The following is a 72,089-nucleotide window of genomic DNA, read 5'->3' as shown; positions in this document are numbered from 1 at the left end:
ATTTCAAGAAACAACTGTAATACACTGCCTGACAGTTCCTACGGAACAACTGACACCTGCTAAGGAACAACTGCCAATTGCTACGGAACAACCGAGAATTGTTACGGAGAACCCGACGAATGACAGTAAAAGGAAATGTAGCGGGAGGGTTAATTGCAGCGAAGCCTGTGCACGAACGCTGTGTATGCAGTACGGTGTTTGACGAAGACTCTTCAAATGGTTCAAATGGCTCTGAGCACTATGGGACTTAACATCTGACATCATCATTCCCCTAGAACTTAGAACTACTTAAACCCACTTAACCTAAGGACATCACACACATCCATGCCGGAGGCAGGATTCGAACCTGCGACCGGAGCGGTCGCGCGGTTCCATACTGAAGCGCCTAGAACCGCTCGGCCACACTGGCCGGCCGAATATTCTTGTGGAACCGATTAGTGCGACATTCTGTGTGGTACGGTAAGACATGATCTGAGTGCTTACGATCGTGGACGAGCAATTGGACGCCCCGAAACCGGCCAGAATGTCACTGCTGAGGACATACTAATGGGCGTGTCTAAAAGTGTCATTTCCTGAAGGTGGAAATGCTATGCGAAAGCACACAGGTTGTCGTAGACGGCCCACTACACCGCAAGAGGATCGGTAAGTAGCCCCAGTAGGGAAAATGAACAGGCAGATCTCTGCGAACCTTGCAACCGCTGCTGGCCCCTGTCAGAACCACTTCGTAGCAATTAAATAAAAGGTAGACTTGTACTGTCGGAAGCATGTTAAGATCAACCGCCCCATCGCTGAGGAAGAGTTCTTTGGTGTAGGAGCATGTTGACTGGGTGCGGCAACAGTGGTCCAGAGTGATGTTCTCCGACGAATTCGGTTTCACTGTGGCCAGTTCGTGTGGAGAGAGATGCGGATACGTTACACACCACAAGATGTTAATGAACGTCATTGGTATGGCCTAGACGCTATGATTTGACCAGGCATATGCACAATGGCAGAACTCCGCTGCATATCTTTGCTGGAGGTACCGTAACAGCACAGCGGTATTGCAGGGAGATTATTCTAGATCGTGTCAGACTATTTAGGGGTGCGGTAGATTCCAATTTTCTGTTCACAAAGGACAATGCCCACCCACACAATACCACTTAGGTGTCGTACAGACCGGAAAGTGAAGATGTTGAACATATGGAATGGCCTGTGTACTCCTAGAACGTAAGCTCTATGGAGCAAGCCTGGAGAGCTCTTTGCAGACGTGTTCCTCAACGAAAACCCTGCGACCGATCCATGTAATAAATGAAAATCGCCTCGGGAAAGGAGTTGGAATATCCCCTGAGGACACCTCAACAGTCTGGCAGCCAGCATGAAGAACGGGTGCAAAATTTCCGTTAGTGGCCCAGGAGGGCATATTCTTTACTGAGAATCCGATATCGACCTTTATGTTCAGAGTCTGGCCCATGCCGAAGATACACGTTGTTTACATCTGATATCCTGCTTTCCTGTGCGATGAAGTCTGTACCATACCACTCGATCACTGTTACGAATGTACTACGTTTCACGCCATTCACCATTGCCTGTGATTATTCCTGTTCACCAATGTCTCTGTTCCTTAGTAATTGTCAAGCAGTGCACACTCGAGAGTATTGCATAGCAGAGATATCATCCACGGATAGGAAAAACGTGATGGCATCACGCCCAGCGGGAACTTTGCAAGACAAGAATGTGAAATATCTTCCTCGTTATCATGATCACTTATGAGTAAAACAATTTCGCGACTCACAACTGTAAGATTAATGTAGGTTGATTCTTACAGAGAAGAAGACAGCAACCAGCCACTATTAAACTGCTATTTATTTAAGTAAATAGCGTCGTAAGCGGTTTCGAACTGACATGTTCATCATCAGACGGCTGTTCACAAGATGAACTATATTGCAAAGTATATGCAGCACTTATATGATTTGCACGTCATCATATTGTGCAAAGCACCACACACACACACACACAAAAACGTATTTGTCACATGTAAGAATCAGCCTACATTAATTGTACACAGCTACGGTTTCACCATGTCAGTTTTAGACAAAACAGAACTGTAAGAAATTTGCAGACTTTACTGCACTTCAGCAACGCAACGAACAAACAACATGTAAATTATTACGTAAAAGCGATTCTGAATGTCGACTCACACAAGTCTGATTATGTAAAAAACGAATTTTTTGGACGAATTTACTAAACCGAGCACTAGCAGCTCTATTAAAGTCCAAATTTCATATACAGAATTATGATACCGTTAGTGTGGCCAAAGTCATGCACTGGCAGTGGTAAACACAGAGATTGTGGGAAGCTCTACTATATTAGAGCCATTCTGGAGGAGCAGAGGTTCTGAGAGCGGTGCGGTGGGAAACAATAAGGTCAAGCCGAATCATAAGTCGTATTTTTTTTTCACTGTTGACAGAGGAACTCTAATTCAGATCTCAAACGCCACGGAACAGGATAAGTCAGTCAGTTACCGCCTCCAAAGTGCGTCTTGTAGATACACTTTCGTTATGCAGCCAACCACTTGGCATTTCTCTGAGACGAAAACGGCGCAGAGAGAGTCTTTGAGCCTTACCAGAAGAAAAAAAAACTGGTATTCTGTAGGTAGGTAGGAAGGTACGAACATTCTAAAAGAGAAATATACAGAATGATATTAGATATGATGGTTGTATTCTCTTGGATAAAACATTCAGTAGATAAAATAGTCCCACGTTCTGACGTCCGGGTGGTGACTACTCAAGAGAATGTCGTCGTCGTTGTTGTTGTGGTCTTCAGTCGGGAGACTGGTTTGATGCAGCTCTCCATGCTACTCTATCCTGTGCAAGCTTCTTCATCTCCCAGTACCTACTGCAACCTACATCCTTCTGAATCTGCTTAGTGTATTCCTCTCTTCGTCTCCCTCTACGATTTTTACCCTTCACGCTGCCCTTCAGTACTAAATTGGTGATCCCTTGATGCCTCAGAATATGTCCTACCAATCGACCCCTTCTTCTAGTCAAGTGTGCCACAAACTTCTCTTCTCCCCAATTCTATTCAATGTCTCCTCATTAGTTACGTGATCTCCCTATCTAATCTTCAGCATTCTTCTGGGGCGCCACATTTCGAAAGCTTCTATTCTCTTCTTGTTCAGACTATTTAACGTCCATGTTTCACTTCCATACATGGCTACACTCCGTACGAATACTTTCAAAAACTACTTCTTGACACTTAAATCTATACTCGACGTCAACAAATTTCTCTTCTTCAGAAGCGCTTTCCTTGCCATTGCCAGTCTACATTTTATATCCTCTCTACTTTGGCCATCATCAGATATTTTGCTCCCCAAATAGCAAAACTCATTTACTACTTTAAGTGTCTCATTTCCTTATCTAATTCCCTCAGAATCGCCCAGCTTAATTCGACTACATTCCATCATCCTAGTTTCGCTTTTGTTGATGTTCACCTTATATCCTTCTTTCATTATTAGGAAGAAAAAAAAACTAGCATTCTTTGGGCTGGAACATGGAATTTTAGATCTTTCAGTCAGGTAGGCAGGTAGGTACGAAAATTCTAAAACATAATGCTAGATATAGTGGAAATTAGTAAGTGCAGTGACAGCATGAACAGGAATTCGGATCATGTGAGTATAGTTTAATAACTACAAAATTACTCATGGTAATGCAGAAGTAGGTCTGATAAGGAATGCTAAGCAGCATATTGAACACATTCGTAACTAAGATAGACAAGAAGCCAACACCCACCGGACTAGTACAAGTTTATATGACAAATAATTCCACAGACGATGAAGAGATTGAAAAAATGTGTGATGAGATAAAATAAGGTATTCAGAGAGTTAAATGCGAGGACAAATATCTGTGATGTGAGACGAATTTGACTGTAGGAAAGGGGAGAGAAGGAAAAAGAGTAAGAGATTGAGGGAAAAGAATAAAAGTAGAACACGTTTGATACAGTTTTGAACAGAATGTAATGTAGTCATATCTAAAACTTGGTTACAGAATCATATCAGCTATTGAACGTAGGAAAACATGGAGACATTGGAAGGTTTCAGACCGATTATAAAAGCCAATATTAACCCTAGGATGCATGGTGCCGAAAACGCACATGAATGCATATGCAGGGCCTCCAAGGCCCTGCCCTAATTTAAAATGTTCCTATTTTCATATAATCATTCTTTGGAGTTACATTTATTTCTGTCAAATTTTTTGTCATATTGAAAGATTCCTAAGATACCGTAACAGGACCTGGTGGGCCTGATTAACATTTTATTAATTTTTTTTAAAACTCTAAGAGTGAATTTTTATTAGTTACATCCATTTACATACAACATATACAAATAATTTTATTAATTCACTTATAAATTGCAGTTTACATTTCATAACATTTATCACAACCAATTTCTTCAATTAAAACATACTCATTATTCTCAATATTATGTATATAGGCAATACTTTGACAAAAAGTTATTATTCATTGTTCACATAAAATTGCATTTTTCTTAGTTTTCAACATGTGAGAAACAAGAAGCACAAAGAACGCCACTATGCTCCTTACAAATGTTGGTTTTACACTTAATGCATGTCATAGCACTTTACCTGTGTTTATTATATGGACAATAATTGCATCTTCTTTTTCCTGAAACAGATAGTTGGTTCGGCAATATAACATCTTTTTGAACACCGCATCTTTGCATGGCATCAACAATTTTCTTTGGAAGATTAGGGATCTGATTATGAAGTTCCATTAGAGGTCTTTTATCACTTCTTCCACTATGGTATGTCAGATGTTGGGCGGAAAATAAAATTTCACTGTTCATTGCTGCGACGTCCATCATATTCATCCATAATGCAAATGGCCATCTTCTTGTTTGTCTCTTGCAAGTGTAATAACGAATTTTCTGATCCATTTGATGTACTCCACCCTTCATAGAGTTATAGAACTTTATTATATGTGGTTTCTTTTTTGCAAGAGTTTCATCAATGTTTCTGTCATGATGTATTGCACTAATGAGAACTACAGACTTTTTCTTTTTGGGAATATAACTCACCATTGTAATGTCACCTCTAAATGCAAACAAAGAGGAATGAATCGCTCTTGAGGCAGATGGTTTCATCTTATCAGGAATTTCTGGTGTATTTTGTTTGATTGTTCCCAGCACTGTAATTTGCTTCTGAAGCGTCTCTTCTGCCAGCTGCACACTAGTGAAGAAGTTGTCAACAGTAATATTTTTTGATGATCCTTCAATGCTTTTTGGAAGATCTTTCACCACATTCAATTCAAGATTTTTCTGAATAGGTTCATGGGGCTTCCTTCCCGTGTAAACAATTTCGTCTAAAGCATATGCAGATGTAGCATCACATAACCAAAATATTTTAATGCCATACTTGGCTGGTTTAGAGGGCATATACTGGGTGAAGCTGCATCTTCCACGGAATGTGACTAGCTGTTCGTCAACTGTGGGCGAATCGTTGGGAATCATTCTATTTCTACACTTGTCAAGAAATAGTTCCCATACATAGCGAACGGCTGCAAGTTTGTCATCTGCAGATCGAGCTTCACAGGTACGCCTGTCATCAAATCTAATCATTCTCCTTATATCTTAGAATCTATTTACTGACATGGTGCCCTTATATGTAGGATTTTCCTTTTCATCCAAGAATAATTCTCTAATAGGGACATCCCAACTCTTCTCAACACCAGAAAGCAGTAAAAGACCAAGAAAACCCTCCATTTCATCAAGCTAAACGTTTTTCCACGTTTTACCACGTAAAGCAGCCAGTCTTTTGCCTTCAATATTTGTGCAGTTGATGATTACCTCTAGTATTTCCTTGGAGATGAAATAGTCCCAGGCATCCTTATGTTTACAGACTTTCAAACCACGGGCTGCACCAGGTGCCTTCTTTACGATATTATGGACAGGCATACGAAAAGTTGCAGGGGGATCTAATTTCCAAATCGTTCCATTGCGACTAATGTATGTGGTCTTCTACACCTTTTTGTGGTGGTTCTTCATTTTCAGACTCTGATGAAGTAATATTATCGGGAGGACTGTCATCTGCCTCAATATTCACATCTGCAGGTTCATTGGCCGAGTCTTCACTACTTGCATCTTCAAAAATATTCCCTTTCTCGCAAGAATCATCTTCTTCAAACCACTTAGTCACAACACTTTCAAAATTAGCTGCATTTGCACGTACTGACTCTCTTGCTTTGCGTGTCGAAGCCATAGCAAAAGGCGTGTCTCTCGAACAGTAGCTTGTTCAGCACTAAACGAGTCATACTCGTAACAATATGGGCATTGCAACAACAAACAAACTACAGTAACAATGAGGCTGACAAGAGCAGCACAGGATAACAATACTATGCAATAATAAACCATTTGATAGCAAAAAGATCAAAAATGCACCGACATCGCCAATATGTGAATTATTTTTTAAGTTATACTGTTACTACTACAGCTACTGCTGCTGTTGGCACTCCTGTTGCTGGAAATACCACTGGAGTTATTGTTGAATTAATAACTGCTTCCAAACAAATGTTGAAGACAATATAGGCTAAAGAACATTTATAAATGTGTGAGGGCTTCTGAAGCCCTGCTTATGCATTCACGGTATATGGGTAAACGTATTGAATTATACAAAAAAACTTAAAAGGGTATCTCATTCAGACTTGATAGGAGCAATGTCACAGTGTTAGTGAAAGAGTACTGGAAAGCAGTTTGAAATCAAACAAAAAATTACAGAATTTTTTTAAAAATGAAGACATACAAGGGCCTCGGAGGCCCTGTATATGCATCCTCGGGTTAAGCAAAGAAAGAAAATCTTGAACGTAAAAGTAATATATAGATGGGCTATACAAGTGAAACGAACTTGAAATCAGTATTATAGAAACAGAAGAAGACGTAGATGAAGTTGAGATACGGGATATGATACTGTGAAAAGGATGTGATAGAGTACGTATGTCGAAAGAAGGCCCCTGGAGTAGAAGACAGTCCCTCAGAATTTCTGATGTCCTTGGTAGATCCAACCACAACAAACCTGATGTGCAAGCTATTTGAGACAGGAGACATCACTTTATGCTTCAATTAGAGTGGAACAGTTCCAATTATAAAGGAATCAGATGCCGACAGGTGTGAATACTACCGAACTGTCACTGTAATAAGTCGAGGAAGCTAAAGACTGATACGGATTATTTAGAAACTAATGGGAAAACTGGTGGTAACTGACCTCACTGCACATCATTTTGGGTCTCAGTGAAATATCGAAATAACTGAGGCAACACTGATCCTGTGATTTATCTAAGAAAATAAGTTAAAAAAAGATAACATTACTTTATAACATTGGTAGACTTGTAACAATATGTAGACAATGATGATTGGAATACACTCTTTGAAGTTACATAGGCGGCAGTGTTAAATAACGGAGAGCGGAAGATTGTTTACAACTTGTGTAATGACAATACGGCAGTTTGAAAGACATACTCTGTGGGACGGTCTTTAGTCTTACGTTGAGGTGACAGGTCCTGGGATACCTACTAATATAGTGTCGGATCTCCTTTTGCCCGGTTCGAATCCTGCCTCGGGCATGGATGTGTGTGATGTCCTTAGGTTAGTTATGTTTAAGTAGTTCTAAGTTCTAGGGGACTGTTGACCTCCGCTGTTCGGTCCCATAGTGCTCAGAGCCATTTGAACCATTTTTTGAATTCTTTTGCCCGGCTTATTGGACCAACTGGACGTGGCGTGGAATCAAAAAATCGCTGAACATCCCCTGCAGGAACACAGAGTCGAACTGCCTCTGTAGCCGTCCATAATTGCCAAACGTTGCCGATGCAAGACTTTACACGTGAACTGACCTCTCGATTATTTCCCATGAATATTCGATGGGATTCATTTCGGGCGATCTGGGTGACCATATCATTGGCTCGAATTCTCCAGGATGTTCTCCAAACAATTGCCAACTTTTCTAGTCCGGTGACATGGCACATTGATATCCGTAAAAATTCCACCATTGTTTGGGAACATGAAGTTCTTGAATGGCTCCAAATGGTCTCCAAGGAGCAGAACTTAACAATTCTCGATCAATGATCGCTTGAGTTGGACCAGAGGATCCCGTTTATTTAATGTTAACCCAGGCAACACCATTAACGAGCCACAGCCTGCATGCACTGTGCCTTGTTGACATGGTGGATTCACGGCTTCGTGGGGTCTGCACCTCACTCCAACCCTACCATTAGCTCTTACCAACTGAAATCGGGACTCTTCTACCCAGGCCACCCTTTTCCAGTCGTCTGGGATCCATGCGGTATGGTCACGATCCCAGGAGAGGCGCTGCAGGCGGTGACGTGCTGTGAAGAAAGGCACTCGTGTCGGTCGTCTGCTGCCATAGCCCATTAACACCAAGTTTCGTTGCACCATCCTAATACGAGGTGCATTCAAGTTCTAAGGCCTCCGATTTTTTTTTTTCTAATTAACTACTCGCCCGAAATCGATGAAACTGGCGTTACTTCTCGACGTAATCGCCCTGCAGACGTACACATTTTTCACAACGCTGACGCCATGATTCCATGGCAGCGGCGAAGGCTTCTTCAGGAGTCTGTTTTGACCGCTGGAAAATCGCTGAGGCAATAGCAGCACGGCTGGTGAATGTGCGGCCATGGAGAGTGTCTTTCATTGTTGGAAAAAGCCAAAAGTCACTAGGAGCCAGGTCAGGTGAGTAGGGAGCATGAGGAATCACTTCAAAGTTGTTATCACGAAGAAACTGTTGCGTAACGTTAGCTCGATGTGCGGGTGCGTTGTCTTGGTGAAACACCACACGCGCAGCCCTTCCCGGCTACCCGCAATGTTTTTGGTGGCGGTGAATCTGTGTGCTTCCATTAAGATGACTGGTGCTTTGTTTCTGGATTGAAAAATGGCATCCACGTCTCATCCATTGTCACAACCGACGAAAAGAAAGTCCCATTCATGCTGTCGTTGCGCGTCAACATTGCTTGGCAACATGCCACACGGGCAGCCGTGTGGTCGTCGGTCAGCATTCGTGGCACCCACCTGGATGACACTTTTCGCATTTTCAGGTCATCGTGCAGGATTGTGTGCACAGAACCCACAGAAATGCCAACTCTGGAGGCGATCTGTTCAACAGTCATTCGGCGATCCCCCAAAACAATTCTCTCCACTTTCTCGATCATGTCGTCAGACCGACTTGTGCGAGCCCGAGGTTGTTTCGGTTTGTTGTCACACCATGTTCTGCCTTCATTAAACTGTCGCACCCACGAACGCACTGTCGACACATCCATAACTCCATCGCCACATGTCTCCTTCAACTGTCGATGAATTTCAATTGGTTTCACACCACGCAAATTCAGAAAACGAATTATTGCACGCTGTTCAAGTAAGCAAAACGTCGCCATTTTAAGTATTTAAAACAGTTCTCATTCTCGCCGCTGGCGGTAAAATTCCGTCTGTCGTACGGTGCTGCCATCTCTGGGACGTATTGACAATGAACGCTGCCTCATTTCAAAACAATGCGCATCTTTCTATCTCTTTCCAGTCCGGAGAAGAAAAAATCGGAGGCCTTAGAACTTGAATGCACCTCGTAGATACGTTAGTCGTACGACCCACATTGATTTCTGCTGATATTTCATGCAGTGTTGCTTGTCTGTTAGCACTGACAACTCTACGCAAACGCCGCTGCTCTCAGTCTTTAAGTAAAGGTCACTGCGTTGTTCGAGGTGAGGGGTAATGCCTGAAATTTGGTATTCTCGGCACGCACTTGACTCTGTGGATCTCGGAGTATTGAATTTCCTAACAATTTCCGAAATGGAATGTCTCATACGTCTACCTCCACCTATCATTTCCCGTTCAACGTCTTAGTTAATCTCCCTCAGGCGGCCCTAAACATGTCGGAAATCCTATCACATGAACCGCCTTAGTACAAATGACGGCTCGCCAAGGCACTGCTCTTTAACATCTTGCGTACACGCTACTACCGCCATCTGTATACAGGGTGTTACAAAAAGGTACGGACAAACTTTCAGGAAGCATTGCTCACACACAAAGAAAGAAAATATGTTATGTGGACATGTTAGAGCTCATTTCATTACTTCTCTTCGAATCACATTAATCATGGAATGGAAACACACAGCAACAGAACATTTGCACTGAAATAAGGATTGACACATTGTTCGATGAACCATTCGGAGAAGTGTACCCGTGGAGGCCAATCAGCTGCTGATAGTACCTGCACACGCTGTACATGGTACGGAAACAACTGGTTCTCCCGTAGCACTCTCCATAGTGCCGCGGTCAACGTTACCTTGTACAGCAGCAACTTCTCTGACGCTGAAATTAGGGTTATCGTCAACTACACGAAGAATTGCCTCGTCCATTGCAGGTGTCCTCGTCGTTCTAGGTCCACCGCAGTCGCGAGTCATAGGCTGCAATATTCCGTGCTCCCTAAGACGCCGATCAACTGCCTGGAACGTCTTCCTGTCGGGACACCTTCGTTCTGGAATTCTGTCTCGATACAAACGTACCGCGCCACGGCTATGGCCCCGTGCTAATCCATACATCAAATGGGCATCTGCCAACTCCGCAATTGTAAACATTGCACTGACTGCAAAACCACGTTCGTGCTGAACACTAACCTGTTGATGCTGCGTACTGATATGCTTGATGTTAGTACTGTAGAGCAATGAGTCGCATGTCAACACAAGCACCGAAGTCAACATTACCTTCCTTCAATTGGGCCAACTGGCGGTGAATCGAGGAAGTATAGTACATACTGACGAAACTAAAATGAGCTCTAACATGGAATTTAAGCGTTTCCGGACACATGTCCACATAACATCTTTTCTTTATTTGTATGTGAGGAATGTTTCCTGAAAGTTTGGCCGTACCTTTTTGTAACACCCTGTATGTGCATATTGCTATCCCATGACTTGTCACTTAAGTGTATACCAGCTGAGAACAATAAAAAAAATGGTTCAAATGGCTCTGAGCACTATGGGACTCAACTACTGTGGTCATGAGTCCCCTAGAACTTAGAACTACTTAAACCTAACTAACCTAAGGACATCACACACACCCATGCCCGAGGCAGGATTCGAACCTGCGACCGTAACAGCAGCGCGGCTCCGGACTGGAGCGCCTAGAACCGCACGGCCACCACGGCCGGCTTGAGAACAATCTGTTGCACTCTGTTCTCCAGAGTGCCAAATAATGTAGAGCTCTTTTTCTGGTGCCTTTTTGTCACACTGGCCCAGGTTCGGCATGGTTTGTAACGGATTTGGCGTGTAATTACAGAACATATACACAGCCACTTCGGTTGCACAAATTTTTGTCAATTGACCACGGTTTCGATTGCACTAGGGCAATCTTCATCAGAATAAAAAGTTACGTGGAATACATGTAATCACACCATAGTTTAAAACGTCTGAGCAAAAGTGCCCTCGTCGGTTGCTGAATTACAGCCGCTAAAACGTTTAAAATTTCAGGATTTGGCATGATTAGTTAGAGAGACATCCTGGTGCCATTCCTGTCGGCACCCCTATTAACCACCCCCCAACCCCCTTCCACGAGGGAATATGCTTACCCATGTATCTGCTTGTAGTGTCATTCATGTGGAAGTGAGTGAAGCTTTTCTGAATGTTTGTGAATCTAGTAGCTGCGGCGGCACTGGGTAACAGTCGGGTAGTCACCAAGCAGAATGTGGGGAATCATCGTAAAGCCACATCCAGGTTTGCCGGCACGCCGACCCTCGTCGTTAATCCGCCGGGCAGATTCAACCCAAGACCGGAGATTGTCTAGAATTCTATGAATATTAATTTATTTTTAGCTCTAATTTCTATACTAAGAAGAAAACTGCACAACAGAAATTTAATTAGTGCACCCCACAGCGACTGGTCAGGATTTGCACGTGGCTAAATATTTCAGATAACTTTCTCTCACACGGTACATGAGACCAGAAGTTACAGGATGAAGAAAATAGTTCTAAAACGCACTCGGGGGCAAAGTTCAACTATCTAAGTAAGTGCATAACGAACATTTATTTAACAGAGAGAGAGAGAGTGCTCCGAAACCTGCATTTAAATGGACCACGCAAAAAAATACTGATTCCGTGATTCCATACAGGCAGACAATAGCATCATACTGATAATCATTTGTCAGCAAAGACTGGGTCTAATAAGGACTGCATGTTCTGTAAATTACTCTTACACTAAGATTCAAACTAATGTAGTAATCGAAAGTAATGTTCGCCCCTTTCCGTCAGTAGATGAATCATAATAGCTGGCTCGAGTCTCACAGCGCAGAGAATCACGAAAGCTAACAGGGTGCTCAACGCATGAAGTCCGGTTCCTTTTGAATCTACGTAAAACAGTACAATACCATCACTTGCGAGATTAACTTTAATCGTTGCAGAGGATCCCAACTCAAAATCGAAATGACTCCCACTGAAAAACTACTGTTCAGGTTTGCACGGAAGCAGCACGTTATACTTACTAGGCTAAGGAGCAGCGACTGTTGTTCTGTATGACATCTAACCTCCCGCGTCTCTGTGCACAGAGACAAAGCAAAACTGGGAGGGGGAGCAGAGATCAATCACAGTGACGAATTTGCCACGGGTTTCTCCTATCAGAAGAAAGGGGGCTGGTTCTCAAATGGTTCAAATGGCTCTGAGAACTATGGGACCTAACATCTGAGGTCATCAGTACCCTAGAATTTAGAACTACTTACACCTAACTAACCTAAGGACGACACACACATCCATTGCCCGAGGCAGGATTCGAACATGCGACCGTAGCGGCCGCGCGGTTCCAGACTGAAGCGCCTAGAACCGCCCGGCCACTTCGGCCGGCACGGCTGGTTCTTTCGGCCTGAATTATTCCATCCAGTTTAATATCTGAAAAATTGTAATCGGCGTCTCTATGCTGGAATTCGACGGGCAAATCTATGGCCGCACGTCTAGGAAAGCGAAGCCTGATGCGGACCCGTTGCGTCAGGCAGCAGCCATCCACCAATAGCAGCAACTTGGAGATAACCGATGTTGTGACACTTTATGAGTTCCTAACAAGGAGCGAATACATAGCTTCATCTGTGCGCTTTGAAAGTTTAGTTTTTGAATTTCTGCGTGTTAATTTAATATTTACTATACACAGATCTCGTGGTTTTGTTTCTGTTGGAAAGTGACATTTCACAAGTTCCTAACCTGGAGCAAATTAATTAGTCTCACCTGTGGGCTTTGGTAGTTGAGTTTTTGAATATCTATTTGTTAGCCTAATTAACTTGACACAGTTATTGCATTTTCATCAGTGTCTACAGTAGAGTTTCGTAACCCCTGTCGATAGTCGCTTGTTCCTTTGTCACACAGTCAGTCAAGTAGCAGTGCCGGCCATGACAGAGCAGGAACCTCAAAGTAACTGACTTTGTGACATTTTACGAGTGGTCACCAGGATCGAACTATTTCTATACAATTTTTCAGATATTAAACTGGATGGAATAATTCAGGCCGAAAGAACCAGCCGTGCCGGCCGAAGTGGCCGGGCGGTTCTAGGCGCTTCAGTCTGGAACCGCGCGGCCGCTGCGGTCGCTCTTTATTAGCTTAAATTTTGAATCTCTGCCCATTGATCTAACTTATTGGACACAGTTCTTGTGTTTTCGTCAGTGACTACAACAGAGTTCCGCAGCGAGTGTCGATAGTCCTTTGTTTGTCAGTGCAGTGTGATTTTCCACGATCTTTAGAGTGGACAGGGAGTGTGAGTGACGGGTATAGATGCAAGCCGAGTTGGTGAAATTTCATTCTCAACTCCACGCTGTCTTTACTACGGTTACACAGCTTGAGGCTGCAGTGGATGGGCATCACTGTTGTGGGCCACCCGTGGCGGTCCAACAAATGTCCAAGACGACACACGAGCCCGCCATTTGGCCCAACAAGGTGGCCGGCCCAGTGGCTTGTCCCACTGAGGTGGACTTGTTAACCATGGTCGAGTGGGAGGCCGCCTCGGGACTTGGCAGCCAGCGAAAGACTTCCCAGGAGACTGAACGTAAAGCTTTCTCCGTTAGTCTGACAAATAGGTTCCAGGTGCTGTCTGTGGCTAACACTTATCTTGTCAGATGCAGTCATTTATCCGGTTTCAGGGGAGACCTCTCAGCCTGCGAGATCTGGGCAGTCACAGAGGGTGGGAATATTGGTAGCTGAGAGGTCCAATGTTAGGCGCTTTATGGGTGCCGTTAAGGACATGGCTAATGGGCTGGTTCTGAGCACTATGCGACTTAACTTCTGAGGTCATCAGTCGCCTGGAACTTAGAAATAATTAAACCTAACTAACCTAAGGACATCACACACATCCATGCCCGAGACAGGATTCGAACCTGCGACCGTAGCGGTCGCCCGGTTCCAGACTGTAGCGCCTAGAACCTCACGGCCACACCGGCCGGCACATGGCTAATAAGGAGGGGAAGAAAGCCAGTGTGCACTCCATGTGCAGACAGGATTGAGTCATTCCAGATATGCAACAGGTCTTTCTGGATGCCATGAAGAGCACAGGGTGCAGCCAACTGCAGGTGGTGGCTCACATTGGTACCAATGTCGTGTGTCGCTTTGGGTGGGAAGAGGTTCTCTCTGGTTTCTAGTGGCTATCAGAAGTGGTAAAGGCTGCAGACATCCTTGAGAGATGAAAGAAGAAAAAAATGTTCAAATGTGTGTGAAATCTTATGGGACTTAACTCCTAAGGTCATCAGTCCCTAAGCTTACACACTACTTAACCTAAATTATCCTAAGGACAAACACACACACCCATGCCCGAGGGAGGACTCGAACCTCCGCCATGATCAGCCGCACAGTCCATGACTGCAGCGCCTCAGACCGCTCGGCTAATCCCGCGCGGCTTCAAAGAAAACTTTAATTTCAAACACATACCCGACTCGTATTGTTGTAGTTTGTGGCGACTTCAATTTTCCCTCGATATGTTGGTGAAAATACATGTTTAAACCCGGAGGTACCCATAAAACATCATCCAAAATTGTGTTAAACGTATTCTCTGAAAATTGTTTAGAGCATTTAGTTCATGAGCTCACTTGAATAATAAACGATTGTGAAAACACACTTGACCTCTTAGCAACACATAATCCTGAGCTAATAACGAGCACCAAGACGGATACAGGGATTAGTGAATACAGGATTGTCGTAGCGAGACTGAATACTATAACTCCCAATTCCTCCAAAAACAAATGAAGAATGTATCTATTCAAAAAAGCATATACAAATTCACTTGACGCCTTGCTGAGGCACAATCTCCACTCCTACCTGACTAGCAATGTAAGTGCAGACAGGATGTGGTTTGAATTCAGAGAAATAGTACTTATGGGAATTGAAAGATTTATACCAAATAAATGAACAAAGGACGGAGCTGATCTTCCATGATACACAAAACAGGTAAAAAAACTGTTTCATAAACAACGAAAAACGCACGCCATATTTAAAACGAACGCAAAATCCTCAAGATTGGCTATCATTTACAGAAGCTCGAGATTTAGCACAGACTTGAATGGGAGATGGTTATAATACTTTCCACTATGAAACCCTGTCTCCAGACCTGGCAGAAAATCCAAAGACATTATGGCCGTATGTGAGGTATGCTAGCGGCAAGAGACAGCCAGTGCCTTGTCTGCGTGGTAACAAGAGATATATTGTCGATGACGGTGCTTCTAAAACACAGCCTTCTGAAATTTGGTTTTGGAGGGAAGTGTGAATTATACAGGAAGACCAAGAGATGACTCAAAGAAAGCAGGTTCAAATGAATGCAGTACGCAGTAGTTATTCGGAGATGAAGGGGCATGCACGAGATAGAAGAGCCAGACAACTGCATCAAACCGGCCTTCGAACTAATATTTTTGGGAGGTAATTGATTTCTTTTGTGGGCGTGCTTATTCATATGCACCTGCAAAACATTTTTTTGGGGGGGGGGAACTTAAAGGAATAGTCCCATTTCAAACTGAAGTACATGTTAACACCCTTACGTATCTTTGCACAGTGCTGCAGTACAAAGTACGCTCTAGTCCTAATACATATAGAACTAGAATTATGTAACCAACTGGACTCACTCGGCTTTGCTAAGTCCAGGTGCCAAGACAACTGCAAACGAGTCCTGCACACGTCCACAATTAAGATACATGAGAAATTACCGTTATTATTTAGGTGGGAACTTGACATACTCGTACACCGTATTTAATGCCGATAATGTAATAAACTAATACTCATTACAAATTATAATTTTAATGTCAGGATTAAGTAAATGTAACGTGGAGGTACTTCGCAGTCTAAGTAGATCAACTTTTTGTGTTGTTGCATAAGGGCTTCATGTTACTTTGTTGCATGTGTCAGGTAACTTATTTTTTCTCTTTTTCCACTGAAGTTGTCACGCAGTAACGTCTAACTACCTAAACATATCCATTGTTATGTGTTCTAATCTTAAGGAATGAAAACTAACATTTTCATGTACTAACAATGTAACATTGTGCCGATACATATCTTATGGGAATAAGACGTATCGTACTTTTAATTGATCGTCATTGACGATCTGGTTACTTACGGCGAAACAAATGTAATTAGATATTTTAGCGGATAAGACCTCACGTAGTGTGACTGATTCTCTGTTTGGGACATATTTCCTTTTCGTTCACATATTATTTCGTTTGAGAAAAGCGTTATGCGAATCAGCTTTTGAAGGTGTGCCAGATTAATGCCAGAAATGCATATGGATTTTTTTTGCATAATTGTAAACCTAAGAATTTTCTAAAAAGTTTTCATTTCTACTTCTACCTTCATCTTTTTGGGCGCCATTTAATAAATGATATTGTTCTTAACATAAGGGCTGTATGTAATTTTAGAAAAAATACAGACTATCAGTTACATTTGTAAATACCTGTTTAACGACGTTTTGATTGAATGAGTACTGAAGAATTAGGATGAGGTGGTCATGTAACTTGCAAAATGCTTGAATTTAAGGGACCGCTGCTTTCTGCATATGATAACACGTCGTCGGAATGTGGGTGCGCCGCAGGTGACGAAACGGAACGAAAGAAACATTACTTGAAACCGGTAAGTGGTGTGCTCTGGAAATGCCGGAGAAGTGGATCGGCTGAGGTGAGCGGCCGAGCGGCCTAGTGCACGACATCCAGCGTAAACCTCCGATTTATCTCTAGCAGAATTCTGCTGGAATTTTACATTCGCCGGCCGCGGTGGCCGTGCGGTTCTAGGCACTGCAGTCCGGAACCGCGGGACTGCTACGGTCGCAGGCTCGAATCCTGCCTCGGGCATGGATGTGTGTGATGTCCTTAGGTTAGTTAGGTTTAAGTAGTTCTACGTTCTAGGGGACTGATGACCCAAGATGTTAACTCCCATAGTGCTAAGAGCCATTTGATCCAATTTTACATTCATGGCCGTCAGTAGCATTACGTCTTCAAATCGAGAGGAGCGGAGGTGAGAACTGAGTTCAACAGTGTACACTGAAGTGTATGGAAGTGATTGAAAAACGAATACAGATTGTTCAGCATGTAGTAAAAACACAAAACAAATTCCTCCTTTGCATTATCCCTTTCTGCCTGAAAATATCATTTTATTAATTTTGTTTTGAAGCACCAGTGTCCTTAGCATGAAACCACCTAATCTTTTGCAACACACTGACATATAATGGCGCACTAAAGTATATTTACGAATGTAATGCATTGTAGCAGTCATTTACAGCGTTCAAAGCCACAGCTGGTGCTCAGATTGTGCTGCACAATTTTAGGTGACAGTATGTTGCAATTTTTGTAGAGAACATATTGAGGAGATCAGTAACAGTTAAATATATGTATTTGAGTCTATACTAGTGCTTATATGAGTGATTTCGAAATGAAACCATTGGGGCAGTATGTAGTTCTAACGCATATTTATTTTAAAATTTTTAGGCCGATTTTTGCTTGTTATTTAGGACTATAATTTGTTTTAAGCATTATGAGATCATGGAAGTTTCCAGACGTGCGATGTATGTAGGAAATATGCGAAATTTCTTTCAAATGTGTCACATGAAATGATGGATGGTTGAAAACCGTATGTCTTAGTGTTTGAAAAATTAAACCAATTCTTATATTCGTTATTTTCTTTGATAATAAGGGTTAATTTTGTGAAAAATTTTAAAATTAAATTTTTTCTTATTTTTGCGGCTCAAAGAGTTAAAGTAATGTGTTACTCCTTAACGTTGGTATGTGCTGTTTTTTGCTTCCTATTATCTTACAGATTAGGATGTGACTTCCACAATATAATGTTGTCTTAAGAAAGCTTCGATAACTTTGTGAATGTCGGATATTCATTTGGCTTCCCTGAAAGTCTTTAAGAATTGTTGCTTCCATTATTTTAAATACCTGTGCCGATTCTTAAGCATATTTTAGTATGAGTGTAATTTCAGTTGGAGTTAAAAGAATAAAAGTACATCGCAGTTATGTGATCTATTCAAGTAGGTTATTATGAACGGAATCGTTAAAAAATCTGTAATTTGGCTCTGGATATATATATATATATATTTTTTTTTTTTTTTGCATATCGTTGTTACAAGCCCACAATGGACTACAGAACTAATACTGTTTAATATTGTTTTGGACAATATATGAAATATAATACTGTAATACTGTGATAATTACTTTCTGTATATGTGGCTACGTACTTCAACATATATTGGAGTGCCAGTGCACAAAATACAAAATACATAATTACTTGTAGGGAAACGATTGCTAAAATGTTTGAGAGTGCAGTGCTTCCAAGATGTCACATGAAATCTCATCGTGGACTTAGAAAACAGTGTTGAACAAGAAGAGAACGTTAATGTCAAAGATCCATTGCTAGCCCTACGACGGCCACACAAAAAATTACCTTTCCTCCCAGGAAGATCTGACGTATGAGAAACGTTGGGAAGCGAAACAGTCACAGTTCATCTTCACGTACGGATTGCTGACTGATGGAGATGCGGCAGCTGTATTTTAACGAATTCATTAATGATTCTACTCGGAGAAAAACCTTGATTTCAACCGCTTTACTTCAGTCCCGAAATAATCGTGACAATCAATTTGAGTTTACCGGCAGCTTCGATTGTTAGATCGACTGGTCTGTTACTGATCTGAAGCTGAGCCAACAGTATTAAAACACATTGAACGTTATTGAAATTCGTGATGAATGTGTGAAAGTTTCGTTTGATTATGTGTTATTGACTACGGTTTTGTACTACTGCTAATACAAAATAACAACGTCTGTGTCAGCGCAATAAGCTAAAACCCATTCAAAAGCTGGCTGAAAGGTTTGCAGCCGGAATATTAACACTATAGAATTTTACGACCGCAAAATATTCACCTACTACTAGATTCATGAAGGTAGTCTGAACGTTCGCTTTTTATGGTATAGTTTGCATAAGTTGTAGATGTAATTACACTCGATGTTAAAGATAAAGTGACTGAGAGTTAGCTACTCTGCTGTTCGGTTATTTCTCTCACTGGAACATGCACATCTGCATAAAAGCAAATATAACTGCTTTACCTCAGACTTCGGTAACTATTTACAACTGTGCATACAGACCATCAGTTCCATAAGAGATGTAACGTTATCACTTCTTCTTTAATGCTCAAATGCAAGGGCACTTTTACGCTGCAGCATCGCTGCTCGTACGTCGGCGGGATGGAAAGGACAAAATGTTCGTTAATACTCGGCACACAACTGCGAATCCCATAGCAGATGAAAAATGACTTTGCCGTATATACTACTACTTTTTTCCCGTTCCGTTCGCTTAAGTGGGTGGTGAAAAATCAGTAATTAAATGGATCTGTGCATGCTGTAATTAGTTTAGTGTTACTTCATGACCGCTTCGGTAGCAATGTGTAGGGATGCTGTAGTTTAACCTAAATGCTGGTTATTGAAACTTTGTTATCAGACTTTACCAAGTTGTGATCGATCTTCGAGCGTCTGTTAGTTCAAGTTTTCCAGCATTTCCACGGCGCTCTCTCCTCTGTCAAATCAATCTGCTGCTTTCCTTTGTTCAATAGCCGCTGATAATATACTTTGCTATGTATCCTACACATCTGAGCTAAACTCTAGGATGGCTGGTAAGAGTATATTGTAAGAGAAGACCTAAAAATATTGACTTCACTTTCCCAGTATCTTACCAATAAAACAACCATATGCAGAGAGTGATGTTTGTTTTGAGCTTGGGAGATAATATCATGAGTGAGAAGAGGCATTTGTTTCGGCTTTGCAAAGCTTTGTTTCCAATGAAATCTGGAGCTAGAGGCATACAAATCGTACAAATCATCACAACCGTTTCATGATGGCTTGTGTAAATTATAACAGTTTTTGAATATTATTTGCTCTGTTACTCCTAACTCATCCTTTGTTTACATTAAATATCAGGACGAAATCTACATGTGGCGGATTTAGTAGCTCAAAAACACGTGGCTAAAACTGACGAAATATTAGAGTTAGCGAACCTACAAATCGCTCCTTCACAGACACTGTATGAATTATGTTTAGGCAGGATCCATATATTTTTAACTATTTATGACTGAATGACATTTAAAATAAACCGAAACATGCTAACAGGCGAAAGTATTTGCAGTGTTAATATGGTACATTCATAGGTTTTATTTGTGTTTCCTCTTCTTTCCCCTTGCCAATAAACAAATTTTTGTTGCGAAAGGACCACTGTTACTACCGTCAGACAGAGCAGAAGATATCGTTTTCGCTTCATACCTCTGTAAATAATTCTTAGCTAGTTCTGTGAACGGCTGTAGGGTAAAAGCTCCCGGCTAGCAGGGACGTGCCAGTAACTAGCTACTAAGAGCTAGCAGAGAGATTGCAGTGTAATTGAATCCTTCCACCCCGTGTACTTTTGTAAGAAAATTGTGGATGAAGTTAAGTTCTGGGATTACTTTGTCGAATTAGGAGATGAAAAAATAATAAAGGAATTCTGTCACTGAAAATTCAATGCGAAAATCGCTATCACGATCGTCGGTATCAGATGTTAATTCAGCTTTATTTTCCTCTGATTTATTGCAACATAGTTGATAATATGAGGTACAGCAATGAAAAAATTACTTGTTCTTATTTTACTTTCACTGGATAGAAATGCTTGGAAAATATTATATAATTGACAGGTCGCATTTTATGGTATAAAAATCAGCTGGTTCTCCTCCTATTACCATTAATTTTCATGTAGGAGTTTGAAACAGTCCTTCCCTTTGCAAGACGGTTGTACTGGTTGCATTTTAAGCACTTAGTTTTACTTCTGCTATCGCACTACTTATATTGACACGTAGTCGTGACAAAAACCCAGCCACCGTGGATTACTGATTGTACGAATCGTATGGCTAGAGCGGATAAGGTTTGTATACGTTTGCCTTTTTTTGAGTTGCCTAACTGCTTAAATTCTGAATAAAAATGATCAGCAATGGCAACCTCAACCTGACAACCGACTTGTCAAAGATGGCGGATGTGTGGACAGAGCTTCAGGACATTCTCCTGTCCTTAGGGTGGGAAATTGACCTAAAAGTTTGAGGAATCTGCAGTGATCAATAGCATGAGGATGCAGAACACAGTGGCAACCACTACCATAACGATACGTAATGTCTATCCACAGGACATGAGGCCTATAATTGAAACGGTGTCTTGATGATCTCTCCGTTGGCAAAATATTTCGGATTATTCCCCCATTCGGATCTCTGGGTTTGGACTGCGAAGGGGGCGATGACCATAAGAAAGAATGGAGTAACCGACGACGAGATAACATGGAATGTCAGAAGTTTGAACGAAGTAGGAAAGCTAAAGAATTTGAGAAAGGAAATTCAAAAGTTAGTTCTAGATATACAGAGGGACAGTGAAGTTAAGTGGAAAGAAGAGAAGGATTTCTGCTCAGACGAATATTGGGTAGTATCAACAACAGCAGGAAATGATATAATGAGAGTGGCATTCATTATAAGTAATACAGTAGGGCAGAGAGTGAGCTACTATGAACTGTTCAGTGATAGGGTTGTTCTCATTAGAATAGGTAGGAAACCTTCACAGACCACGATAGTTCAGGTATACATGCCGATATCGGAAGCAAAAGCGAAGAGATACACTAAGTATGAGGATTTTGAACGGGTAATTCAGTATGTAAAGGAAGATGAAACTCTAATGATCATAGGGAATTGGGACGCAGTTACAGGTGAAGAAATGGAAGAAATGACTGTGGGAAAATATGGGCTTGGCTGTAGGACTGAGAGAGGAGAAAGACTAATTGAGATCTGCAAATAAATTTCAAATGTTAATAGTAAGTAATCGTGGAAGGAGGAGGTGTAATTTGGAAAGAGCTTGAGACAAAAGGAAGATTCCAGCTGGCTTATATCATGGTATGACTGAGATTCCAAAATTTGATACCTTAGTGGAAGGTGTAAGAAGTTGCAGACATAGACTCAGATTACAATTGGACAATGATGAAGAGTAGACTGATCTATAAGAGAATCGTCCGAAAGAATCAGTGTGGAATGGAGTAGGATACTGGAGTACTGAGGAATGACAAGACGCTGTTGGCGTGCGTTGTGGATACTGTGATAAGGGATACCAGAGTAGTAAGTTCAGTTAGAGAGGAACGGACATCTTTAAAGAGGGTAGGCACGTATGATAGACAGACAAACGTAGGCATAAGAAAGGTAACTGTGAAGAAACCTTGGGTATCAGAAGAAATACTTCAACTGATCAACGAAAGAAGGAGATACAGGAAAATTAAGGGAAGGTAGGAATACAGAAGCATAAATTACTTAGGAATGAAATAAATAGGAATTGCAAAGCGGCCAAGGTGAAATGGCTGCAGGAAATACGTAAAGAAATCGAAAAAGTGATACGCCGCATCAGACCAGTCAAAAGACAGAAAAAAACTAATCCTCGTCATTTGTCTGTGCCTCACATCCTTCTTTCCTCCTCTTTCAGTGAGAACAAGGCAAAAGCGTCACTGTAGTAAGCATCTTAAATTTAAGAATATTCATAACGTTTTTTTTTTGTAGTGTGGTTTCATGCTATAACTGAAAAATATGTGCACTAAAGACCGTAGAGACACCATTCAAATCAGAATTATCTGTCAGAGGAAGAGTTTCATTTTCTCTTGAAACTGTATTAGTGAAGGCAACGTGCATCAAAGCGCTCCCATGAGAAAGGTACAAAAAGCAGTGATACATCGAGCACAAAACCATGTCGATTCAGGCCTAACGTTATGCAGTTAGCAGCTAAGCCGCACAGTCACGCTACCACAATTGTAACCAATGAAAGTTATATATGAATTGCTATATGGGCAGCAAAATAACTGAAGCTGACCGAAGTAGGGGAGATACAAAATTCAGACTGGGAATAGCGGGAAAAAAGACTTTACGAAAAAGAGAAATTTATTGTGCAACAGAAACTTGAATGTTAGGAATCTTTTGTGTAGGTACTTGTCTGGATGTGAGACGTGGACGATAGGCCATTTAGACAAGGAGAGAACAGAAGCTTTTGAAATATAGTGTTGCAGAAGAATGCTGAAGATCAGGTGGATGGATCGATATGCAAATGGGGAGCACTTAATCGAATGGGGGAAAAATAAATTTGTGACACAACTTGATTGAAGGAAGGGGTCTGTTAATAGCGCAGATCCTGAGACATCGAGGAATAGTCAGTTTGGTAATATAAAGATGAGGCGGGGGGGTGGATTGTAGAGAGGACCAAGATCTGAATACAGTAAACAGGCTTAAGTGGATAGATGTTTCGGTAGCTAAGCAGAAATGAGTAGGCTTGCATCGGATAGACTAGGATGGAGAACTGCATGGAAAGAGTCTTCGGAATGAACACTACAACACCAAATATGAGGTTACTACTAGTCTTTAGCTCACCGCTAATACTCCTTAACGAATAAGCATGCCAAATTGATCGCGAAACAAATCAGTTCAGTATAAATACGAGCTCAAAAAATGGTTCAAATGGCTCTGAGCACTATGCGACTTAACTTCTGAGGTCATCAGTCGCCTAGAACTTAGAACTAATTAAACCTAACTAACCTAAGGACATCACACACATCCACGCCCGACCGTAGCAGTTAGGTGATTCCAGACTGAAGCGCCTAGAACCGCACGGCCACAACGGCCGGCTGCGTAGCGCAGAACGCGTACAATTGTTGCAGATCGGCGGAAGAAAGGCGAGAGACTCAGTCAGGCGTAAACGAAATGAAAACTGAATCCACACGGCCGTGCGGGCTAGAGTGGGAAACGCTAAGACTCTGACTGCTCGGAAGCAACACAGTAGGAGAACCAAGAGCTCGGACGCAGTACGCTCCTGAGTGACTGCTGAGCCGAGATGCCACTGGCAGTGCGTGCGGCGGCTGTCTGCGCGTCCGCGCCGGCGCTGGCACACGCACTGGCCGAGGAGGCGGTCTTCCCTGCAGAGGACGGCTCCCTCCGGAGTCCGGAGCAGCCCCTCCGCCTCCGCCGCCGTTGCATCACCGGCAGCCACCGCCCGCGATGGTCGAGGACGCCGGCCGAAGACGTGCAGAAGGACGCGCCGTCCAGTCCATCCGCGCCGTCCCATCTCGACTATATAAGCCGGCCACTTCTCCACCTGAGGCACGCAGTCCCCAGAGGAGTACTCCAGCTGCAACATGAAATTCCTGGTGAGTACCGCAGCTCCTGCACTTTAAGCGATCCAGCTTCTACATCTGCTCCGCCGGAGCGTGGCGGAGGTTACTTCATTTACATCTACATCTATACTCCCCTAGTGTGTGGAGGAGTGTACTTTCTGCACCACTATCACTCGCCCCCCCCCTCCCTCTTTCCTGTCCCAGTCGTGATTAGTTCGCGGGGAGAACTATTTCCAGGAAGCCTCCGTGTGGCCTGGAGTATCTCTGTCTTACCGCACGTGTAGAAGAAAGCATTTTATTTGTTGACTCTTCTAGGAATGTACGATTTTGGCACTTTCAGCGTCTCCTGCAGCCTCTGAGTTGGTTGATCGTCACTGAGACGCTTTCGTACTTACTAAATGAACCTGTAACGAAATGCGCTGCTCTCCTTTGGATCGTCTGTATTTCGCCAATCAATCCTATTTGGTACAGATACCTTAACGACGAGCAATATTGAAGTATTGGTCGAACGAAGTTTTGTTAAGGTACCTCATTTGTTCCCAGAATGAGATTTTCACTCTGCAGCGTAGTGTGCGCTGATATGAAACTTCCTGGCAGATTAAAACTGTGTCCCGGACCGAGACTCGAACTCGGGACCTTTGCCTTTCGCGGGCAAGTGCTCTACCAATTAAGGTACCCAAGCACGACTCACGCCCCGTCCTCACAGCTTTACTTCTGGTTCGCAGGAGAGCTTCCGTAAAGTTCGGAAGGTAGGAGGCGAGGTACTGGCAGAAGTAAAGCTGTGAGGACGGGGCGTGAGTCGGGCTTGGGTTGCTCAGTTGGTAGAGCACTTGCCCGCGAAATGGCAAGGGGCCCGAGTTCGAGTCTCGGTCCGGCACACAGTTTTAATCTGCCAGGAAGTTTCGTATAAGCGCACACTCCGCTGCAGAGTGAAAATCTCATTCTGCAAACATCCCCCAGGCTTTGGCTAAGCCAAGTCTCCGCAATATCCTTTCTTTCAGGAGTGCTAGTTCTGCAAGGTTCGCAGGAGAGCTTCTGTAAAGTTTGGAAGGGTGGGGGGCGAGGTGCTGGCAGAAGTAAAGCTGTGAGGAGGGGGCGTGAGTCGTGCTTGAGTAGCTCAGTTGGTAGAGCACTTGCCCGCGAAAGGCAAAGGTCCCGAGTTCGAGTCTCGGTCCGGCACGCAGTTTTAATCTGCCAGGAAGTTTCCTACCTCATTTGTTGATAGACTAGTTCAAATTCAAATGGCTCCATGCACTATAGGACTTAACATCAGTGGTCATCAGTCCGCTAGACTTAGAACTACTTAAACCTAACTAACCTAAGGACATCACACACACCCATACCCGAGGCAGGATTGGAACCTCCGACCGTAGCAGCAGCGCGGCTCCGGAATGAAGCGCCTAGAACCGCTCGGTCACAGCGGCTGGCGATAGACTAGTTTCCTGAGGATTCTTCTAATGAATCTCAGTGTGGCATCAGCCTTTTCTGCGATTAGTTTTATTTGGTCGTTCCACTTTAAATCAATCCTTATGTGTACTCCTAGATATTTTGTGAAAGTAACTGGATATACTGATTGTCCTGCCCCATGTAATGATACAGTAATGCGTCTTTCTCTCTGCGTATACTTATGTTTCTTTACGCTGAGGGTCAACAGCCCGTCCTGCACCATGCGCCGATCCTCTACAGATCTTCCTGCATATCCCTACTATTTACTAGCGTTTCGACTTCTCTGTATACAATAACATCATCCACGGGAATCCTCATGAAACTTCTGATGTTATCTACTAAGGACATTTCATATATATATATATATATATATATATATATATGCAACAGTAGTGGCGCTGTAACACTCACTTGGAGTATCCCCGTTGTCACTTTTACGTACGATGACTTCGCTGCATTGGGAATAACATGCTGTGTTCTGTTTACTAGAAACTCTTCAGTCAATCACACAGTTGGTCTGATATTCCTTGCGCTCTCATTTTGTTCAGTAGGCAGCAGTGCGAAACTGTATAGAAAGCCTTATGGAAGTCAAAGAAGACAGCATCTGTCTAGGCACCTGTATCTACCTCCTTTTAGGTCTCGTGAACGAACAGAGCAAGTCGAGTTTTGCATGAGCGTTGTTTATAGCTCACATATTGATTCCTACAGAGCAGAATTTCGGTCTCCAGGAATGCCATAGTACGCGAGCATAAAACAGGTTCCAAAATTCTACAACTGACCGGCGTCAAAATTTAGAGGCCTTCAGTTTTGTGCGTCTATTAGACGACCCTTCTTGAGAACGGGAATCACCTGTGCTTTTAACCGTAATTGTAGTAACGTTTCGCTCATCCACCGACCTGTGGTACAATGCTGCCAGACGAAAAGCAAGTTCTTGCACTGTCCCTATGCAGAATCGTATTGGTATCTCTTCAGGTTTAGTGACCTTCCGTTTGCTGAACGATTAACTTACTTTTCTATTAGGGAGTCATTATGACGTTCGTGAGATAGTCATACCTCGATAACCGTTATTACGACGTTGGTTCGATGATTTAAATGTCGATGTTCCTTAGTAAAATAGATGTCTGGGAAGTTCCTCACTGAACTGTCGCTACACAACCCCTCTCTTAGTAAGACGAAAGTAGATATTACGTACCCAATGAGCATGAACTTTTGATGCCGTTATTAAGTTGATCGTACACTTTTTGAATGAGTGTCTGTTTTACAAATTCCCTTTCAGTTTGAAATAGTTGGCCGCACCCAGACCGAACCCAGCCTCTTGCTCTCCTGAACAATATTCTTACCCATGCACGACTCACGCTCCACTCTCGCAGCTTCTCTTCTGCTAACTCCCCCCCTCCCCCAAACCCCTTTTTACTAACTTAGCAGAAACTCTCCTGCAGACCTCGATGGACTAGCAGTCCAGGAAACATAGTTCTGTGTTCGTCGTGCTCTGGCCTACACTTTAATTTGCCAAGAAGTTTGAAAATAGCACACAATCCGTGAGAGAATGAAACATTCATTTTGGGATCTGTTAGTATGACAAACATCTTGCAACTGAAGAAAAATTGTGGTTTACTCCAGTAGCTTACATTTCCATTGGATATAATCCTCTTTCGCCAACTGCACTCTTCTAATTTGCCCTGCTCTCTATCAGTGCTCTCATTCCTGTGATTTGCGTCATAATGACCACGTACGTTACGGGGAATACTTTGGGCCAGCCCGGATAACCCTGAAATGGTATTTCTGCGATCACTGAAGCAGTTGTAGGCTTATTAGGAAAGCTCATTCATTCACTGAGTGAAACTTTTCACCTCCACGTATGTAGAGCAATTTCGGTTGACGTAGTCTCTGTTTCAAGACAAAATATTTATATCAGCATAATGATTTTATACCTGACGGCGACGTCGTTTGATATGGACGTATACTACCTATTTTTCTGATTTAGTATATTCTTGTGTTGTCGCCATACGTATGAATACATTTATATTTTGCACCCTATATGAGATGCCACTGGTGATGGGCTATATGCCCCTATACCAGTGTCCAAACAAACAGTATTCAAGTGCAGTTCATATCATACAATAAGATGTTGTCAACCACAAGCTGCGAATCAGACAGCACACTAGATATCCTCCACTTCAGCTTAGAAACGTGTACAAATAGACTCATACGAACACGGGAACTAACGAAAAGCATTTAGACAAATCCTTTCAAAAGCTTGAGTTTAACAACTAGCAGACGTTGCCGTTGTGCTACTTACAGATTTTCGTCTACCGTTATACTGACATCTGACTTAAGTTAATTGGGACAGTTCAATATAGGACGACGAGTGAGAGATTCCAACACCATTCCTCCTGAGAGCAAATATAAAGCTGCGAAAAATTGAGCTACATCACCTTGTCTGAAACCGTAGCGAATCATGTCAGGACCATGCCAAAGGATAAGGAGAGGACAAAGGTACTGCTGGCATTTGTCCAGTAAGCACTGTGGAATGTTTTGCCAAGGAGCGGCGATAGGATCCGCGTGCCTTGAACTGCGTTCATAAAATTCATACATGGTCGACGAGTATGCGGGTACGTGACGTAAGGGAGCTTTCACGCGATTGTCATGCAGTATGTCGAGGCTGCGGTACACTTACGAAAATAACTCAGCACACATTATTCCTAAAAACATCTAGATTCTGTAAATCGTAACAACTTTATTTGAGTTCCATGCTCATGCTTCCGATCCTGAAGATAAATATTTCAGCACTGTACGCTCTGTATATACTCTTCACTTGTTATTGTATTAGTTAGGGGGTAAATACTTTAGACCTGTGAACTGATACATTATTCTGTAATGGTCTGACGTCATGGAGAATAACTCTGGTTCAAATGGCTCTGAGCACTATGGAACGTAAATTCTGAGGTCATCAGTCCCCTAGAACTTAGAACTACTTAAACCTAACTAACCTAAGGACATCAGACACATCCATGCCCGAGGCAGGATTCGAACCTGCGACCGTAGCGGTCGCGTGGTTCCAGAGTGTAGCGCCTAGAACCGCTCGGCTATTCTGGCCGGCGAATAACTATGCAGATGTTTTTAACGGTAGTTGTACAGCGATTATATTGTACCTGCCACAGTGATTATATTATACCTGCCCACTGCAAGATTGAATGCTGCCTGGCACCGTTGCGGGAACATGACGCGGTAACGAGAGTATATAATCGGAAATGAGGAGTAATCATAGCGACGGTAAGCACCATAAGCGGGGATATACAATGACATTCATGACTTTGACAGGGGGCACACTGCCTGGGACTGAGCATTCGCAATCGGCGAAGATATTCACACCTATCATTGATCGTGGGTCTCACATACTTCCCCACCTTCTACCTTTGTAATGTAAGATAGGTGGCCGTCTGTGGCAGATATGACGACAGAGAACAATGTTTCGGAGTACAACGTTCAAAGCACATGTTGAACAGGGGGCTCCGAAGAACACAGCACCTACGTGTTCTCATGTTAACCGAGCAACATCGTCAATTTTTATTGCACAGGATCCTCAAGGATGGGCAGTGCATCAATGGAAACATGCCATCTAGTAGAGTGAATCATGTTTCTTGTTCCATAAGCTCTATAGCAGTGACAGGATGCGCCTTCGTTCGAGTGAACGGCTGCACGAAACACGCAACACGCCACTGACGCAGGTGGAAGGAAAGAAGATTAGTCTTTAACGTTCCGTTGACTTTTTTTAGGGAGGGAGCACAAGCCCGCGATGTTTCAAGGATGGGGAAGGAAAGCGGCCGTGCTCTTTCAAAAGAACCATCCCGGAATTTGCTAGAGCAACTCAAAAAAACTATGGAAAATCTAAATATGACTGACCAGACGTGGATTTGAACAATCTTTCTCTCGAGTGCGAGTCCAGTGTGCTAATTACTGAGCGGCCACTCCCGGTGGAGACAACGGTAACAAACATTTGGGCTTACATGTGGTCTGTGGTGGTAACTAAAGACACACCGAGAGCTGTGGACTAGGTGAACATTATTGGGAACCACATGCAACCCTTCATGCTTGATGCCTTCCCCGACAGCGACGGCGTCTTCCAGCAGGATAATTCTCTGTGTCACAAGGCCAGAATGGTGCTGCGCAAGTCTTAGGAGCCTGATAGTGAACTCACTATGATGTCTTGGCAACCAAATTCGCCCGATCGCAATCCAACGGAACACCTATGGGACGCTATTGGGTGCCAGCTCTGCACACAAACCACCGGCTCCTAATTTACGAAAATTGAGTGACCTGTGCGTAGCTGTAATGTGAAACATACGTCCGGCCTTGACGAGTCTACGCCTCACAGAAACGGTTTTGTAGCGCGTTACAAAGGTGCACGAACTCGTTAATAAGCGGGCAATCAGTGTTTCGGATCATCGATGTGTGTCTGGAGTATCTATACGTTACTGGATTTCTTTCCATGTTTTAGAGATTATGATAAGAAAATCTCAGGCAGTAAGACTCATGTAAGGTAGGTTACAGGCGAAGTAAACAACATTTAATAAGCAGTCACTAGGTTATTTTTAAGTCTGTTCACAGAAATTAAGAAATTAAGAATAGGGCTTAACTTTGAATTGAAAGTAGCCGGCCGCTGTGGCCGAGCGGTACTAGGCGCTTCAGTCCACATCCACGCTGCTGCTACGGTCGCAGGTTCGAATCCTGCCTCGGGCATGGATATGTGTGATGTCTTTAGGTTAGTTAAGTTTAAGTAGTTCTACGTCTAGGGGACCGATGACCTCAGATGTCATGTCCCATAGTGCTTAGAGCCATTTGAACCATTTGATTTAAGTGAAAGTGCTGCACTTTTTCTTCCCAGTCACTACTTTCAAAGAATTATAGAACAGGCAGGTATGCTGCGAAAAAGTGTTATGAAAACTGTTTCTTATAAGCCAAAATTCTATGCGAGAAAGGAGACCTTCTTGGACCAAGAAGGACTACGGCTCGATCTTTCAAACTGTTCAAGCTATTCAGTTTTAATTTCAAGGAGACGAATATCGAACGCCTTCAGAACCAAACGCAACACATTTTTTTTCAGAATACAGTTTGGTTTTATTCGGGATTTCGGTACACCCACTTTTTTGGGAACAAAACTCTATTCTTCAAAATAACCTCCGTTCAGTGAGATGTCCTTACACCACCTTACTAGGAGGTCCTGTATGCCTGCACTGTACCACTCTACAGGTTGATGTCGGAGGCAACATCTTGCTATGTCAATAACCTGCCCGTCATCCAAGTACTGCTTCCCGCAGTGTGCGTATTTCATTGGGTCAAACTGATGGAAGGCAACAAGTGCGAGATCCGGATTGTATGATGGATAAGGAAGAACAGTCCAATGAAGTTTTGTGGACGACTATTTCAGCACTACCATCAGAGATGCCCAGCTGAGCACTGAGGAGTTATATTGTGATCCGTTGGTCACATCGAAAGAGAGTGTCTGCACGTTCCAACACTGCAGGAATCACCATTGTGTGTGCCCGGCCAGCACCCGGGAGATCTGACAGGTTTGCGCTATCTTGTTGCATTGACAACAGACGCCTCGCTCAAAGACTCGCCGTGCTTTTGTTCACTGCGAGATCTGGTAGTCATTCTACAAGTGCCTGTGAATATCTGTGATGCTTTGCTTTTCCTCCACATGATACTCAATGACAGCTCTCTGCTCGGAATGCACGTCCTTTACAGGCCCCATTTTAAAGGCTATTTATAGCGCCGCCACCCATCGGAATTTCATGACGCTTTAGGGGGTGAAACGGGAATATCCCTCGATGTTACACAACTAATTAAACATTTTTGCAACCCAAATTGGTCGAAAAAAGAAGCTGCATTACTTATTGAACTCTCCTTCAACATAGCATAAAAATATAGGGAAATCTAAACTGGCAGACCCTACCTTGTTTTCATGGCAACGGTAAGTACGTGTTTTTTAATGTGGTGTCTCGTTTGCATCCATGTCGTCTACTATGGATTACAGTAACTGGTGAGGGATGGGAAAAAAGAAGCGAATCGAAGTAATGATTGCAGTGCTCAGATAAAGGATTTGAACAAAGCTTCTCGAGAATAGTCAATGAGACACTTCGGTTAGTTGCCGTTGCTCTCATCTAGATGATTTTTCTGAGATTTGTTGATAAGATGGCTGTATTTGTCACACGCAATTCAGATTTGAATATTTTGACGATTGCATCTTATTGCCGGATATGGAAAATGTTTCAAGACACAGTATACCTCTAGGAGCCCCATGGAAAAACCAAATGATCTGAAATATGCATAGTATATAGATAAATTCAAATCCGAAGGGTACTCTCTCTCTCTCTCTTTCTGCATCTATTGGAACCCTTGGAATAGTGAGAACGTGTTCAGATGTCTGTGAGCCGTGTAGCTGAGGCGGAACGTGGGGACCAGCCCGGCATTCACTTAGTGCGATGTGGAAAACCACTTAAAAACCAGATCCAGGCTGGCAGGCACACCACCCGACGTCGTTAATCCGCGGGGCTGGCGCGCCTACCCAAGTCCAGGAAGCAGTGCGTTAGCGCTCTCGGCAACCCTGGCGGGTATACGAAATGTAGTGACACATATTTTTAATGTCTGTGAGAAAAAGGGAGCTATGTATTTTTCAGCCATAGAAAGAGGCACGGAACTAGATGAACAGCGAGCATTTCACACAGAATGGCGCAGAAAAGCCTCGATGTTGCCAGTATTTTCTGTATCTATCGCTTCGCTTATGCCAGATATTCGAATTCTACACAAACTAGAAACATTTGCTTATGTGAACGGAGCTGTTCCCATTCAGTTCCCATATTCTTTCTTATCACTATGTTGGAAAACATGCGGAAAAAAATATCGTCTCAACTGAAGTTACAGTTGGACCTGTCAATGTTACTTTACGAAATGGGGCGCCGTTCTGTACCCGTTGTGCTGTACTGGACAGCAGGGAACGAGACAAATAGCCTCTGTCTTACGCAGTCGCTAATTAACGAGGCCGTGTCGTCACTGGCCTAGCTGCACTGTTTATACACGGAAGAAGGCCAAGGTCATAATCACTGTTCAGTCCTCTTATTACGAACTAGTGACTCATGACAAAAGCTGTTTTCTGGTATGCTGCAAGAAGAAAGAGCCAAGATGGTGACCTTGATTCTAAACAGGTTTTTCACAGTAAACGTGTGCATTACAGGGCCGTTTGACACAAATAATTTTTCTTTAAAACAAGCTAACATTTAATTTAACACTGTTCTTATTTACTTAGTTACTTTTGTTATGCGTTTGTAGTTGATAAAATTTGCAAACTTCTCTTAGTATTCAAGAAGAAGAAGATAGCTTAGCGTGAAAACGAACGTGGATTACATTCTTTGGCCTCTGTGCCTTGCACCTGAGAAAGATATCGGAGTTATTAGTCAGACCCTTTCGGCAAGATTAAGTAAATGGTTTTTATTGTATACGGCATTTCGTGTGTTTTGGGTAATCGACACTAGTACTCCAAAGTTAGAGTAATCGACAGATCATAGACCGAAAGGAACCAACAGTACTAGGGTAAGGAAGCAACAGCATTACCTACGTAATACAATTCCGAGAAATTGTTTTTATAGGAAGTCACGTGTGCTGTGAGTGGCGGTAAGAAGGCAAAAGCACTGCCTTCAACCATTTCGACGGTTTCACATACCTTAGCGTGGTGGAATATTGCACCCAAAACATCTTTAGTGTGCTTAGAACTGGCGTGACGTTCCATTCGTAATTCTTTCAGTTTACTAGAAATAATCACAACGCACGAAAATCACTGCTGCTCTGTTAATATTTGTTGTATTTTCACCTTACTAATACACAGTGAAAAATGACATTTTCTTATGTCGTTTCTGAAGCTCTATATCCACAATATGCCGCGCATTTCAATTATTTAATACGTTTTACATTTTAATATTGAATAACTTTATTCTTTTGTAATCGAAACAGAGAGGAACGATTTTGTTTAGCGTAAACAGAAAAGCCTAGAATTTACTCCTCAATCGTTATGATCACTTATTTCTACTTTCATTTCTGTAAATTACATGTCGATGTGTTAACTGTGACAGTAGGACACGAGGTTTAAAGAGTACTCCAGCAACAACAACATACCCTGGCTACCACCACGCATATCGGTGAAAAGAATACGGAACTAGGTCACTCTAATAGCACTCTATCGAATGGGCAAGTAAAACTCCGATTTAAGATTAGTTTTGTCTGAAACGAGAAACAAACCGACGGATTCCAGGAGTCGTATGAAAGATTTAAGCAGGATTTGGTTTAGCTGACACCAGCTACACAATGCAAAAACGAAATTGCAAATATCTGCCGAAACGCTAGAGACAGTGCGCATGATGACTCGTGGGAGAGAAACCCAGTATACACGGCAAGACGTCTGGCATTAATAAATATTATAAGTGTGTACCCTCCACTCTCATTTATTCGTGAACCTCTGAGGTGTTCGCCTGCTACTGGTGGTCGAGATATGGATCTAAGCTGTAATAAAACTGGATAGTCTACTCGTACGGCAACCGTGGTATTATGTTAGTAACAGAGACATGAAATCGTGGATTTCAGAAGGTATTACGTATACAAAACAGTTTCTGAGTTTTAATCACTGGAATTGGCTATTCCCTGTACAATTATGAGAGAACAGCTTCAGGGGGGAATCCCATCTTGCCACTGCAGTCATTATTCATATGTTACAAGGACTGGATTCGTCCTGTATGGGAAACCAGTTTTGCTTTTCTGGGATTTGTCTGAGTCACTGCAGGGGAGTTAGTCCTATTACGCCTTCAACAGAAAAAGTAGAGCATCACTGTACAGATGAGTCTGTGTAAAATATTTCTTCTTTCCCGTTTTTAGGCTGTTATGTACGTAAATGACTCAAATGGCTCTGAGCACTATGGGACTTAACTTCTGAGGTCATCATTCCCCTTGAACTTAGAACTACTTAAACCTAACTAACCTAAGGACATCACATAGATCCATGCCCGAGGCAGGATTCGAACCTGCGACCGTAGCGGTCGCGCGGTTCCAGACCGTAGCGCCCAGAACCGCTCATCCACCCCAGCCGGCTGTTATGTACATAACACAAAGTTATCAAAGAGTAACTAATGGTGTAATTATTCAGATTTTCCTGATGTTCTGTTGACGTGTTGAATAATCTGGCCTTCAGCCGGTCATTCGCGTTGCTCTCACACGATATTTCGTCGGAGTGAATCACTGTCTTCTTCAGATTCTGCCTGGGCATTAAAAACATGTGTCAGTACCCTTTGTATACCCGCCAGGGTTGCCGAGAGCGCTAATGCGTTGCTTCCTGGACTCGGGTAGGACCGCCGACCCCGCGGATTAACGACGTGAGGCGGTGTACCAGCCAGCTTGGATATGGTTTTTAGGTGGTTTTCCACATCCCACTAAGTGAATATCGGGCTGGTCCCAACGTTCTGTCTCAGCTACATGGCTCGCAGACATCTGAACACAATAGCTCTATTGCAAGGATTACACTAGATGCTGTGGTACACTAATTCCTTCCTGGCGACAGGAAGGGCATCCGGCTACCCCTCAAAATTAACATGCCACGTCCAATCAACCAGCAGACCCTGCAATTCGGGATTAATGCTTGGAAAGAGAGGGAGAGAGTACTTCGGATCTGAATTTACCTCTATACTATGCATATTTCAGATGCTCCCTGAGACAGGGTCTTGGGTGGGTCAAGTCCAGTATTTGTGCCTGAATGGCACCAGGCGCTCCGTTTTCTGTCCACGCCAAGTCAGGAGCTCAGTCCACAATCCGCGGAAAGATAACGAATTGCCTAGAACCATCAAAGTATAAATACTGGACCTGATCCACCCAAAGACTTGTCTCAGGGAGTACCTAAGGAAGACAGTGAGCCACGCCGTCGAAATATCGTTAGAGAACAAGGCGAACATCCGTCAGAAGACCCCTTATTCAGCATGTCATTACACCGACGCTAATGCAGTAACACAATTTCGGATAGTACCCTTCTCAAAATCTGATGAGGGGGTCGCTTGTTGCCAGGTGGTACTGAGCGCCTTCGTAGCAGCAGCGCTGGCTCGTCCCGGCTACCTGGGAACGGGCTTAGCGGGCCTGCTCGCCAACGGCATCGGGGCTCCAGCACTGGCCGCACCTGGAATCGTGGCGCCAGGCCTCATCGGAGGGGGCGGAGCAGCCTACCTGGGGGCGGGGGCGGCCCTGCTGGGAGCGGGAGGCGCGCCCGTGGGTGGCCCGGCCAACATCGTCATCGGACCCGACGGCGTTCCCGCGGACACCCCTGAGGTGGCCGCTGCCAAGGCCAGCCACGCGTCGGCCGTAGCGCAGACGCAGGCGCGAGACGCCGCCCAGGCCGCCGCCGACGCCGCAGCGGGCATCTACGCCGGAGCCGGCGCCGGCATCGGTGCTGGATTCGGCGCCGGTGTGGGGGCCGGAGGCGGCGCTCCGGGCGCGGGTCTGGCTCTGTACGGCCCGGCCAACATCGTGATCGGCCCCGGCGGCGTGCCACTCGACACCCCCGAGGTGGCGTCCGCTAAGGCCGCCCACGCTAGCGCGGTGGCGCAGACGCAGGCCCGCGACGCCGCCCAGGCCGCCGCCGACGCCGCCTCTGGCGCTGCGCTCGCCGGTGCCGGATTCGCCGGGGTGGGTCTGGCCGCTGCAGTTCCTTCTGCGGGTCTGGCGCGCTACGGCCCGGCCAACATCGTCATCGGGCCCGGAGGAGTGCCGCTGGATACCCCTGAGGTAGCTGCCGGTAAGGTGGCCGACGCCGTCGCTCACCTGCACGCCAAGGCCCGTCTGGGACTCATCGCAGGCTGAGAGAAACTTTGGTTCCACGATTGAAAGTTCCCCTGTATTTTGCTCAAGACGACCGGCCACTCAGTACTCATGCTGTAAATAATAATTTATAATTTTTCTACAATGTGATGTAAACTCTTTGCAATAAACAGAGTAATCTCTGGAAAACCAGAAATGTTACTAAAAATAATTTATCAGTTAGAAACTGGTAGCCCCAATTCTACAATTCTAAAGACACGAAAGTGCAACACTTATAGAGAAAAGAATGGAACAGGATTGGAGCCTGTCCATGATGTAAAGCAACTTCTCCATTGAGCAAGCAATAAAGAATACCAATGACAAAAGTGCGAGAGGAATTGAAGTTTGGTGAGAACAAATAAAAACTTTTGGGTTTGCTGATGACGTTATAATTGCATCAGAGACCACTGAGGACTTGGAAGATGTTCAACAGAATGGGCAGAGGCGTGAAGGAGGGTATAAGATGAATTTTAAAAAGGATAAAACGGGGATAATGGAATGCAGTCGAAATAAATCAGATGGAATTTGTTAATATAAACACATTAATAAGCTTTTTCTGTTATTATTTGTATGGAGTGTAGCCTTCTACAAAAGTGAAATATGGACAATACGCTTTTTAGTGAACAAGAGAATAGGGACTTTTGAAATGTGATGCTATAGATGTATGTTGAAAATTATGTGTGTAGATCGAATAACTATTTAGAAGATATTGAATCGAACTGCGGAAAAAAAATTTATGACACAATTTGACTAAAAAAAAGGGGATCAGTTGAGGAAACAGTTTGGTAACTGTGGGAAGTTTGTGGTGGGTGGTGAGGGGGGGGGGGGGTGTGGAGAGGTAATGTAGTAGAGGGAGACCACAGTATGAAAACAGTAAGCAAGTTCAAATGGATGTAAATCTCAGTAGTTACATAGACATGAAGAGGCCTGCACAGGATAGATTATTGTGGAGAGCTGCATCAGACCAGTGTTCGGACTGAAGATCACGACAACAACACCAGAAATGTACAGTGCAGTTTTCAAAAATGGTTCAAATGTCTCTGAGCACTATGGGACTTAACTCCTGAGGCCATCAGTCCCCTAGAACTTAGAACTACTTAAATCTAACTAATCTAAGGAAATCACACACATCCATGCCCGAGGCAGGATTCGAACCTGTAGCGCCTAGAGCCGCTCGGCCACTCCGTGCAGTTTTGTGAGAGGGAATTATCACTTACAGAAACAAATAACCTTAGCTCAGACAGCAACCTCGTAGATAGTAACTTTACAGCAGCTTCGATGTGTGTCTGTACTTAGCGTGAATGAAGGGGGTGCATTCTTGAGGTGTGAAGTAAAGATGTTATACACTTATACTCGTACATCTATCAGCAGATAATTTATTTGGCATATCCTCATCTCCGATTATATTTTCCTGCTGATCTCCACAGTCTTATCATACGCTGCATACGTGCAAATTTAATCAGAAAAAAAGGTATGTCGTTTGTGGATCACGAATCACAGTTCCAGTGATGCAGTTCAGCACCAATGTGCTTCAACTATGCATTTATGATACAAGTGAGATGTGATTTACCTCATCAATGCTAATATCAATCAGTTCACACAGTCCCATTAAGATGCCAAGGTGGGCGTTTATCATGGACAGTTGGAAGGTTGCCTTTGGCAATTCACGCTGCTCGTCCATTAGTGAGCAATAAACTAGATTCAAATTTTTCTCCATGATACATATGTCTCCACTTGGGACTCAATTACTGCTGGCCTAATGTATTAACTGGCCATACAAGTCAAACATCACTACAATTATAAAAGTTACTGCTGTTAACAGTCATGCAGAAAATTTGTTGTCAGGTGTTGACACTTTTAGCAATACCATATTTGCTAATCATGGGCAATGCAACACAGAACATGTTGTTGTTGTTGTGGTCTTCAGTCCTGAGACTGGTTTGATGCAGCTCTCCATGCTACTCTATCCTGTGCAAGCTTCTTCATCTCCCAGTACCTACTGAAACCTACGTCCTTCTGAATCTGCTTAGTGTATTGATCTCTTGGTCTCCCTCTACGATTTTTACCCTCCACGCTGCCCTCCAATGCTAAATTTGTGATCCCTTGATGCCTCAAAACATGTCCTACCAACCGAACCCTTCTTCTAGTCAAGTTGTGCCACAAACTTCTCTTCTCCCCAATCCTATTCAATACCTCCTCATTAGTTACATGATCTACCCACCTTATCTTCAGCATTCTTCTGTAGCATCACATTTCGAAAGCTTCTACTCTCTTCTTGTCCAAACTGATTATCGTCCATGTTTCACTTCCATACATGGCTACACTCCATACAAATACTTTCAGAAACGACTTCCTGACACTTAAATCTATAATCGATGTTAACAAATTTCTCTTCTTCAGAAACGATTTCCTTGCCATTGCCAGTCTACATTTTATATCCTCTCTACTTCGACCATCATCAGTTATATTACTCCCTAAATAGCAAAACTCCTTTACTACTTTAAGTGTCTCATTTCCTAATCTAATCCCCTTAGCATCACCCGATTTAATTTGACTACATTCCATTATCCTCGTTTTGCTTTTGTTGATGTTCATCTTATATCCTCCTTTCAAGACACTGTCCATTCCGTTCAACTGCTCTTCCAAGTCCTTTGCTGTCTCTGACGGAATTACAATGTCATCGGCGAACCTCAAAGTTTTTATTTCTTCTCCATGGATTTTAATACCTACTCCGAATTTTTCTCTTGTTTCCTTTACTGCTTGCTCAATATACAGATTGAATAACATCGGAGGGAGGCTACAACCCTGTCTCACTCCTTTCCCAACCACTGCTTCCCTTTCATGCCCCTCGAATCTTATAACTGCCATCTGGTTTCTGTACAAATTGTAAATAGCCTTACGCTCCCTGTATTTTACCCCTGCCACCTTCAGAATTTGAAAGAGAGTATTCCAGTTAACGTTGTCAAAAGCTTTCTCTAAGTCTACAAATGCTAGAAACGTAGGTTTGCCTTTTCTTAATCTTTCTTCTAAGTCGTAAGGTTAGTATTGCCTCACATGTTCCAACATTTCTACGGAATCCAAACTGATCTTCCCCGAGGTCCGCTTCTACCAGTTTTTCCATTCGTCTGTAAAGAATTCGCGTTAGTATTTTGCAGCTGTGGCTTATTAAACTGATAGTTCGGTAATTTTCACATCTGTCAACACCTGCTTCCTTTGGGATTGGAATTATTATATTCTTCTTGAAGTCTGAGGGAATTTCGCCTGTCTCAAACATCTTGCTCACCAGATGGTAGAGTTTTGTCATGACTGGCTCTCACAAGGCCATCAGTAGTTCTAATCGAATGTTGTCTACTCCGGGGGCCTTGTTTCGACTCAGGTCTTTCAGTGCTCTGTCAAACTCTTCACGCAGTATCTTATCTCCCATTTCTTCTTCATCTACATCCTCTTCCATTTCCATAATACTGTCCTCAAGTACATCGCCCTTGTATAAACCCTCTATATACTCCTTCCACCTTTCTGCCTTCCCTTCTTTGCTTAGAACTGGGTTGCCATCTGAGCTCTTGATATTCATACAAGTGGTACTCTTCTCTCCAAAGGTCTCTTTAATTTTCCTGTAGGCAGTATCTATCTTACCCCTAGTGAGATAAGCCTCTACATCCTTACATTTGTCCTCTAGCCATCCCTGCGTAGCCATTTTGCACTTCCTGTCAATCTCATTTTTGAGACGTTTGTATTCCTTTTTGCCTGCTTCATTTACTGTATTTTTATATTTTCTCCTTTCATCAATTAAATTCAATATTTCTTCTGTTACCCAAGGATTTCTATTATCCCTCGTCTTTTTACCTACTTGATCCTCTGCTGCCTTCACTACTTCATCCCTAGAGCTACCCATTCTTCTTCTACTGTATCCCTTATGCTCTCCCTGAAACTGTGTACAACCTCTGGTTCTTTCAGTTTATCCAGGTCCCATCCTCTTAAATTCCCGCCTTTTTTCAGTTTCTTCAGTTTCAATCTGCAGTTCATAACCAATAGATTGTGGTCAGAATCCACATCTGCCCCTGGAAATGTCTTACAATTTAAAAACCTGGTTCCTAAATCTCTGTCTTAGCATTATGTAATCTATCACATACCTTTTAGTATCTCCAGGATTCTTCCAGGTATACAACCTTCTTTCATGGTTCTTGAACCAAGTGTTAGCTATGATTTAGTTATGCTCTGTGCAAAATTCTACAAGGCGGCTTCCTCTTTCATTTCTTCCATATTCACCTACTATGTTTCCTTCTTTCCCTTTTCCTACTGACGAATTCCAGTCACCCATGACTATTAAATTTTCGTCTCCCTTCAATACCTGAATAATTTCTTTTCTCTCGTCATACATTTCATCAATTTCTTCATCATCTGCAGAGCTAGTTGGCATGTAAACTTGTACTACTGTAGTAGGCATGGGCTTTGTGTCTATCTTGGCCACAATAATGTGTCCACTATGCTGTTTGTAGTAGCTAACCCGCACTCCTATTTTTTTATTCATTATTAAACCTACTCCTGCATTACCCCTATTTGATTTTGTATTTATAACCCTGTAATCACCTGACCAAAAGTCTTGTTCCTCCTGCCACCGAACTTCACTAATTCCCACTATATCTAACTTTAACCTATCCATTTCCCTTTTTAAATTTTCTAACCTACCTGCCCGATTAAGGGATCTGACATTCCACGCTCCGATCCGTAGAATGCCAGTTTTCTTTCTCCTGATAACAACGTCCTCTTGAGTAGTCCCGTAGATCCGAATGGGGGACTATTTTACCTCCGGAATATTTTACCAAAGAGGACGCCATCATCATTTAATCATACAGTAAAGCTGCATGTCCTCGGGAAAAATTACGGCTGTAGTTTCCCCTTGCTTGTATGGAAAATCTCAAAAGTCTACATGTTGAAGTCATAGACACTCATCTTTAGTGTGAGTATTATACAGGGTGTTTCAAAAATGACCCGTATATTTGAAACGGTAATAAAAACTAAACGAGCAGCGATAGAAATACACCGTTTGTTGCAATATGCTTGGGACAACAGTACATTTTCAGGCAGACAAACTTTCGAAATTACAGTAGTTACAATTGTCAACAACAGATGGCGCTGCAGTCTGGGAAACTCTATAGTACGATATTTTTCACATATCCACCATGCGTAGCAATATTATGGCGTAGTCTCTGAATGAAATTACCCGAAACCTTTGACAACGTGTCTGGCGGAATGGCTTCACATGCAGATGAGATGTACTGCTTCAGCTGTTCAATTGTTTCTGGATTCTGGCGGTACACCTGGTCTTTCAAGTGTCCCCACAGAAAGAAGTCACAGGGGTTCATGTCTGGCGAATAGGGAGGCCAATCCACGCCGCCTCCTGTATGTTTCGGATAGCCCAAAGCAATCACACGATCATCGAAATATTCATTCAGGAAATTAAAGACGTTGGCCATGCGATGTGGCCGGGCACCATCTTGCATAAACACGAGGTGTTCGCAGTGTCGTCTAAGGCAGTTTGTACCGCCACGAATTCATGAAGAATGTCCAGATTGTGTGATGCAGTAATCGTTTCGGATCTGAAAAATGGGCCAATGATTCCTTTGGAAGAAATGGCGGCCCAGACCAGTACTTTTTGAGGATGCGGGGACGATGGGACTGCAACATGGGGCTTTTCGGTTATCCATATGCGCCAGTTCTGTTTATTGATGAAGCCGTCCAGGTAAAAATAAGCTTCCTCAGTAAACCAAATGCTGCCCACATGCATATCGCCGTCATCAATCCTGTGCACTATATCGTTAGCGAATGTCTCTTGTGCAGCAATGGTAGCGGCGCTGAGGGGTTGCCGCGTTTGAATTTTGTATGGATAGAGGTGTAAACTCTGGCGCATGAGACGATATGTGGACGTTGGCGTCATTTGGACCGCAGCTGCAACACAGCGAACGGAAACCCGAGGCCGCTGTTGGATCACCTGCTGCACTAGCTGCGCGTTGCCCTCTGTGGTTGCCGTACGCGGTCGCCCTACCTTTCCAGCACGTTCATCCGTCACGTTCCCAGTCCGTTGAAATTTTTCAAACAGATCCTTTATTGTCCTTTTCGGTCCTTTGGTTACATTAAACCTCCGTTGAAATCTTCATCTTGTTGCAACAACACTGTGTTCTAGGCGGTGGAATTCCAACACCAGAAAAATCCTCTGTTCTGAGGAATAAACCATGTTGTCCACAGCACACTTGCACGTTGTGAACAGCACACGCTTACAGCAGAAAGACGACGTACAGAATGGCGCACCCACAGACTGCGTTGTCTTCTATATCTTTCACATCACTTGCAGCGCCATCTGTTGTTGAAAATTGTAACTACTGTACTTTCGAAGTTTGTCCGCCTGAAAATGTGCTGTTGTCCCAAGCATATTGCAACAAACGGTGTATTTCTATCGCTGCTCGTTTAGTTTTTGTTGCCGTTTCAAATATACCGGTCAATTTTGAAACACCCTGTATTATCGTTGTACAACATTAGGAATGCTAACCTATGCTTCACTCTATTGGCGTTAGGCTGCCTTACAACGTCCAATGTTCTACTGCACATTTTTCGAACACTGGAGCCCTGAATACTCTTATATTTAAAAAGTGTTGAGACTTCTGTGGACACTTAGTAACATATTGCCTCTTGGCTTTCGTCTCGGTATCTTCTTCCATTGTTTGTTTAATGGTTTTTCTGACTTTTCCAAAGCACAAGTGGTGAACATCTACAATGATTTACTCTCCATTTTCAAATTTCTGCAATATCAAATATCAAGTAGTTAATACAAGATGTAAAAATTGAACAGTTTCGTTAACATCGTTACACTTCGAAAATTACAGATGCCGTTATTTTATTTACAGTTGCGTCGGTGCAATGTGTAGCTGTGAGTAACTAAGTGGCATTGTTAATCTAAAAAGAGTAATCACGTAAAAAAAAGTTGTATCTTGTCACCCTGTATTATCTCATTGATATTTGATACTGCAGGCATTGGAGAGAGCCACATGCCAAAACTAGCCAGTGATGGACTACATGATGTAATTTTTTTTCTGATTTCATTTTGTTCGTTATTGTCGATTTGTTCGTGGTGGACGTGCCATTACACCAGCTAAAGGTCAATGTTGATCCGTTCACTCAGTTTTTTTTATTATAGAGGGCAGCTAACCCTCTGACCGAACACGCTGAGCTATCTTGCCGGCAGGGGCCATCTAGGACACAGAGGATATTGCGACTGCGACTGCGACTGTAACCAAAAACTGAGTGAATGGATCAACAGTGAAAATGAATATGTGTCATGGGACGTCCGCCCCGAGTAAATGGAACGAACAATAAAGAACAATATGAGATTCAAACAAAAAGCAGAGTGAAATTACAATGAAATCCAGACCTTTGTAGCTGCTTACAGGTGTTGATACATGACAACAGGGACAATTGACAATGTGTGTCCTGACTGGGGCTCGAACCGGGGATCTCCTGCTTACATGGCAGATGTTCTATGCGACTGAGCAATCGAGGACAATACCCTCTATGTCCGCGATAGCTCAGTCGGATAGAGCGTCTGCAACGTAAGCTGGAGATCCCGGGCTCATGTCCCAATCGGTGCACACATTTTCAACTGGTATTTATCAAAGCCTGTAAGTAGTTACAAAGGTCCGGATTTGACTGTAATTTTATATTTAAAATGGTTTCAGTATTGAGAAATGACGTCGAGGCTGTGGACGTACAGTGAGGCACTGACGGAAAACACTCAGAGATAAGTTTTTATGAATTTAAATAGTAATAACTAGGGAGAATACAAATCACCTATAACGCAACTGGATTTTGTTGTTATGAAAGTAGTTCTGGACAAAAGCGGCGCATTTAAACAATCATCTTTACAAGGCAGCTGCATGTTTAAGAGAAGTGCGACTTTAGTCAGAGAATTCGCTTTTTGTTAAATTCGGTTGAGGTGCCATTTCCAGGATGCACTACGATGATACACAATTGGCAAATCGCAGATAAAACTCAGACAGAAGTCGCTGTTTTTGTGACCAGTAGAAACAATATGTGTCGTGACAAGTTCGGCGCTTAGGTCCTGAAAAGGATGAGGAAGGGAGACGGCACATTTCGATCAGTGACATTTACTCGAAATAATAGGACTGCGATCCTATTTGAATTACAGTTCACTTTTGTTGCAGACACCAACTGAGAGATGTCATCGGTTAGCTTCTCCACAAGGCTGTATGAATCTGGTAGCGATGTGCGAAGTCTGTAACGCTCGTCACTTTGTGACGATGAAGTTCTTGAAATTAATACACCAACGTGTATACTTCAATACAGATATGGAGAATCTTTACCTGCATAATTGGGATCCGGATTAGCTTAAATATGTCATGAGGATTATTTTTACTTGCAACTGGGAAACGAGATTATTCAGTAAGCGTTGCAGCAGTTTAGCAGTGTTTATTGTGTGATATATTATCAAGTAGCCTTGTCTTTTCACAAGAGTCTGTGACAGCTCGTATGAGCAAAGATGATGCTCTTGCCATTTGAATAGGTGATGCTTTCATTGCACTGGATAACAAGAATGTAGAACAGTTTTAGAATGATTTTGGCAGACTTGTTTCTCTTGTGAGTCCTCCTTAAAATGGAGAATGACATTCATCTCCAGTGCAGCATGTTGACATTATAATTAACAGTATCAGCCTGTGGTTCCCGGGTTCGATTCCCGGCGGGGTCAGGAACTTTCTCTGCCTCTTGATGACTGGGTGTTGTGTGATGTGCTTAGGTTAGTTAGGTTTAAGTAGTTCTAAGTTCCAGGGGACTGGTGACCATAGATGTTATGTCCCATAGTGCTCAGAGCCATTTGAATCATTTGAACCAAGTATCAGCCTGTAGTCTTCCGATGGAACTTGCCTATACAAAATTTAATTGGCGTCTGATGCTCTTGGGCAATCTAAATAGGCTTACATTAATAAATATGAAGTAAGTAATTATAAACAACAAGTTAATAAACGTGTCGAAGTTTTATAACCTCTGAGTTCCTTTAGGGGCAGTTTGGTGTAATTCTTCCAAGCATCCAGTGACAGTATGCGAGGGGCTGTCCTGAAATGCAAGTGGCACCACCTGCTCCGCCTCAATGACTGCAGTCACAGCTTGGAGACTCTCGGCACCCACAGCTCCTGAGAGCCGCAACTGTTCTCTCCCTCCCACATCTGATGCTATTCAAGCTGCGGCATGTGACACGAGAAAGACTCAAGCCCATGCGTATGACAGGTGGCCTTTGAAGTAGGAAAGCCTTGCTGGAGGTGAAGACGACCACTCTGATTTTCAGGCATCCAGAGGATTGACTCCGCGGTTCTTCAGGCTGATTAACGAAAATTCAGTCAGATGGTAGAACCTCGCTGAATCATTTCGTGTATGAGAAGAGACTGATTCTTCAGCATTTTGGCCAATAGTCGAGGCAGAGCTTGCTTTGTCCGTGTAAGTCGGAGCGATGTTTAACGCTGTGTGCCACTGAACAGGGCTGTGTACAAGTGTAGCAGACACAACATAACAGACACAGTGCTCATGTACTTCCCAAGTTGGTTATGCAATAGACGAAAGTGAGGACTCTCGAGCCGTACAATTGGAAAACATGTAACCTCCCCCTCACTTACCGACCTTAATGACAGTGAAAAATGAAACCGCGTGTACCTAATGGGAGTTTTGGAAAAGCAATCGTCACCGAAGTTAACCTGTCGGTAAAGAGGGAGGAAAGGGTTACATCTAAATGAAAGGAAATGTGCTAATGAAACTGGTGGAAATTAATTTTGAAAAGGGGTAAAGTTAATAAAGAAGGTAAATGTGCAGCCGTTACGTTAACAATTAAGTAGCGGTAATTAGGTATTTGAGATTTGGGGGAAATCACGGTCGCCAGTCCTAAGGACAATTACTATAGTAACTGAAAAAGAAAGGTTATTACACATATAATTAGCACTAGAAGCGTGGCAACTGAAGGTTGACACGTGTAGTGTGAAAACTGAAAGTTTGTCAGAAGTAATAAATTTCGCTACACCCTGACTTAATTTAGCAAAAGAATTAATAAAACCGGAAAATCGAAAGTTAATTTAGTGACTGAAGTTAATAGTGAGCTTTCTTTCTGAAGCACATCGAAATTCAGTAAAATACAGTTAGTCTTGGACTACCTCAACAATCGTTTCAAAAGCTACTTGAATCTACGCAATTTAGAAATAAGAGATTTAACTTTGATCTTGAATTAAATGATTCTGAACAATTAACAATAGTAAAATGTAGTACGTACCAAGCTGAGCTGCAGTCACAGGTAAGCTAAAATACGGTAACAAAGCTCGCACTCTTAATTCGTGCTTGTGTAATCTGAATATTGTAGCCAGCTCTGAGACTTTAACTGAACTTTGAAATTAAAGCAGTGAAATGGAATTATGCTGGCGTTTGAATTTCAACGACACTCGGGTTCATTTCGGAAAAGGAAGGGACCCTGCTTGGCAATGCAATTGGGACAATGAGCAACAAAGGTTCATGCTAAGTTGCTGTAATTTTGCGAGGCAAATGGAACAATTTGAAAAGCTGAGGTCTGCCATACAGTTCTGAAACTTTACGTGCTTTTAGTCTTCCTTGTTGGTTGATTGAAGGTTTGAAGCCGTCGATCGAGGAGGTGGCGACAGTCACTCATTGTCGGCCGTCGCTGTTGCAGAAGCTGGATGTTGGCGCGCCTTCTTCTCGACACGGTCACCAGGCGAAACGGGCTCTTGATGTGCGCCAGCTAATGCTTCCCGTCCGCGACACCATGTCAACACCATGTCAGAAACTATCATCGCGAGTCGAGCGCAATTACATGCTGCCAAACCCCGAAAGCGCGGCAACTCGCGGGAGCGTCACACAACACACCTGCTCCACTCGCTACTCCAGCCAGACCCCGACTGCCCGCGCTCCACGCGGCAGAGTTAACACTACCAAAGATCCTACACACTTTGATTCTTTACACGACCTATCGATGTAATCGTTCGATAGCAGTTTTCCCTAGGCAAGACCCAGCGTAAAAATACAAATAATATTTACAAAACAAACCAATTATACATCGACATGAGTGCATAAATATATATATACAAACAGTAAAACAATTACAATATATAAAGAGACAGAAATGTCATATCTTGAGGTAACAAAACAAGGAAAAAAAAATAGTACAATAGATGGAAATAGGAGGATATGCATTTCCGGCGTTACACGTGCCCCACATTGTCTGAGGATGTTCGTGTAACGTAAACAGACTCAGAAAATGTCCCAAAAAAAGAAACAGCGGAAATGCATATGCTCAAAACATCAACAAAATTTAGCATTCTTCTAATTAACCATAAACCAATTTTTAGACAATAATAATTGAGTGGCGACACTCCTAATCTTATTCCACTCTGTCATCTTGCACAAAATAAAACAGGTTGACAACATATTAAAATTCATAGAAAACATAGAAAATGGTTTAGCTATTCTAAAATTGTCAAAATTCCCAACAGTATCAAGAAATGGAATACTATTTACAAAATTAATCAGATTGCATGGTCATAAAACCAGGTAGATCAAAATACGCAAATTATTAATTAATTACATAGAATACACATTTTTACATAACCCTTTCATAATTAATATTCTCGTCATGGGAGTCCATTAAACGCTAAACAAGAAAATAACACACATCAGATCGAAAAAAACATAAATATTGACAGTAGAATTCTTTCAGCTGTCCAGGAAGAAAAACAATTCCGCCTTCCGTACTCGCAAGTACAAAGAATGCCGACAGCGGCCCAAGAGCCAACAGCGGCACAAGAGCCGACAGCGGCTCCGCCCCGCCAGTATTGTTGCGCCAGCCTGTGCGGCACGCTTCATCTCTCTCGCCTGTGTAACGGCATTTCCAGAACGTCCGTTTCACTGAATTCTTTCGGAAAAACTCACTCCCGAGTAATCTCAAGGAGTCCATAAACACTATCACAGTGGATAACTCAACACTGTCCATCATCACACGCATGTACTAGCCTGAAACTTAAAGCAGCGTCTAAGTACATCGGCAATGACTAGTAAATCTCATATTTATGAAATCTTACAGCTATTTACAAAATCATATTTACATTCCTTAATCTACTGTGACTCAGCTGAAAACTTAACTAGCAGCTTGGATTTTTCAGTTGATTAGATCATGATTAAATTGATTAAAATTAAATTGATTAATCAAAATTAATTACTTATTAATTACAACTTCTTTAACAAACTTAAATTTAGAGATTTCATTGTCTATCTCGCTCGATTTCTCATGAGCTTTTACAAGTACTAAATCTCCGATTGCAAACTTAGCAAAACGCGCTTTAGCGTCATGACGACGTATGCGAGCATCGGCTTTTAGCTTCATTACTTCTCGCAAACGATCTTTTTTCACACCAATACTAATGTCAATCCGTGGAGGGAATTTGATTATCTCTTCCACTAAACTTTTACTTCTGTCATCCAGCAGGATTTCCTCTGGAGAAAATCCCGTCGATTCATGTCTCAAGGTGTTCATAATTCTCTTAAATTCTGCTTCATATTTGCCCCATGCCCTATGGTTGTGATGGCAGTAGGTACGGGAAAGTCGGCCTCGTCTTTGCTCGTGTGTTACGTTTGACACACCTTCTACAATACTTTCCAATTCACTTTCTACATTATTGTCAATGCCGAGATTCTTCACATTACAGTAGTTCAGATTCATACCTACGTCAATACCATCCGGCCAGTTAACAATGCGTATAGGCTGGTATTGCCTATGCACACCGTCTCCTGCCTCGTCAAAACTAACTACTATTGTTTTATCTTGGGACGTACATGTCAAAGTTTTGCTTTCGCAGTTAATCACTGCACGGTACTTTAATAGCCAATCTAACCCGATAATTACTTCCGCAGTTAAGTCTGGCACGACGACAAACTCTTGTTCAAATCGTGCCCCACACATCTCGAAGTTGACAAAAATCTGTTTTGTGACCGGTTTACTGGCCTTCCCAGTAGCACCGATAATTTTCACTCCTGTTACTGGCATAACTACGATGCCAGGTCTGTCCTTCAGTAACTCAAATATTTTCCCAGATACAGCACTCAATTCTGCACCGGTGTCAATCAACACGTTTAGTTGTAGGTCGTGCGTATTAACAGACACTACTACCCGTCTACACTTGTCCTCGACTGTTTCTTTATTTTCCCACAGTAAATCCTCGTCTATATCCAGGTCATTCCAGAAAAAACCATCCGGCTTTGATCCCAAACCCGGCTTATCTGGCGGCTTTTTCAGCCTCTGTTCACATACAGTTTTAATTTCAACACGTTTGTCCTGAGGCTTAGTCTGTAGCTTCGCCTCCAATACCGAAACCTTTTCCTCTAACTCGTCAACTAGTGAGTGTTGCTTTGCTATCAATTCATTAATCGTCACCTTCGTTGATTCCACTTTGGTCAGATTAATCTCATCCGCCAATCTACCTGGAGGAATGTGTCCAGTAGTCTCTGCAATTACTTCCGCTAGATCTGCGCAACCCACACTGCTATCGTCTGACCGTATAATGTCAGCTCTAACCTCATACACGTTGTAATCTATGTGCTTTTCTACCAATCGTGTCCGGCTATCACTAAAATTTTCGCAATCTTTCTCCTTAATACCCTCGCAATGTTTAAACTGGAGGTTTGCGTCGGATGGGTCGGTTACTTCTACCACTGAAACTTTCGGTAAGGTCTGCCGGTTAGGGCCAGAACTTTCCGTTACTACTTCAACATCTAACTCCTGCGGGACGAAACACGACGAATCTTGCTCGTGCTCCCCCTTAACATCAACTATTTCTAGTAAAGTCTGCCGATTAGGGCCAGAACTTTCTATCATTTCACAAACACTATCTTCCTGCGGGACGAGACGCGGAAAATCCTGCACGCGCTCCCCATAAACGCTTCTCCCATACAGACCCCTATAATCTCTTAGTTCGTCGTATAAGCGACCGAACTGCCTTAACCAGACCTCATCCCTCTCTGCATCCCCTCGCTCGATGACGGACGTGTTATCCGACATCTGATCTTCTCTCAACAATTGCGAATCATTCTTAAACTCAATCTCCAGTTCCGCTGTGGGTATTACAGCTGCCACTTTATAATCGATTTCCGGAACACTACTTAAATTGTTCTCACTGACAGTGAATGTATTTTCTGCTGCCATGTATACAGCTGATTTACTACTTGTGGGCGCACTCCTTTCTCCTAACACTGGCACACTCTCTCGCCGTTGATTATTCCATACGGAATTTTCATAACGACGACACCTGGGTTTTCTCCTGTTATTGGGCCGCCAAAATTTCTCCACGCCCGGTCGGCCCCTCACCGGCGCGGCTAATGGTTTCCCTGTCTCGTCCCAGCAGATACGCTCCCCGGATACTGCTGAGGCGGCTGGTCACACCCTCTGGCGTTATTACTATTCTGCGCAGCCCGTATCACGCTAGTATCATACTGGTTTCCGTCATTCCGGTTATTATTTGCATTGTACCGATTGTTATTACGGTCCGAACCATTATTGTTATTGCTGCCATGGTTGCGGTATGCATTATTCCCATGGTTATCGTTGGTGTGGTTGCTGTGGTACCCGTTGTTGTTACCACGGCCTCTACCACTGTCGCGATTATTGCGCCAATTGTCCTCGTCCTCCACTCTTTCCAGGAAATCATTTATTGTCCTGTAATTGCTTCCTACGTAGCGTTTTGTATCATCTGGAAGCTTTTTGTAGAGTTCCCAGACTATTTCGGATTCCGTGCGGCGATCACGCAAATATTCCAACTTGCGGATCCAGCCCTCACAAAACTCCCTCATCGAACCGCGCGAATTCGCATCGAAAGGCCTCGATACGACAAATTCGCGCCAGACACTTTGCTGTTTTTGCTCTGACCAGTATTCAGCCAGAAACAAATTTTTAAACTCGTCAAAAGTCAGGTTCGTAATGTCGAGGTTTAAGCCCCAACGCTTGGCATCACCAGCCAGCACATCAATAACCGCATTAATTTTTCTCTCATTAGTCCATGATCTGGGTAAAACTCTTTCACAATTTTTAATGAAATCCGTCGCGTGTATACCGCCTTTTTTCAAGGGGTCGAACCGCTCCTCTTTCGTCAACAATTCCGAACTATGTGCGCAGGTTGGCACATAGCTCTGTTTTTCGTCAAGTTTCTTTTCTAATTCCGACACCCTCGTAATCACTTGGCAAGTGGTTGTCGCAAGCGTTTCCACTTCCCTCTTTTTCTCTTCGCAGATGTTAGCCTGCTTCGTCACTTTGGTATCTACTTCGGATACTAAAGCCTTTAAAGTTTCCACCTTCTGTTGATCCTCTTTTTTCACTAATTGAATTTGTTCCGTCACCTTATTCTCGATGATCGGAGCAACTGCTTCTCCTACACTTTTCTCGATTCTGCTAATTTCGGAATCAAAACGAGTATTTATGCTCGCAATTTCCGCCTGAACGCCTATCATTTCCTGTTTAAGATTACCGATTTCGGTATTAATTACAACAATATCTTCTTTGATTTTATCAACTTTTGTATTAACAACTCCAACATTGTTGTTAACAACATTAATAGCTTTGTTCTGATTGTCTAGCTTTCGTTCAATCTTTTCAGACTGAGCTTCTTGCTTGGCAGACAGAGCTATAATTTCTGCCGATTGACTCTTGATTTCATTAATCAAAACATTCAATAAATCAGTTAAATTCCCGGAGACTACCGGTTTTACTTCCGTAGCTGGTTCCTCTATACATGTTCCCCCGTATTCATCATCAAGGGGTACAGATTTGATTTTCGCTTCCGATTCCGAAACATTTTCTAAAGTTTGGAATTCCATTTCTGCTCTTTGTTGCGTTTCGGCGGTCGCGTCTTTCATGCTAGCCGCCTGCCCCTGAACAATGGGAACCGCCGTGCGCGTTTCCCACTGTTCGACCGATTGTTCCGTATCCAAGTCTACCAAATTTTGGTAATTGTTGCCTTCACTCATTTTAATAATTTTCAGTATAAATGACAAATCTCAAATGTAATTAGGATTACTCCCACTACTTATTCTCGCTGACGTAACGGCCTGTACGTAACCAGTACTTTGTTACGACATTTGCACCATGCAAAATTCGTGTCCAGAACAACCTCAAATTTGAAGATTGTCCTGTCACCAGGTCGCCACGTGTAACCTCCCCCTCACTTACCGACCTTAATGACAGTGAAAAATGAAACCGCGTGTACCTAATGGGAGTTTTGGAAAAGCAATCGTCACCGAAGTTAACCTGTCGGTAAAGAGGGAGGAAAGGGTTACATCTAAATGAAAGGAAATGTGCTAATGAAACTGGTGGAAATTAATTTTGAAAAGGGGTAAAGTTAATAAAGAAGGTAAATGTGCAGCCGTTACGTTAACAATTAAGTAGCGGTAATTAGGTATTTGAGATTTGGGGGAAATCACGGTCGCCAGTCCTAAGGACAATTACTATAGTAACTGAAAAAGAAAGGTTATTACACATATAATTAGCACTAGAAGCGTGGCAACTGAAGGTTGACACGTGTAGTGTGAAAACTGAAAGTTTGTCAGAAGTAATAAATTTCGCTACACCCTGACTTAATTTAGCAAAAGAATTAATAAAACCGGAAAATCGAAAGTTAATTCAGTGACTGAAGTTAATAGTGAGCTTTCTTTCTGAAGCACATCGAAATTCAGTAAAATACAGTTAGTCTTGGACTACCTCAACAATCGTTTCAAAAGCTACTTGAATCTACGCAATTTAGAAATAAGAGATTTAACTTTGATCTTGAATTAAATGATTCTGAACAATTAACAATAGTAAAATGTAGTACGTACCAAGCTGAGCTGCAGTCACAGGTAAGCTAAAATACGGTAACAAAGCTCGCACTCTTAATTCGTGCTTGTGTAATCTGAATATTGTAGCCAGCTCTGAGACTTTAACTGAACTTTGAAATTAAAGCAGTGAAATGGAATTATGCTGGCGTTTGAATTTCAACGACACTCGGGTTCATTTCGGAAAAGGAAGGGACCCTGCTTGGCAATGCAATTGGGACAATGAGCAACAAAGGTTCATGCTAAGTTGCTGTAATTTTGCGAGGCAAATGGAACAATTTGAAAAGCTGAGGTCTGCCATACAGTTCTGAAACTTTACGTGCTTTTAGTCTTCCTTGTTGGTTGATTGAAGGTTTGAAGCCGTCGATCGAGGAGGTGGCGACAGTCACTCATTGTCGGCCGTCGCTGTTGCAGAAGCTGGATGTTGGCGCGCCTTCTTCTCGACACGGTCACCAGGCGAAACGGGCTCTTGATGTGCGCCAGCTAATGCTTCCCGTCCGCGACACCATGTCAACACCATGTCAGAAACTATCATCGCGAGTCGAGCGCAATTACATGCTGCCAAACCCCGAAAGCGCGGCAACTCGCGGGAGCGTCACACAACACACCTGCTCCACTCGCTACTCCAGCCAGACCCCGACTGCCCGCGCTCCACGCGGCAGAGTTAACACTACCAAAGATCCTACACACTTTGATTCTTTACACGACCTATCGATGTAATCGTTCGATAGCAGTTTTCCCTAGGCAAGACCCAGCGTAAAAATACAAATAATATTTACGAAACAAACCAATTATACATCGACATGAGTGCATAAATATATATATACAAACAGTAAAACAATTACAATATATAAAGAGACAGAAATGTCATATCTTGAGGTAACAAAACAAGGAAAAAAAATAATAGTAGAATAGATGGAAATAGGAGGATATGCATTTCCGGCGTTACAAACACTCAGTTGACAAACAGACTGATGTCAACGCAGTCATTCTCAAAGTGTTCGAGTCCGTCCTCCAAGAAGTTCCAATTAGCTTTCGCAATGAGTAATTGTGGCTTTTCACTATTTCAGCTACTGAAAGGTATGTGCTGAAATTCGATCAGGATAGAGCCAGTGAAAAATGTCGATAGTTCCCAACCGCAAGGTTGACCGAGTAGTACATCTTCGAGTAGTAAGATCTTTGACAGCTAACAGAGCTAGGTGCACGCGGTAGAAGTTTGAGTAGTGGTGAGGAGATGCGCAGAGACAGCAGACGTGTTTCGAGTCGGAGCTAGATGCCTGTAGGAGGCAGCCGGGTCGTGGCAGCATCAAAGTAAGAATTGGCGCTACGCACATAATAAGCTATATATTGAGCGAAACTCGGCACATACCTGGGGAAAATAGAAAGAATAATTAATAAAATAGGTTTTCTTTGGTTACATAATATCTAAAAGCTAGACATAAATCCCATTGTTGATGCAATAAGCGTTTTGTGAAACTTTCTCGTAAATCCATGCTATAGAAGTTTTTTTTAGTTTTTCACATGTGCCTTAAAAGTTTGAACAATAAATATCTTTTAGATAAAATTAGAGTTTCATCTCACACCTTATGTCGTTCTCCGCATCCTGTGCTTGCATTGAACCAAAAGGTACATAAAAGTAAAGTTCCCATGAGTAAAGCTAATAATTTCATTTATCAGAGTAAAATAATTTATATGCCATTGCACAGTTGGCAAATTATTCAGAACAGGACAGAATATTTGTTAAGTAACAAACAGGGCCAAAATGAATAAAGTTATCTAGAATGACAATTTTATGCCATTGCACCACGGCTGAGTTGAATACATGTTTTATTATCGGCTAAACGGGAAGGAGTGCAAGAGCTTTGTCCATAGACGCAGTCGGATGCAGGTCGGTGACTTTCATTTATTTTTACCACTAAACTTTCATGCACTCAGATGTGTATATTGAGTATTAATTTTCCAACAATATTTTCATCCAGTCAGATAAAGTTCAGTTCAGTTAAATACGCAGTCAGATGCAAGTTTTATTTAAGACTAAAGCAGTCACATGCAGTTCAGTCTAGTTTAAAGAGAGAATTTTTATTAACAACACTTTCACTACTGTCAGCAGTTAATATTCAGAGACGATGCGTTTTGCGGAACAGATACAGACATTTTCACATATGTTCTGGAGCTTATCTCTTGGCATACACTGAATTAGCATAATATATCTCGAATTTTCTCATTATAACTTAACAGAGACCAAGGAATGTGGCCTGGCAGACGCTGTGTCGCCCTCTACACAGATCTGCTGAGATCAGTTGTCGAACTCTTCAGTAGCCTGTATGTCACAAAAACCTGCGTATTTGTATCACTCTCAATCCTAGCAGTTTTGCTGTCTGGTGGTGATGGCACACACAACTGACTGCCGAGCACAGCTGATTGAGGCGGCACCTAGCGCAGGAGTATGGCTACAGGTTGACGTAATGCGTTGGGCGGTAAGCAGGTCGGGTATGTCGTCATCCACTTGCGACAGTAAGCGGATCATCATATCCCTGAATTCGTCCGTGTCGCGGCATTCCGTCTGCACCGAAACAGCACCTTTTCATTTCTGATTTCCAGAAGTAATAGGAGCTTCGAGATGAAATAACTGTCTAACATTAATAACATGACAAAAAATTGCTCCAATAACGGTATTATCATATTGTATTCAACTAAGAACTTTCATTTGAACAATTATCATTTTAAGAATCATTATTGGAGCAATAGGGGGTTTAAATCAAACATCTCAACGTCAACTTCTAGCATATTCTTCAGTTAGACATTTAGGGTGAATAATTAGATCCGTAACAGTCAGAGAAAACATCTGAGAACTATATTTTATTATTTACTCACTACTAAGATTAATTATGGTTTTATTATTTAAGTAAATAAATCTATTTTTTAGAAACTAAATTTATTCAGCCAGAAATATAAAAACTGAAATTAAATTCATAATATTCTTATCTCACCTATCTCTAGGTGGTTTAAATCAAACATCTGTACGTCAACTTGTAGCATATTCTTCAATTAGACATTTAGGGTGAATAATTAGATCCCTAACAGTCAGAGAAAACATCTGAGAACTATATTTTATTATTTACTCACTACTAAGATTAATTATGGTTTTATTATTTAAGCAAATAAATCTACTTTTCATAAACCAAATTTATTCAGCCAGAAATATAAAAACTGAAATTAAATTCATAATATTCTTATCTCTCCTAGCTCTAGGTGGTTTACCACCATTTCTTGGGTTCCTACCAAAATGAATTGTTATACAATCATTAATAGAAAACAACATAACAACTATTATAACTATAATGGTCGTATTAACTACAATTACACTTTATTATTACATACGTATTAGATTCTCAGCCTTATGCACACAAATCTGAAATTTTCACCTCTCAAACTTGCGTGTGTAGGGAAGAGTTCTCGGTAACAACCGGAAAAAAAAGAAGAGAAGAGAGCCAACAGCAGAGATACTTCCATGAGGCGAAGGCCGCACGTCAGCTGCGACAGGTCCGGTCAGAAGCGGTCTTCTTGACAGCAGGTCACGACGTCGCCTCCCCTCTTAGCGGCGAACCATCCCGGCGTGGCTGGTCGCCCCGCCCACCGCTCGCCGCGGCCCTGGGATGCCTGCCAGTGCCTACGGCCTTACCGCAAATAATTTACGCTACCGCCGCCGCTGCCGGTGCACTGCCCATAATTGTGATTTGGCCGCCGAGAGCAAACAGGCCGGCGCAGCGCGGCGCGGCGTCTAGGTCAGCGGGGTGGTCCGGAACAAAGGCCAGCGCTTGCCAGGACTACTTTCACTCACCAAGAGGCGGAGGCGCGGCTCGGAGCGTCTCGCACTGCTAATTGAGCCGCTTCTCGTCATAAGTCGCTCAAGGGCACCGCGACGTCAGCAAAGCCGGAAGAACCGAGCACATTAAAGCACTGCTTTGGTCGTCACATAAAAACACAACGTCCGCATTGCGAAGTTCCGAGAAGACTTTATGGTCCTCTGTTTGATCTGGCGGATATGCAGGGAGTGGTGGGGGCAAAATACTCCGTCGGAAAAAGTGATTCTCGTTCCACCTGTGTGTGTCAACGAGAGGAATGCGTGCCAGAAGCGTTCAACGAATTTGCCACGCGATCTGATTAAAAATCTTGAGAAGCGTTGCATTTGTTTGATACACTACTAGCCATTAAAACTGCTACACCACGAAGATGAGGTGCTACAGACTCTAAATTTAACCGACAGGAAGAAGATGCTGTGATATGCAAAAGATTAGTTTCTGAGAGCGTCCACATACGGCTGGCGCCGGTGGCGACACCTACAACGTGCTGACATGAGGAACGTCAGACCAGTCCAACACCATGACCACTTACCCACAACGCCCTTGCTATCTGGTGATGCTTTTTATTCTAGTTCTGGTTCCTGGACCGTTCACTGTTTCTAGTGTGCTTTTTTTCTGTACACCTTCTTCCTGTTTCCATCCTTGATCTGTGTTCTGTTTTTGACGTATTATCCACTGGGCCATCTTACCACTAAACCTGAGGATGGTGGAATGGGAGTTTTCCTTGTGAGATCGGCGACCACTGCAAGAAACAGTGCCCCAAGAAACTACATTGCGTCGGTGCAAGTGATCATGGAAGTGTGGACTTTACGACGTAACAGTGATGCGTGGAACTATTTGGAGACGCAGACGCAGACGCAGTAGACGTGCTGGCCGATGCCCAAGGATAACAGCAGACAAAGGCTGTCGGCCAGTGTAGTACGAGGGCGGACCCAGTAGTGGAAATAATCAACTGCAAGTTAAAAGCACCAAATTAAATGAACAAACAGAGCACAGATTGTGTAGGACTTATAGTAGTGTTAATAGGTGGGTAACTGCTTAAGAATTTTATTGTAGTTTTGTAGTAGTAGAAATACTATAGTATTTTAAATATTACACTACTGGCCATTAAAATTACTACACCACAATGATGACGTTCTACAGACCTGAAATTCAACCGACAGGAGGAAGATGCTGTGATATGCAAATGATTAGCTTTTCAGAACATTCACACTAGGTTGGCGCCGGTGGCGACACCTACAACGTGCTGACATGAGGAACGATTCCAACCGATTTCTCGTACACAAACAGCAGTTGACCGGCGTTGCCTGGTGAAACTTTATTGTAATGCCTCGTGTAAGGAGGAGAAATGCGTACCATCACGTTTGCGACTTTGATAAAGGTCGGATTGTAGCCTAACGCGATTGCGGTTTATCGTATCGCGACATTGCTGCTCGCGTTGGTCGAGACCCAATCGCTGGGTTCAGGAGGGTAATACGGAACGCCGTGCCGGATCCCAACGGCCTCGTATTACTAGCAGTCGAGATGACAGCCATCTTATTCGCATGGCTGTAACGGATCGTGCAGCCACGTCTCGATCCTTGAGTCAACAGATGGGGACGTTTGCAAGACAACAACCATCTGCACGAACAGTTCGTGGACGTTAGCAGCAGCATGGACTATCAGCTCGGAGACCATGGGTGCGGTTACCCTTGACGCTGCTTCACAGACAGGAGCGCCTGCGATGGTGTACTCAACGACGAACTGGGGTACACGAATGGCAAAACGTCATTTTTTCGGATGAATCCAGGTTCTGTTTACAGCATAATTATGGCCGCATCCGTGTTTGGCGACATAGCGCTGAACGCATATTGGAAATGTGTATTCGTCATCGCCATACTGGCGTATCACCCGGGGTGATGGTACGGGGAGCCATTGGTTGCACGTCTCGGTCACCTCTTGTTCGCATTGATGGCACTTTGAACAGTGGACGTTACATTTCAGATGTGTTACGACCCGTAGCTCTACACTTCTTTCTATCCCTGCGAAACCCTACATTTCAGCAGGATAATGCACGACCGCATGTTGCAGGTCCTGTACGGACTTTTCTGGATACAGAAAATGTTCGACTGCTGACCTGGGCAGCACATTCTCCAGATCTCTCACCAATTGAAAACGTCTGTTCAATGGTGGCCGAGCAACTGGCTCATCACAATACGCCAGTCACTACTCTTGATGAACTGTGGTATCGTGTTGAAGCTGCATGGGCAGCTGTACCTGTACACGCCATCCAAGCTCTCTTTGACTCAATGCCCAGGCGTATCAAGGCCGTTATTACGGCAAGAGGTGGTTGTTCTGGATACTGATTTCTCAGGATTTATGGACCCAAATTGCGTGAAAATGCGATCACATGTCAGTTCTCATTTAATATATTTGTCCAATGAATACGAGTTTATCATCTGCATTTCTTCTTGGTGTAGCAATTTTAATGGCTAGTGGTGTATTAGTAAGCGTAAAATCTTCCATCTGTTTCCATATTCTGCAACAGTTCTACAAGCTGTGTCAAAGGCACAAATACAGCGACTGTGTTTGAATAAGCTGCCTACTGTGATGGCTAGCAAGGCTACAAACATGGACATGGAGACCATCAATCGCACCTGCGGTGTACGCCAATAGCGCAGTAAAAATACCACCCATGAAATGTATATGAAGTTTTTCTTAACACGCATAAGCTATCTTCTCCGAAGGGACATCTGAAGGCTGAAGGCCTGAAAATGGTACAGTAAACTGAAAGTTCCGTAACCCAATGTCCGTACACTAATCGTGCCACAATCAATATCCGGAAGTTACAGTCCCTAGAGGACGAGCGAAAGTTAAAGTCTCAAGGGACGTAGAAAAATTTAACTCCGGTACACTGCTGGTCACCGCATCAGAGGTCACATCTACCCGATGCAGAGGTCACGTATGGTGTACATTCATAGCTGACACCACCAGAAAGCGAAGGTCGACGTGGACGGCGGTGTCGTCGTAGCAGCAGGACCAGAGTGACGTCCTGACTGTGGGAAAGTTTCCGGAATCGGCGTAACTCACTCAGAGCGAACTGGTCGAGAGTAGCCCTGGTGCCAGCCTAAATACTTCTCAGACGCCAGGATTCTGCAGGTACTACCTCCTACCATGTGGCCTGTGGAGGAGAGATGGTCTACATGACCATTGACGTGTGGCGGCGTTTGGGTTTCCACACGATAACGAGGCGGAGAGTAGCCATCGCTTGTCAGTTGTCCGAAGAGCTGCCCCTGTCAGATTCATGCCTGCATACTCGTCTGTCTTGTTTGTTGACAGCTGAGTCGGCGCAAGACCTCACCACACCAGCACCCATCTGTTTTGATGGCGAGTCTCTGAGTTGAGCAACACTGTAAACAATAAGCCGCATCTGATATGCCTTTTAGTGCGCGGGCTCTTCTGACTTTGCGTTCCTTCTGCTGAAAAATATGTATACTTTGAATTAAATAAGAATCCACAGTTATCAGTTAAATAAGCACCAAACACGTCCTGTAAAAACATATTACTGAGGCCCTGTGTCCTCCCGTTTGATTCGCTCACGTAATTACTATATTTCCTTAAATCATTGTAGAGTTGCTAGTCTCCCGTTGCGTGCCTCCCCAGGTAGAGCACAGGTGAACATTCACCAGGGAAGTAAAATCAAGGGTAGTAACGTTAAGAGTCCAACCGGAATTCCACTGTTAAATGCAGAGGAGAGAATGGATAGATGGAAAAAGTATACTGAAGACGTCTATGAGGGGAAAGATTTGTTTGGTGTGATAGAAGAAGAAACACGACTCGATTTAGAAGAGACAGGGGATCCAGTATTAGAATCGGAATTTAAGAGTGCTTTGGAGAACTTAAGATCAAATTAGGCAGAAGGAATATATAACACCCATCAGAATTTCTAAAATCATTGGGGGGAGAGGCAACAATACGGCTATTCACGTTGGTGTGTAGAATGTACGAGTATGAGTGTGGCGACTTACTATCTGACTTTTGGAAAAATATCATCCACACAATTCCGAAGACTGCAAGGGGTGACCAGTGAGAGAATTATCGTACAGTCAGCTTAACTCCTCATGTATCCAAGTTGCTGACAAGAATAATACAAAGAAAAATGGGAAAGAAAATTAAAGATGTGTTAAGTGACAATCAGATTTGCTTTAGGAAAGGTAAAGGCACAAAAGATGTAATTCAGAAGTTGCGGTTGATAATGGAATCAAGGTTAAAGACGAATCAAGATACGTTTATAGGATTTCTCGACCTGGAAAAAGCGTTCGACAATGTAAAATGGTGCTAGATGTTTGAAATTCTGAGAAAAATAGGAGTAAGTTGTAGGGAGGAATGGGTAATATACTCGTACAATATGTACAAGAGCCAAGAGGGAATAATAAAAATGGATGACCAAGAACAAAGTGGTTGGATGAAAAAGAGTGTAGGACACGGATGTAGTTTTTTGCCCCTACTGTTCGATCTGTGCATCGAAGAAGTAATGATGGAAATAAAAACAAAGGTTTTTGAGTGGAATTAAAATTCTAGGGGTGAAAGGGTATCAGTGATAGATTCGCTTATGACATTGCTATCCTGAGTGAAAGTGAAGAATAAAATCATAATCTGCTAAATGGAATGAACAGTCTGTTGTGTACTCAACATGGATTAACAGTAAATCGAAGAAAGACGGAAGTAATGAGAAGTAGCAGAAACGAAAACAGAGAGAGATTCAACATAAGGACTGATGGTCACGAAGTAGGTGAAGTTATGGAATTCTGCTTCTGTTACCTAGGCACAAAAGAACCAATGACAGAGGGAACAAGGAGGATATAAAGCGGGCTAGCACTAGCAAAAAGAGCATTCCTATCCAAGAGAAGTCTACTAGTATCAAACATAGGCCTTAATTTGAGGAAGAAATTTCTGAGAATATACGTTTGGAGCATGCATTGTATGGTAGTGAAACATGGACTGAGGGAAAACCTCCGCATAGAAGAGAATCGAAGCATTTGAGATGTGGTATTACAGATGAATGTTGAAAATTAGGTGCACTGATAAGGTAAGGAATGAGGAGGTTCGGCGCAGAATCGGAGAGGAAAGGAGTATGTAGGAAACACTGACAACGAGAAGGAAATGGATGACAGGCCATCTGTTAAGACATCAGGGAATGACTTCCACGGTACTAGAGGGAGCTTTAGAGGGAAAAAAACTGTAGAGGAAAGCAGAGATTGGATTACTCTCAGCTAATAATGGAGGACGTAGGTTGTAAATACCACCCTGAGATGAAGAGGTTGGAGCATGAGAGGAAATCGTGGCGGGCCGCATCAAACCAGTCAGAAGACTTATGACTCAGGAAAGAAAGAAAGGGCAAGAATATTTAACGCAGTGAAAGGTACCTGGCCCAGGACACAGAAATATAACATCAAAGCTTTAGGGTCAGGAGAAGCAAGGGAACGATACGAAGAGAGAATAACTCATGCACATGCAGAGGCAGAACAAGTTTAATAAGAAATGAAAAGGGCGAAATTATAAGCGAAGAGGAGGAGATATGGAAGTGGCGTCGCTACTCCTTAATCCTAAACCAGTTGTACCGAGAGAACCACCAGAAATACAGGAGGAAGATGACTCAGATCTCCCCTCACCTAACTAAGTAGAGATGAGAACTGGAATGAGAAAATTAAAGAACAACAAGGTGGCAGGAACGGACGGCATTCCAGCAGAATTTTCAAGCAAGGAGGGTCCGAACTGGATAGGAATATTCCGAAATTGGCTAATCTAATGTAAGAATAAGCGGAAATGTCTCAAACATGGAAAGAGGGAATTATATGCCCTATACATAAGAAAGGAGACCAGATGGAATGTAGTAACTATAGGACGAGCACACTGCTTAATCGAGGATACAAAATCCTGTCTAACATACTATATGACTGACTCCTTCCAATAATACAGAGGAAAACGGGGTCGTACCAATGTGGATTTATCCCCCTTAAGCCAAGCAGATATTTAACGTAAGACAAGTTCTGGAAAAAACAAAGGAATATGGGGTCGGAACGAATCATCCTTTTTTTTAAAAATTTGAAAGCAGAGAACAGTAGTATAGACAGAGAGCAACTATATTAAGCTCTTCGTGAACTGGGTAGTCCAAAAGGCTGATAAGAATAGTAATACCGACAATGATATGATAAAAGCTGGAGGACTTTGTCCAGTTCTTTGGAAATTAAAAATGAGTACGGCAAGGTGATTCGCTGGAGTGGCTCATTTTCAAAGCCGCCTTGGAGGAAGTGCCGTAAGAACCAAATATCTTGAATAGGGGAAAGATTTTACATAAATGTGTGCAGATACTGGGCTATGCGGACGACATCGACATAGTAGCAACAACTCTGATGGCAGTGGAAGAGACATTCAGACCGGCAGGAATATAGGACTAAATATCAACGAGCAGAGAACAAGATACCTAGGTGCTGTGAAAGCACACAGGGAGAGCAAGCCAGTTATATCTTTGAACGGATCGATCATTTCAAGTACCTGGCCTCAACTGTAATCAGTCTAAATGATACCTCTTATGAAATAAAACAGAGGCTAACTGTCTTCAAGGCTGAGTACAACACACGCCTCTGACACTTGGGTTCTGACAGCAAAGGATACTGGATAACTGGATGCATTCGTGAGAAGGATAGTCGGGAGCACCACCGGCCCAATTTGCGAAAGGTAAACATGGAGGAGGAGATACAACCACAAGTTGCACGTTGTCTACCTAGAAGAATTGTGAAAAAATGTGATCTAGGCTGAGGTGGACTGGACACTTGGCATGAATGAATGATACGGAAATATCAAAAATATTTTACAAGCAAAGTCTGGTGGACAGAGATGACGTGGTCTACCGAAAACTAAATGGGAGGACTGAGTCATTGATGACCTTCGAAAGATGGGCTACAGGAACTGGTAAATGACAGCGACGGGCCGGATTAAATGGAAGGAGATAGTTGAAGAAACAAAGACTCATCATGAATTGTAGAGCCGCAGAAGAGGAAGAAGAATAAGAAGGAGGAGGAGGTATTTAGTTAAAAGTAATATGTGTATAGCATCATAATTCAATACGCCTTGATGGGAGCCAATAATTCAGGGTAATCGTCTTCCCAAGGTGCCCTCTGAGAACTCTCAAAACCCATGGGATATCAAACACACAGGTGAACATTTATGACACAAATACAGATGAAGCTTGAATCACACCTCTTTAAGATACTTCAGTAAAGGATTCACCACTCCTGACACGCCGGCCGAAGTGGCCGTGCGGTTAAAGGCGCTGCAGTCTGGAACCGCAAGACCGCTACGGTCGCAGGTTCGAATCCTGCCTCGGGCATGGCTGTTTGTGATGTCCTTAGGTTAGTTAGGTTTAACTAGTTCTAAGTTCTAGGGGACTAATGACCTCAGCAGTTGAGTCCCATAGTGCTCAGAGCCATTTGAACCATTTGAACCACTCCTGACATGTTTATACACTCAGTCGCGACCATAAGGCCAGAGATTGTCTAAACATGAGGATAACATACGGCAAGATAGCTAGCATAGCCATACCATCACAGTAGCGAGCAATCCTGCAGTGGCGCTGCTAAGCTTTGTACATCACTATCTAATCACATCTAATGTTGGAATTATTTTCACCGTGTAAATCAAATCTTTGTTTGCACATTCTACATCTACATTTACGTGGATACTCTGCAAATCACATTCAACTGCCTGGCAGAGGGTTCATCGAACCACCTTCACAATTCTCTATTATTCCAATTTCGTATAGCGCGCGGAAAGAATGAACACCTATATCTTTCCGTTCGTGCTCTGATTTCCCTTATTTTATCGTGCTGATCGTTCCTCCCTATGTAGGTCGGTGCCAACAAAACGTTTTCTCGTTCGGAGGAGAATGTTGGTGATTGGAATTTCATGAGAAGATTCCGTCGCAACGAAAACGCCTTTCTTTTTACGATTTCTATCCCAAATCCTGTATCATTTCTGAGACACTATCTCCCATATTTCGCGATAGTACAAAACGTCCTGCCTTTTTTCGAACTTTTTAGATGTACTCCGGCAGTCCTATCTGGTAAGGATCCCACACCGCGCACCAGTATTCTGAAAGAGAAGGACAAGTGTATTGTAGGCAGTCTCCTTAGTAGGTCTGTTACATTTTCTAAGTGTCCTGCCAAAAAACGCAGTCTTTGGTTAGCCTTCCCCAAAACATTTTTTATGTGTTCCTTCCAATTTAAGTTTTTCGTAATTGTAATACCTAGGTATTGAATTTACGGCTTTTAGATTAGACTGATTTATCATGTAACCGAAGTTTAACGAGTTCCTTTTGCCACTCATGTGGATGACCTCACACTTTTCGTTATTCACGGTCAACTGCCACTTTTCGCACCATTCGAATATGTTTCCTAAATCGTTTTGTAGTTTGTTTTGATCTTCTGATGACTTTATTAGTCGATAAACGACAGCGTCATCTGCAAACAATCAAAGACGGCTGCACAGATTGTCTCCCAAATCGTTTATATAGATAAGGAACAAGAAACGGCCTATAACACTACCTTGGGAAACGCTGGAAATCACTTATGTTTTACTCGATGACTTTCCGTCACTTACTACGAACTGTGACTCTCTTTCAATCCCGCTGCTTCACTTACCTAAAAAATAGCACTGAAATCAATCAACAGATTCGCTTTCTTCACAGACATCATGAATCGAATGCAAAATTTCCACTACATGTTTTCAAGGCTAGAAACCAATGATTTTTTATTTAACCAGACGACGTTGTTATGTAATACTGCAGCCGGTAACGAGCGATGTCAAACTAAGTATCACCGTTACTTATAACGTTTTTAACGCAAGCAGCAGTCAACGACAAATACGCTTTAATCAAACCATTACCAGTTTCGGACTATTACAAGCCCATCTTACAGCTTTCCTTTCTTTCCAGTATGGACCCCGTTTATTTTCTTTTTGGTGTGATGCTCTAAGATAAGCAAAATGCTTTTCGCTCACAATACGGTAAAATTACGAATGACGTTTTCATTTCAACTTTCGCAGAAGCAATCTTGAAATGATTTTAAATTAATAAAACAGGTTATATGGCAAAAACGTACGTGATGGACTTTGCTGTGTGACGAATTCGACTCGTATTTGTTTGCTGCATTATATAATGTCATCTGTAAACTTCTGTAAAATACAACATTTTATATTTCATGACACTCACACTCAACATTTGTAACCCGCCAGGTTAGCCGAGTGCTTTAACGCGCTGCTTCCTGGACTCGGCTAGGCGCGCCGGCCCCGGATCGAATCCGCCCGGCGGATTAACGACGAGGGCCGGTGTGCCGGCCAGCCTGGATGTGGTCTTTAGGCGGTTTCCCACATCCCCTAGGTTAATACCGGGCTGGTCCCCACGTCCCGCCTCAGTTACACGGCTCGCAGACATCTGAACACTTTCGCACTGTTCCATGGATTACACTCGTCGCAGACAGTTGGGTTACACTAATTCCTTCCCGGGGGGTACGGGGTGGCGGCAGGAAGGGCATCCGGCCACCCCTTCAACTAACATTGTCACATCCGATTAACCATGGCGACCCTGCGAATCCGCGGGAAAAACGGCCCAAGCAAAAGAAAGAAAGAAAGACACTCAGCATTTGTAAAACATGGGCTAGCTTCAAATCAGTGGCCGAAACAACAGTTTCGAATATGTTAGAGTAGGAAAGTTATTAATTTACAGATGCTGTAATGAATGTATGAGCATAGTAAAATACACTGCTGGCCACCGTAAATGCAACACCAAGAAAGACAAGAGGTAGCACAACAAAATTTATTTTGTAGATAACATGTTGACCAAGTATCAAACGATTACGTTTATAGACGTCTGTGACACGTGGTTCCTGCCAGAATCAGTATCCAGAGTAGCCGCCATTGTTGGAGATCACCGCTGCCACACGTCTCGGCATTGAGTTCAAAAATGGTTCAAATGGCTCTGAGCACTATGGGACTCAACTGCTGTGGTCATAAGTCCCCTAGAACTTAGAACTACTTAAACCTAACTAACCTAAGGACATCACACACATCCATGCCCGAGGCAGGATTCGAACCTGCGACCGCAGCAGTCGCACGGTTCCGGACTGCGCGCCTAGTCGGCATTGAGTCAAAGAGACGTTGGATGTGTTCCTGGGGTACAGCAGCCCAAGCAGCTTCCACACGTTGCCAAAGATCATCTGGTGTGGCAGCTGGGGATTTAATCTGGGTCACTCATTGAGCAACCATGGACCACACGTTTTCTATCGGCGAAAGATTCGGAGATCGGGCCGGCCAGGGATGCACTTCAATCTGGTTATTGACGAAGAACCTTTGGACAATGCGTGCCACGTGTGGTCGCGCATTATCCTGTTGAAATATGGCTGTGGCCGAGCCCTGAAGGTAAGGAAGGACAACTGGCTCCAGCACCTCGGATATGTAGCGCCGGCTATTTAAAGTACCGGCAATGCGTACTAGAGGCGTGCGAGAGTAATATCCAATACCGCCCCATACCATAATATCCGGTGCAAGACCAGTGTGGCGGTGCATAATGCAGCTGTCCAGCATCCTCTCTCCACGGTGTCTCCACACTCGAATCCGACCATCATGGTGCTGCAGACAGAAGCGTGCCTCGTCAGTAAAGACAACGTCATTCCATTCTGCCGTCCACATCCGTCTGTCATCACACCATTGGCGACGGAGACGTCTGTAGTTCTGCGTCTTGCGGACAGACCACTCTGCTGTAAACGGCGTCGAATGGTACGCGCAGACACTGGATGATGCGTTACAGACGCAATGTGCTGTGCTATGGTTCGGGATGTCACTGAGCGATCCGTCACTGCCATGCGCACAATTTGCCTATCAGCACGTGCAGTGGTGCACCGAGGTGAATGCGATCGACCACGTCGGTCCGTCGTACCCTCCTGCATCCAACGGCCACATATCCGCATTACAGTTGTTTGGTTTCGTCCAACACGACTAGCGATTTCTCTGTATGAGAATCCACAATCTCGGTAAGCCACTATCCTTCCTCTGTCGAACTCGGATACTTGATCAAACGATGTTCGCTGTTGTCTACGAGGCATAACTGATCGTCTTGTGAAACAACCACAAGGTAAACACACGTGCCGAACGTACACTCGTCGAAATCGCCAAGCCTTAAATGGCGCTATGAGGTGGCGCCACAGGCGCGCGTGATGTGCGTCTGCGCTGAAATTCTAATCAGTTGCATATCTCATCGCTGCAAACCCATGGTGTAAATTTCACTTGATTCGGATGCTTCCTTCAGGTTGTTGCATTTACGGTGGCCAGCAGTGTATATATTTGGTAGAGCAATGGAACTGATATAAAAATAGAACTGGGAAGTGACGTTATGGTCTAGCGGACACTACTTATGGATAACAGCTGTGATTCACAATGTCTACGAGGGAGATGCCTGGCATAGCAGACCTGCAGAAGGGTGAGATCCTGTGCAAATGCTCCATTAAGGTTTGCGACATTTCCGGAAGCGTGGCCGAGTTGCCTCACCAGTTAAGGTAGGCAACCGACCGTATTGTGGCCTTGCTGAACTTGGATCGGAATGAGGTGAATGACCCCATCGCCAGCATTCAGCGTGCGCGAAGGGTGTTTCTGCCGTTAACGACTTTCAGAGGGGAACGTTCAAATGGTTGAAACGATTCTGAACACTATGGAACTTAACTTCTGAGGTCATCAGTTCCCTAGAACTTAGAACTACTTACACCTAACTAACCTAAGGACATCACACACATCCATCGCCGAGCCAGGATTCGAACCTGCGACTGTAGCGGTCGAGCGGTTGAGGGGAACGTTGAGGTTGATCAGCTGTATCTCTGAATCCGTTGCGGAGCAGCTTTATCTACAGAACCAGTGCATAGAGATCAAACTAGCCAAGAACTGTGGGTTCAGTCTAAATGACGAGCGGAATTTATCAGCTTTCCGATGGTCACTGGCTATCTGCCATAATCTTTGAAGGAGATGATACAGAATAAGTCGTCCTTTCCGGAATTTAGGCGGTCAGTGTGTTGAGAATATTTGTTCGCACCAGCTACCATGAAACAGAAAAGGGTTACCCCGGCATGCAGTGACACAATCAGCTACTGGCGAAATATACAAAGAGAGTGAAGGACACTGTTAGAAGTGTGTGCTTAGATTCTCAGGAGCATGAGATTATTGACATATTTTGGATGATGATGATGCTGATGATGTTTGGTTTGAGAGGCGCTCAACTGCGTTGTCATCAGCGCCCATACAGAGTCCCAATTTTTATGCAATAAAATTTTTTACAGTCCAATCTAAGCACTGTCAAGAATGGTGATGATGATGATGAAATGATTAGGACAACACAAACACCCAGTCCCCGGGCAGAGAAAATCCCCAACCAGGTCGGGAATCAAACCCAGGACCCTGTGATCCAGAGGCAGCAACGCAAGCCACTAGACCACCAGCTGCGGACGTATAATTCGGAGAGAATGCAACCCAGCGACCAATGAGGAACCTAGGAGCTTCCAGCAGCTGGAAAGACTGACTTTGGAGATGGAGGAGGCACGGGGGTGGATTTTATCCAACTTGTGAGCCTAATTGTGGATGGAAAGAGAGGCAAGATTTCTCTTGACACGCCCATGACTTTTGTAAGCACTTGTCAGGAACAGAGGCTGTAAATTAAAAGAGAGTTGTCTTGGGAGGTACTGCTAAGGGAGAAAATTATGATTTTAATCTTTTATCTCCTGAACAGAGTCGTTGGCTCTGCGAGATGTGTAGTCAGTTTAGCATTTCCTTGCCTGACTGTCTGGGTGAAACGGGGAGAGTATAAAATAGTGATTACAAACAAATCCCTGTAAGGCACCCAACATATCGACATCTCCACCTCAGATTAAGCAGCTTAAGACGTTATAAATGAGATGTTGAAAGAGGAGGGAGGAGGGGTTATTACGCCGTCTTAATCACCCAGTTCTTCCCCCATCTTTGTTACACCTAAGGGTCAGGGCAGGGTGGGTCCCATTGTGTATAACGCAGCTTTAAACAAAGAGTTGGTTCCCCGTCACTGCCATTGCCTCAGCTGCACTTGTATTTTGGCTGGTTTCAGAAGGGGAACATATTAACTACTATCGACTCAACTCAGGCATACTACCAAATTAGATTGGCCAGAGAGTCGACGCCAAAGAATTCTGCCACAGATTTGAATCTTTGTGAGTACGACTGACTCCTGTTTGGGCCATGTACATGGGCTACAGGACTTACCAGTATTTCTGAAGATTATATGTAGTTATTACTACCCAGATGATCTGGTAATTTGTAGTGAAAGCGTTGACGAACATCTTAAACATAATAGGGTAATCTTCAGTGTCTTTGCAATCAGCATTAAGTCATCAAAGATGAACCTCAAGTAACCATAGACTTCATTTATACGAGGTGTGATTGGAAAGTTTTAAGAATGGGCTTCTAAATTGTACAATGGTGCTATTGTATTGTATATTGTACATTAACTGGGGACCTAGAACGACGGAGATTCTCCGTCCCCGCCGCAGCCCCAGTGGTCCACAACCCCACGACGACTACCGCAGTCCACCCTGCCGCCGCCCCACACTGAACCCAGGGTTATTGCGCGGTTCGGCCCCCGATGGAGCCCCCCCCCCCCCCCCCAGGCGAGTGTAACCCCTATGTTTGCGTGGTAGAGTAATGGTGGTGTATGCGTACGTCGAGAACTTGTTTGGGCAGCAATCGCTGACATAGTGTAACTGAGGCGGAATAAGGGGAACCAGCCCGCATTCACGAAGGGAGATGGAAAACCGCCTAAAAATCATCCACAGACTGGCCGGTTCACAGGACCTCGACACAAATCCGCCGGGTGGATTCGTGCAGGGGACCAGGCGCTCCTTCCCGCCCAGAAAGCCGTGCGTTAGATTGCACGCCCAACTGGGCGGGGACAATGGTGGTACTTACATGCTACTGTGATGCATCTCCTTCAAAATAGTCACCTTCTGACTGAACACACCGACTCCGACGGTGTTTCCACTTTTAGAAACATTCCTGGAAATTTTTGTCCTGCAGTATCTTAAGGATGCTCTCTGTATTTGCCTGGATGTCTTCAAAGGAGTCAAAAGGCTTCCATTTCAGTGAAAGTCCGCAGTGGCCAAATCAGGAGAATATGGCTGTTGTGGAAGCACAGGAATTTTGAATTTGGTCAAAAATTCAACGATGAGGAAGGCACAATGAGCCGGAGAATTGTCATGGTGTAGCATCCAA

At 43.3% G+C, this 72,089-nt stretch overlaps 1 protein-coding gene across 1 annotated transcript; it reads left to right on the top strand.

Moving 5' to 3' along the window:
* Positions 1-24,580: 24,580 nt before the first annotated feature.
* On the top strand, positions 24,581-37,155 carry LOC124788300 (cuticle protein 18.7-like). Its single transcript, XM_047255531.1, has 2 exons — positions 24,581-24,708; positions 36,220-37,155. Exons 1-2 carry the CDS (start codon positions 24,697-24,699, stop codon positions 37,006-37,008), a joined length of 801 nt encoding a protein of 266 aa, XP_047111487.1. The 5' UTR covers positions 24,581-24,696; the 3' UTR covers positions 37,009-37,155.
* Positions 37,156-72,089: the final 34,934 nt, after the last annotated feature.

Source organism: Schistocerca piceifrons, chromosome 3 (assembly GCF_021461385.2).
Source record: "Schistocerca piceifrons isolate TAMUIC-IGC-003096 chromosome 3, iqSchPice1.1, whole genome shotgun sequence".
NCBI classification, from domain to species: Eukaryota; Metazoa; Arthropoda; class Insecta; order Orthoptera; family Acrididae; genus Schistocerca; species Schistocerca piceifrons.
This window is presented reverse-complemented; position numbering and strand designations above follow the sequence as displayed.